At 38.6% G+C, this 72,089-nt stretch overlaps 4 protein-coding genes, 1 long non-coding RNA gene and 1 pseudogene across 11 annotated transcripts; 4 read left to right on the forward strand and 2 right to left on the reverse strand.

Annotated features, from left to right (window-relative positions):
- Positions 1–5,916: 5,916 nt before the first annotated feature.
- Positions 5,917–10,065, reverse strand: LOC133735363 (uncharacterized). Of its 6 annotated transcripts, XR_009858972.1 has the most exons (8): positions 9,793–10,065; positions 9,422–9,531; positions 8,297–8,435; positions 7,536–7,613; positions 7,135–7,214; positions 6,972–7,027; positions 6,709–6,815; positions 5,917–6,562 (listed from the first exon to the last, which is right to left on the reverse strand). It is a non-coding gene; the product is annotated as an uncharacterized LOC133735363 (long non-coding RNA). The 6 variants fall into 6 exon arrangements; XR_009858968.1 differs by lacking the exon at positions 7,536–7,613; XR_009858970.1 differs by lacking the exon at positions 7,536–7,613 and having other exon boundaries at positions 6,972–7,039.
- A 1,646-nt stretch (positions 10,066–11,711) lies between these two features.
- LOC133735362 (uncharacterized) lies at positions 11,712–13,630 on the reverse strand. 2 transcript variants are annotated; one of them, XR_009858966.1, is made up of 4 exons: positions 13,167–13,630; positions 12,500–12,567; positions 12,238–12,414; positions 11,712–12,073 (listed from the first exon to the last, which is right to left on the reverse strand). XR_009858966.1 is itself a non-coding variant. In XM_062162779.1 (4 exons), the coding sequence occupies exons 1-4, from the start codon at positions 13,377–13,379 to the stop codon at positions 12,036–12,038; spliced, it is 447 nt and encodes a 148-aa protein (XP_062018763.1). In that variant the 5' UTR covers positions 13,380–13,630; the 3' UTR covers positions 11,712–12,035. The 2 variants fall into 2 exon arrangements, 1 of the variants encoding a protein (XP_062018763.1); XM_062162779.1 differs by having other exon boundaries at positions 12,238–12,365.
- A 482-nt stretch (positions 13,631–14,112) lies between these two features.
- LOC133737599 (nucleosome assembly protein 1;2-like) lies at positions 14,113–14,946 on the forward strand. The gene is made up of 4 exons (XM_062165127.1): positions 14,113–14,301; positions 14,448–14,522; positions 14,610–14,800; positions 14,934–14,946. The coding sequence occupies exons 1-4, from the start codon at positions 14,203–14,205 to the stop codon at positions 14,944–14,946; spliced, it is 378 nt and encodes a 125-aa protein (XP_062021111.1). The 5' UTR covers positions 14,113–14,202.
- Positions 14,947–25,189: 10,243 nt separating this feature from the next.
- On the forward strand, positions 25,190–31,519 carry LOC133737600 (nucleosome assembly protein 1;2-like; annotated as a pseudogene).
- A 16,154-nt stretch (positions 31,520–47,673) lies between these two features.
- LOC133737602 (uncharacterized) lies at positions 47,674–48,198 on the forward strand. The gene has a single exon (XM_062165128.1). The coding sequence runs from the start codon at positions 47,674–47,676 to the stop codon at positions 48,196–48,198; it is 525 nt and encodes a 174-aa protein (XP_062021112.1).
- A 22,083-nt stretch (positions 48,199–70,281) lies between these two features.
- On the forward strand, positions 70,282–71,801 carry LOC133736889 (probable aquaporin PIP2-8). The gene is made up of 4 exons (XM_062164490.1): positions 70,282–70,685; positions 70,787–71,082; positions 71,183–71,323; positions 71,467–71,801. Exons 1-4 carry the CDS (start codon positions 70,397–70,399, stop codon positions 71,584–71,586), a joined length of 846 nt encoding a protein of 281 aa, XP_062020474.1. The 5' UTR covers positions 70,282–70,396; the 3' UTR covers positions 71,587–71,801.
- The last annotated feature ends 288 nt before the right edge of the window (positions 71,802–72,089 follow it).

Below are 72,089 nucleotides of genomic sequence, written 5' to 3' on the forward strand. Positions count from 1 at the left end.
CCTTCTGTGTAAAACCCTTGGCAACTAATCTTGCTTTATGTCTCTCTACATTGCCATTTGCATCTCTTTTGGTTTTGAAAACCCATTTACAACCTATAGGTTTCTGATTAGGGTCAGGTTCAACTAATTCCCAAACTGCATTTTGGCTCATGGAATCAATTTCTGCTTCCATTGCTAGCTGCCATTGGTGAGATTCATTACTTTCAATAGCCTGGTTAAATGTAGTTGGATCATTGTCCTCTGCACAGTCCATTTCAATTTCTGCTTCTTGCAGATAAACAATGTAGTCACTATCTTCCCCCCCATAAGTTGGTTTTCTTGCTCTCTGTGATCTTCTAGGCTGAGGGTTGACAGGGACTTGATCAGTTACAGGATCAGTTACTTGACCAGTGACAGTTACATGGTTAGTTACTTGACCAGTGACATGGTCAGTTACTTGTCCAGCGACAGTTACTTGGTCAGTGACTTGACCAGTGACAGGTACTTGACCAGTTACATGGTCAGTTACATGAGCAGGTACAGTTACTTGGTCAGTTACATGGTCAGTGACATGACCAGTTACATGACCGGTTACTTGATCAGGGACAGTTACGTGGTCAGTTACTCGACCAGTGACTCGATTAGTTACATCTTGTTCTAAAGGCAATACAACACTTATATTCTCATCCGACACAATTTCCTCAAAATCTGAGGTTAAATCCTCAAGGTTTGTATTGTGAACTTTTTCACTTAGAAACTTTACTTGATGTGTTTCAAAAATTCTAGGTGAATGATGAGCAGAATATAATTTATAGCCTTTAGATTTATCTGGATAACCTATAAAATAGCAACTAACTGTCTTAGGATCAAGTTTATTCAAGCTTGGATTATAAATCCTAGCTTTTGCATGACATCCCCAAACATGGCAGTGATGAAGACTAGGTTTTCTGCCACATCAAAGCTCAAAAGCAGTATTTTCTATGTCTTTGCTAGGTGTTCTGTTGCAAATATAATTTGCAGTTTTTAAAGCCTCACCCCACAGAAATTTAGGCAAACCTGTTGTACACATCATACATCTAACCATGTTCAAAAGAGTCCTATTCTTTCTCTCTGCAACACCATTCTGTTGTGGGTTATAGGGTGTTGTATATTGAGCTTTAATTCCATTGTCTTGCAAAAACAAGGCAAATGGACCCTTTTGTTGGCCGGATTCAGTGTACTTGCCATAGAACTCACCCCCTCTATCTGATCTTACTGTTTTGATTTTCTTTTCTAGTTGATTTTCTACCTCAGACTTAAAGATTTGAAAAGCTTTCAATGCTTGTGCCTTTTTTGAAAGTAGATAAACATAACTGTATCTAGAAAAATCATCAATGAATGTGATAAAATACACATTCCCACAGATAGTTTGATGCCTAAATGGTCCACATATATCAATGTGTATGAGTTCTAATAAATTTTGGCTTCTATATGCAGTCTTCTTTCTAGTATTAGTTATTTTTCCCTTAAAGCATTCAACACAGTCTGTTAGATCAGAAAAATCAAGTTCATTTAGGATGTTGTTTTTCACCAAAATTTTCAGTCTCTCTTTTGAAACATGGCCGAGTCTTCTATGCCATAAAAATGCAGACTTTTCATTTAGTTTGGTTCTTTTAACACCTGTTAAAGTGCTAGTACTGTTGGTGTTATTTTCAACAAGTAAAATTTCTTGTTGAGCCATTGAACAATTTAACTGTAAATAATCATTCATAATAACACCAGAACCAATTTGAACAGAATTTTTAGAAATAAGAATTCCATTACTATCCATAACAAGTCTACAACCAGATTTTACTAAAAGCTAGAGAAACTGAAACCAAATTCCTTCTCATGGAAGGTACATAAAAAACATTGTCCAGAACTAATAATTTTCCTAATCCTAAATCGAGCTTTAAGGTTCCAATAGCCTTGACTGCCACTCTCATGCCATTGCCTACACACAGGTTCACTTCATCACTTTTTGGGATTCTCCTCCTTATGAATCCCTGCAAAGAATTAGTAATATGAATAGGTGAGCCTGAATCTATCCACCAACACTGTGGTTCAACATTTATAAGATTAATTTCTAAGGAAAAAACTGTATTAGAAAAAATCTTACCCTTTTTGGCTAACCAGTTCTTATAGCCAGTGCAGTCCTTTTTCATGTGTCCTACTCTTTTGCAAAAGTAGCACTTGAACCTGAATGGCCTGTTTTCCTTGGCCACTGCAGCTGTTGAACTCTTAGTTATGGCTTTGGTAGGCTTGAGCTTATTTTGGGGCTTTTTCCTTTTAGGCTTCTCAATGAGGTTAATGGTTGTAGCAGGTTCCTTTTCTTCCTTGATCCTAGATTCCTCATCCACACAGATGGATATAAGTTCATCTAGAGTCCAGTTTCCCTTTTGAGAGTTGTAACTGGTCCTAAGATGACTAAAACTGTTAGGCAAGGAATGTAGTGCATAATGCACTACCTGCTCATCCCTAACCCCCATCAAGAGCTCTCTGAGTCTGCCATTTATATTGATCATCTTCATAATATGCTCTCTGACTCCCCCTGAACCCATGTACTTCAAATCATGAAACTCCTTGGTTAGCCTAGCTGCTTCTGCTTTTTCACTTTCTTTAAACTTAGCACCTATGAGTTCCAGAAAATCTGATGCTAGCTCAGGCTCTTCTATACTTCCCCTGACAGTCTTAAACATAGATGTTCTGATGAGGTTCTTAGCCATTCTATTGGATCTATGCCACTTCTTGTAAAGGTCAGTATCTTTCTTGGTGCTCTTTTCATTTAACTCTTCAGGCTTATCCTCAGTAAAGCAGTAGTCTATGTTCTCATGCATTCCCATATAATTTTCCACAGAGTCTAGCCAAGCTCTATAGTTGGTTCCAGTTAACATCAAGACACTGTTCAAGTTCCTGTAAGAGTTACCTAAGGAGCAAAACAAAAATTCGAGTGAGTTCTCAGTTTGTAAAGAAAATATGTTCAAGTTTTCTATGTTTTATTTAGCTTTAAGTAACCAAAACAAGAACATACAGAAAACCTAAACAATCATACTTGCATTTATGTCAATCCATAACAAAAAACAATATCAAGCATCACTTTTGAGCAGAAACTTAATATCCTGGAGTTCTTTATCAATATGCCATGTTCAATGAAAACAAGTTATCCAAAGAAATTTATCCACATCTTTAGACAGAAGAAAAATTTCTAAGTATCCGAATTTATTTTCAACAAGCATGCATACTGCTGTTTTGTATTCTAAAACCACACTTGACCACTTCTTTGGAAGATAAAATTGAAGCATAGTTTTAAAACACAAAACACAATTTCAGTTTTGTTACTTGATCAGGTACATGATCAGTTACTTGGTCAGTGACTTGACCAGTTACATGTACTTGATCAGGTACATGATCAGTGACCTGGTCAGTGACTTAACCAGTTACATGTACTCGATCAGTTACATGGTCAGGTACCTGATCAGTGTTTTCTGCCAACATCAATGAAAAATGCTTTGTGCATCATAATCACTTATGCCAACAGAAAACCACAAAACTCATGAGCTCTTTTACTTTACATTCTATCCAGATTCATCGTAGCTTGTAAGAAAATTAAGCTCTTGTATCTGTCAACTTTAACAATGTGTAAACAATTTCTGGGAGATTCTTCATATAATTTTACACAATCACAGATACAATACCATATTATCAATCAATTCAACATGCACATTCTAGCATAACCAAAATTGGTTCGATTCCAAGAACCCACAGAACAATCAAGAAATTGTAAATTTCATCCGGTCACCATCTACTCTAGCCTAACGCACGCCGGGAATGCAACTAGGGTTCTTGAGCACAATCAAAAACTTAATCATCATGCTATGAATCGAAAACAATTTTCACAGAAAAACCTGTTTTTGCTTTTTCCCCAATTTGCTGCAAAAAATCTCAGCGGAAGCGTGAATTTTATAATTAACCAGATGTAGCAGTCGACTTAAGTAACTTACCTTGATCAGGTACTTGACCAGTTACTTGGTCAGTTACCTGGTCAGTTACTTGATGCGTAAAGCAAAAAACCCTTAAAAAAATTATGTTTGTTTTGCAAAACCCTAAAACGATTTTCATATTTGTGAGCCTATGCTTTGATACCAATTGTAAAACCATAATTACATGCTCACAACATATGCACAACAATCACAAAGGGATTAAGGCTTACCTTCAGCAATAACAGGCATGGATTCCATCTTATGCAACTGCTTAACTCGATCACTGAATGTGGTCTTCTGTTACTTACCAACTTGCTTCTCAATGGACAGAACTTATGCAATAGTCGTGGTAGTAATCAGGGACCAATTTATCTGTATATATATGAGACTTAAACCTCAAGAAGCTTCCCATTAAAGCATTCCTTGTCGGTTTAGGTTTCACGGTTAGATTCCTAATGTATCACAACTTGTAGCCTTTCTTGTAGACTAAGCAATGGATTACTATCCTTAATGAATTGATACACTACTTCATTAAGTCACTAGTATTGATTCACTGTTTGTATCCATGTTAAACTAGGATTGATATTAAGCTAATCATCAATCACTTTATGATGATATGTGTTATATCCATATTTGATCTTACAAGAGATCGAGAGAAAAAGTTTCTCTCTAAAAGATTGATGAGAAGAGTGGCTAGCTAGTTGGCTGCATGAGGTATGTAATATATTTTGGTGGAGATTGGAAGAATATGAAGTTAGGAACCTTCGTCCCACTTTCATGCACTAAAATGTGGCTTTCACGCATAGTTCACAACGGGGGGGCAATGGCAGTTCACTATTTTGTTGGTTAGTAGGTCGTATATTCTTACCTCCTCCTTATGCAAATACTTTTTTCTTTGGAATACTTGAATTAAAATAAGAAAATTAGTTTTGACACTTCACGTATTTTACACTTGCATTTCACTTTTAAGTTTTAACTATAAAATAATTGAGTGCGAGTTGTAAAAGTATATGACAAGATAGAGTATCAAGAGTAGCACAACAATAAAGAGTATATTTGTTCCTGTTCGGTTTCCTCGCATTACAATGCAACATTTTGCACTCTACATCTGCTGCTCAGTTCCAAGTGATTTTTTCTTTCTTTGGAAAATAAAAGATTTCATTAGAGGGAAACATAAAGATGACCTCCTCAAATTTGAAATTTGAGAATTTTTACATTTTTCACTAGTATACAACCAAATTCAGCAATTCAACCATTGATTCTTTAGATTTCTATGTCAAAATTGTATTTACACTCACTATGCCAAAAAGGCCTTCAGACGACAGAACAGTTCTGTCGTCTGAACGAACCAAAATATGTCGTCTAGTACGGTGTCGTGTCTTGGGGGTATCAGACGACAGAACACTTCTGTCGTCTGAAAAATCAGACGACATAAACAAATAAAAGTCTTGTGTTGTCTGATGAGTTTTACATTTCGGGACCAATGTAATTTGTATCTTTAAAAGCTGTAACACAACAGTTTTGTGTTGTATGAAAAACAAAACAACCACAGTCTTATGTAAATTCTATTGTGTAAAGCATATTTGCAAGACAGATTTGTGTTGTGTGAATGCCCTTAAGTAAGAAATATGAAGGCTCATATGTAGTGTCTTCTGCCATACAACAACAATTGAATGTTGTGTAAATTGACTTTAAACAACATTTATCTATGGTCGTAAAGTTTTTCAGACCACAATTATGTGTCGTTCTAGGGTACATTCAGATGACAATTAAGTGTTGTTTGAAAGGTTTTGAAAATGTACTTATGTGATGTTGATAAATGGTTAAGACAATAGATATCATATTCTTTCTGTTATGGTAGTTTCATTACAACAACAATTTACTGTCGTTTGAGATTGTTAACACGACAAATATTTGTGAAATAATGACACATAAACAATAAGTAATTCACTTTATTGAATAAGGACACAGTTACATAGTTGCTATCTCCAAAATACAGTACAAAATCTAGATTTTCTAGGTTGATGTGCTCATATATAGTATAGAATTGCCTCTAAGCATTGTGTCGAGCCTGGAGGAAAAGCTAATGCAAATTCTAAGACAAGTATATACTGCAATTTATGCTTGGGTTATCATTCAATTCCAAGTTTGCAGGACCATGAGTTTTATCTCCTCCATGGAATCCACCGATTGGGGATTGTTGCACTAACTGATAGACCATCAAGTTATCAAAGCCATGCTTTTCATAGCTCATGAATGCACCCAATGCTCCAAGAAACCCTTCGTACCTTGAAAACATTGCTTTGGCTTCACCTTTAGACATGTAAAGAAGGACCAGAGGAACGAGATTGTAATAATAAATCATGAGAAATGATGGATGAGTAAAAACCACACTTCATCATGTTCGTGGTTCAGCCCAGAAAAGAATCATTTGTGACATCAGCAAGGGAATTGATCTATATAAGGAATAGAAGATACTTAAGTGAAGGTTAAGATCGTACCTTAGACGGGAGGTAAAAAGAAGATATTTGAGTTGCATCTCCTAATGTCAGAGATATATAAAGGAACATTACCAGATAGGTTACCTGATATGATATAGGACAAGAAGAATTAAAATGCCTATTTCAGTATAAGGTCAAGTATAGTAAAGTTTGCAGTATGGTCAAGATATCATGAAGACATTTATCTCTTGCATATTGCTTGAGTAAAAACATCGAAGTCTGGGACTTACTATTATGGTTGTAACATCAGCAGTACTTTCTCTTTTTAACTCTTCCTCAATTGAGCTTTCGGCTGAAAATGAGAGACTCAGTTCCAAGACAGCACCAGCAGTTTTTCCTATAAACATATTTGCTCCAGATCTCAATATCAAGTATCATTAGCATAAAAGTTTACGAAAATCGATATATTTGCTCCATATTTGCATAAAATCTGAAATGCCCACAGGAAACAGCAACAATGCAATGCAGGATGTGCATTGCACAGTGTTTAAACCTTTGCTAACTGAATAAAAGCCTTCTCCCAAGCCAGTGCATTCCCATTCTCATTTCCTACATTATCAACTGCATTATTAATTGAGTAGGTGACTATGAATGCAGAAGCCTGAAATTTGAAGATCATTATAGAATTAGCATACAGACAGATATCATAGAATTACCTCATAGTAGTAGTTTCCGGAGAATCCTCCCAAGGCAATGCTTGGATCAAGTGGAGCTTGAAAGACACTTAAACATGTATCTGCAGAAGAATAATGTTATAGGTGAAAACAAGGCGAGGTAACTAAATATACAATAATCAAATAAAATGTCAAAAACCACAAGACAATATGAGCAGGAAAAAGGAATACATTTTCCAACAGTAACAAAAATGAAAGGAAAAAAAAAACAGTACTAGAAATGAACAACAACAGCAATGGTGTCCATGGTATAAGCATGACTCCGAAGATGAGCATATTTCCACATTACTGTTCTACTGACTAATAGACCATAACCAAACAACCGACAAGGAACAATTCAATTCAGATCAGAACAAAACAACAATAGAAGCATATACCTTTACCTTTTTTGTGTTGCAGAAAATAACAGCTTGTGTAATTGTAAGAGTACCATAAAGATCACATAAAAGTATCAAGCAAACCTACATAATCATAACTGATTTCAGACCAGCAATCTAATTTTGACAAGACTATGCAATATTAGATCTTACTGTGATCAGAAACAATATGTACAGAGGGATATAAAATGCAGAATTAAACCTAGAGCTAAGGTAAGATATTTGGGAGAGAAAAGTACATGATCTATTTAGTTTTACTCTGGGAGAGAAGAGTAATGATTGTTACCTACCCACATGTTTGTTATTTTTTATATAACATCATCAAAATGAGGCAAGAAAGCAGCTTGGAGTCTTTCCTGATCTCATTTCCTCTAGAAATAAACAACAGAGAACACTTAAGCTTCTATGACCAAGTTATAAATGAGCAAGTTTAGAGAAAGCACATATGTAGTTTTACCTAATATCCTAAGATTTGAATAACTGAAATTGGAAGCTGAAATGAATTTTTTTCAAGAAGGAAAGGCATGGCTTCTATGAAACCATGATGGAGAGAATCAAGAGATATCCAATCTAAACCATATTGCAATAGAAAACTCTAGATTAATCAATATCCCATCAAATTGCAAAGCATTCTTATCTAACAGACACAAATTTAACCAATTAGATGTTATGAGCTAATTTATCAACACCAAAATGCAACCAAGATAATCATTCAGCTCCAAGATCCAATAAAATCCAAAGCTAAAAGAGGAAGAAAAAAAACTCACAAACTTCAAGATCGCTGCTACTGAACTCATTTTTGCAGCCAAGACAGGCAAGAAGGAACCAGCCCATGAAAGAAGGGAGAACACAGACTTCATCTGATAAAAGTTTTGCTCTTTGATCTCTCTCCTTTCAGGTGTTTTCCTGAACATAGTTCATCCAAACCAGTTTAGAACAAAGGTAGTAGATCAATATATTTCCCCCATTTAAGTCACAATTCCAAGTAAGAAAATGGTTTTGGACTTTGCTTCAACTAAAGAAAAGCAATTACTGCCACTTGAAATCTTATTAAATTTGGTACCCACCTGTCCATAGTATTTAAACGCTAAGATTTATACAGGATTTATGATCCACTGAACTAAAACTGCATATGTTTCAGATGCATCAATGGTTTAAGCAAAACTACGAATATACATAATGCCCCCAGAAAAAAGGTTAATAGAAGACAAACCAATGTAATATAAATTTAAGAAAGATAAGAACAAAAAATTAATTAATTTCTCTGATGAGCCGACAGCTTCTAGCAAGCAAGAATCATACAGAGAACTCAAAAGATATTTATGAAGAATACCTACTACAAGTTCAAGATGTCAGTAAGAAACATATACAAAGTAAGTTCTTAAGAAAGGAAAATGGGATAGAATGTACCATATATTTCTGGATGATGACCAAAATGAGTAAGAAACATATACATGCAGAATAATCTCTTCTGAACTATAGGCAAATCTAAGGCAACCCATGTTTGTTATGATTTAGTGATTTCCACATTACTATCAACTTGGGGTTCAAGTTTAAAAAGCAGTCTCAATAAGCATGCAAGTGTTGCAGAAAAATGGTAATAGATGTGTGGCAAACATAGTAAAATCAACGACTGCTAAAGAGGAACTTTCTAATTTGGGGTTATATTTGGTTGCTTCATTAGCCAAATCATATTTTATAATGTTACAAATTCCAGAGAAGTAAGCTTTCACTCTTGTACATGCAATAAACACAAAACAACCGACTTTACCTTTGAATATAGTCGCTTACGTTAATTCAAGGCTGCCATACCACACACATTCAAAATCGAAACAAACCATATTCATGCTAGGCAGTAACAGAGCACATTAACCATGAGAGCCGAGAAATACCTTTGCCATTGCAGAGGTTATATATTCTGGAATTCCGTGTCACCAATTCTAAGGGGAATTATTTTCGCATCAGGGTACTTCTCCAGGTGCGCATTCCTCCACCTAGCAATCTAAAACCACCACCCAAACACAACAAAAACAAAATCTTACATCAAAAAATCAATCACGTAACCACAATCAGCATTATCGTAACCGATTACGATACTCAGAACAGATTAACAAACATACAAACTTCAGAGATCGATGGTGAATCGAGGACTTCCCTAACCAAATCAACATTAACAAAAGTCCCAAACACAAGCAGAAACCACAAGATTTCATGAAAAACAAACATATTTCTCAAATTTGCAGTCTCAAGATTAGAGCAGTACCTGGACGCCGGAATCAAAGGCTCCATGGACGGAGTTCTCAGGAAGCATCTCAAGGCCGTGGCGGCAACAGACTATTCAACTTGGCCGCTGGCGAAGGCTTCGAATCCAAGGCCGTAAAGAGGAGATCTGAAGGCGGAGACTCGTTCTCCTTGGAGGCTTTATGCTTTCACGGAGGCTTGCCGGACTAGGGTTTGGCGACTGGAGCGGCTCCATCGTCTCCCGTAAGAAATTGTGGCGCAGATAGACTTCATCTCCGTCAATTTCAGAGAGAGACGGAGACACAGAGAGAGGGAGAGGGAGAGAGAGAGAGTAGGGTTTGGAAAGACAAGGGAGCGAGAGAGACGGAGAAGAGAGTTGGTAGATCTTCTACTGAAGTGGCCAGATTTGATAGAAATATGATGAAGAAGTTCAATCTTAGCCAACAAAGAATCGAGAAAGTGAGAATCGAGATCTGAGAGAGCTGAGTGAGAAGGAGAGAGGGCTGGTGTTTGAGTTTTCCTCGCGGTTTCTAGGTCGAGCTGAGAGAGCCCGAGTGAGAAAATGAGTGAAGGGTCGAGGTCGATCTCTATAAGCACAGGTCAAAATAATTAGAAAATTTTAAAAGAAGCTCCACACTCGAACAACATTTAAATGTTGTCTGAATGTTACAATATTTTCTAGTCAACTAGGGCTTGGCTATTTGAGAGGGAAAAGTACCAAATCAATTTTTAGATATCCCTCCAAATTTGAGATAGGAAATCACCATCTTCTACAACAACAAATATGTGTTGTCTGAATGGTGACCATTTTTTCAAATTGAACGAGTATGGTTTTAGTCTATATTCAGACAACAGAAAAAAAAATTATGTCGTCTGAAAAACTCAGACGACATAAAACAATTCTTATGTCGTCTAAAGTGTGTCGTCTGAAGGACTTTTTGGCATAGTGACTCTTTCACATAGAGGTAATACCGAGATCACATTAATGGATTTCCTCATTCACATACAAACTATTTTTTTTCTTGTGTCAACACATGAACAAAAATTTGGACAACAATCTTAAAATGTGTTGGACTCTTCTATTCTATGGTATTTGCAACTTATAGGGAGGTGTGATTTATGAGTTCTGCACTACCTGCCTACCCTCTGTACGTTGCAGCTGATAACGTTTGATGTAACTTTATCTCCTACTTTGTAGTCTCATTGCTGAGAATTAATTAGCACTCAATGTAATAAATAATTCAAAAGCTTCTTGAGGAGTCTTCTCCATCAGTGCTCCACCACAAGTAGCATCGATCATGCTCATATTGGCTTGAGCCAAACCTTCAAATACAAAAATTGCATCTGCATTCACTTGTCAAGTCAATGGTGAGGCCAGTTGGCTATTAGCTAGGTCATTGAATCCATTGCAAACTCAAAAAGGACTCACCTTCCTAGATTTATGATTCACAGAACTGCAATGTACTATTGATCGATGATACGTGGCCTTCAGGTGAAGATGATAGAACAGAAAGATGGTTACTTCTTTCGATGCTGAAGGCATTTTAAGAGTTGGTCTTAATTAAGCCGCTTTACACTTCAGTTCATAGTCTCTTCTCTGTTGCAATGCTTTATTGATCAAATGGCCCAGGTGTTAATCCAACAGAGTTAGTAAGGCTGCTCGTAGAGCATTTTTGGGTTATTATCCAATCCCAATCCTACTTATCTGCACCTTCTCTCATTTTCTTCATTGTCGAGAGAGGTTATGGGTTCCTATAGCAATTCACGCTTTCTTTAGTAGATTCTTCAAGCTTTGTTATATGTATTAGGTAAAACATTTTCAGGCATTCTTACTGCATATAATAGAAAACAGAAAGCCTAAACCCTAAAAGAAAACAGAAAAAATTACTGCCATTCTTGTGCAACTCTTTGCATTATAAAGAAAAAGAAAACACACCCGGCCCTAACTACTTTTTTCTTATCATAATCACTGAGAAACCAATAAAAGCCAAAATATTTTCCTAGTTCAGCACATAATTTTCTTTGAGTATAAGTAGAATGTGAATAGAAAGTAAGGTTCTACGTCTGAGAAGATTGTGAAGCCAAACGTGCCCCAATCTGCTGCTGAGAACCCTCAGGTGCCTCACAAAGGCTCTGTCGAAGTACAAATGTCAAAAAGTGGGGAAATAGTGAGACCTAGAATTCTATTCATTTCTTCCTCCAACATTTGCATCTTAATTATTGTGTGAGACACTCCCCAAGAGGAAATCCAGAGAATATCCACCATCACCTTGGGTAGAGTGGACTTCCGTTGAGGGTTGTTCCTACGCAGAAGAAAATCGATATGAACACCTTTTAACAACAGATTTCGTGCATAACTAAAAATCCTATTCCACAGCAATCAAGACCAATTAATGTTCCTAATGTGGCTTACAAGATTAGCTTTCAAAATTAATATTGGCATAATAAGTGATCAAACGCATCTCACCTGAGCTTGATATTCTTTTATAAGTGCAGCCCTGAGACTTTTTTTTGTAAGCACACCATCTGACATATTCTTTGATATACGCTTCCACTTTTCTGAATGCTCTGATGGGTCCTCCAATGCTCTGTGTTCTGCAATAAGCTTTATTCCATTATATATATCGCTTTAGCCTTGGCAATGCTGCAGATGAACTAATGCGTCAGGATAATAATAATGATAATTCAAGAAGTATTCAGAATAGAGATGACTGGTAGTGTAATTTTACCGTGGTATATCATTCTCCTTCTTCTTCTTCTTATATTCAGCTAGTCCCTCGTGGTCCACCATGATAGACTGAAAAGATGATGAACAGAAAAGATATTTAAGTAATAACCAAAAATCACTTACACGCTTGACAATTCTGAAAATAAGACTAAAATTCCAACACATTTTACGAGAAATGCATCAAAATCTTCCAAATTCGTAAATCAACCCTAATAATACTATAGGCCTGCTTCTCCTTTGTGGGATTCTGTCTCTGCTATTTTATGGGTGTTGGTCTTTCTTCAATGTGTTAGTGAACAGGAAGGCTTGGATTACTCAGTCAGTAGTTCTTTCTTCTCAACAACAACCTAGTGAACATCTTCAATTTGGTTTGGAATAAACAAAAATGCAGTTTCACATCTGGTTTCAATGACCGATTTAATTGAAACGAAAAGCCGGCATTGACATGAAAGATCGATCAATGGCCATTATCAACTACTACATTGACCTTGCTATTAAATATCGTTGTCTATTATGTACAGGGAGTCGCAACGGAGTTCCTCAAACAAAAAAGGGTTTTGGTAGCCTTTCCTAAATTTTCTTTTATCTGTTCTCAAATAAGATTGACCTAAAAGTTTCAGCAATGGGAAAAACAGAAAATTGAAAAATAAGAGAGAGGGGGGGCATACATTGGCGCGGTACCTAAATTGCGATTGAGACCTGATGTTTCTCTCCATGGCACACAACATTCTGAATCTAGGGATTATGATTCCATTGACTTGCTCTTGATTCAAAAATGATCGATGAAAGAGAGCAATTTGGTTATAGTTTTGATCAAACTCACATAAAGCTAAAGGAGGTAAAACGAAAAAAGTAGTTGGAATAAATGGGTCTCTCATCATCGATCTTACCTGAACAAATCGACGGACCACAATCACCAGATGCGCTGTTGGACTTGACCATATCGTCGTTGCTCATTCCCGTTGTGAGAGAGAAAGAGAGAGAGGCGAAGCTTAAAAGAAAGCTAAAGATCTTGGATATACTTGAGATCTCTGGTCTTTTATACAAAAAAAAAAAATGAATAAATAAATAAAGAAGAAGAAGTTAAATTGATAAAATTTCAGCAATTAGTTTTCTATTTCACCCTTCTGCAAATCTGTATTTGATGCTATTCCCGATCCCGGAAATTTTTTTTGTTGGAAGGAATCGCCGTTCCTTTTTTTTTTTTTTGGAAACCTTAAATCCACCTTCCCTCTGGGAAACCCGAAATTATAAACAAGTATGGTCGTAGGCCTCTCTCTCTCTCTCTCTCTCTCTCTGCGTTTCTCTATCTCTTTGACCCCATCTCTTCATCCCCGACGCGTTTTAGGGTTAATTCTAGGGTTTTGCGAATTCTTGTTTGTTTGATTCGAAAGTAGTGTTCGTAGGGTATCTTTTCTTTTCATCTTCAAGGCCTCTAGGGTTTAACCTTCATCTACCTGTGTGCTTAAGAATCAAAATGAGCATCGGCACCATCGAGACCTTGGAAGGTGTCCCCTTTGGCAGCAACCTGAATCAGAAATGCCCCGCGAAACGAATATATGACCCCGTGTTTAGAAACCGTATTGAGAAACTCAGATTGTTGCAGGCATGAGATGATATATCTACTTCATTTGTTTAACTTTTGTATTCTTTCAAATTGTTTAGTACATGTGAGTGTGACTGTGACTGACTTTCCTTTTCTCAATGTGCAGTTCGAGCATGACACACTGGAGACAGTATTTCAAGGACAGGGCAGCACTTGAAGCCGAGTTTCAACAATCTTGTCTACCTCTGCACAATCAGGTACTTACTTTGTGTGTATGTTGTTGATTTTCTTACTATCTGTATGTAGAGAAAATTCAGTATTTGTTCTCAATGTTGGTCCCTTAATTAGTGGTTGTACGTAATATAGATACATAAATTTTCAATTTGAATAATCAATTTTGCAGATTTGTGATATCGTGAATACTGTTCCTTATTTTTGGCTCAAAGCTTTGACCAACAACAAAGTGCTGCGTGCCAAGGTGATGGTTTTTTTGCATAACCATTCTAATCTTTATATCAATCTCGTTATATGAGAAATTATTGACTTTTCTTCTCCTTTGAATTAGATTACTGAGCACGATGAACGAGCTCTTAAGTTTCTTAGAGACATCAAGTGCTCTAAAACAGATAGCCAAAGGGGGTTTGGTTTCAAGCTTGATTTCTTCTTTGACAGCAATCCTTTTTTTCAAAATCCTGTCTTAACAAAGACTTATGACATGAGTGATGAAGATTTACCCATTTTAAGAAAAGCAATAGGGTAAGTTTCATCTCTCCCTTGCCTACTTAAGTAATCTAGTTTCCTAAGTTATAATTATGTTATAGCAGAAAGGCAACCGCATGGTTGTTTGTATCTACTTAACAATAACTTGGTTGAAACTTGTGCTTTGTAGGACTGAGAGATAGAATGGTATAGCAGAACACTTTTGACACCAAATCTCAATGAGAAGAGGCTTTACGAGGGCACAAACAATTGGGGAAGTTTCTTCAACTTTTTCAGTCCACCCCAAGTCCCCAAAGTTATAGATGGAAAAGCGGTAAGATTGTCTTCTTTACTTTTTGTATTCGACTCTTTGTGGTTTCTGTTGTAGTATACATGAATCATATTGTAGTATATATGAGTCATAGTATAAATGTCTATATCATGTATAGGATATGTACTTGAGTATAAAGAGAGGTGCTTAAGTGTAAAGATGGGTATAGTGACTTATATGATAAGCTTTATGCCAAAGGGGAACAAGCATGGTTATCTCCATCATCACAGCCACAATGCCACAATGTAAAGCTAGAAATGGAGCTGTCATCAAAGTTGTATCTGTCACGCCCCGGATTTTGAATAACAAATCCAAATCCGAAACATGAATTAATACAACTCACATAAATACAACCTGAATTTTTTCTCAAAACAACCACACCTCACATCGCTCGATATTACATAAACCAAATCTCAAATTTGTTTATTACAGCACACTCTCACCAAATTATATTGTAAGGCTCAAATGAGCATAACTCACCTCACAATTACAATTGCTGTAAAACTAAAACAAATTCTCTAACCCGCACGATCACCGTCCTGATTCTCCTGACCTGCAGGATTACCCGCTACACCGTTTGAATAGTGTACCGGGATTGCAACAATACAAACCCGGTAAGCTTTTTGCAAAGCTCGTATGAGTAAATGAAAGGATTGCACGATTTAAAGTCACACAATCAACTCAAGCACATTTTAATTTTGTTTTGCATAAGAATTGAAGTGTACAACATCACTTCAAGCATCAATCAACTCACATCTCATCATGACTACTCAATAATAAACAACTTCTTACTCAATATATACTCACAGGCTTATGATTTATTTATATAAATCATCCCATGCAGTATATTATACTTACAGGCTTATGATTAATTATATTAATCACCCCATTCAGTATATCATACTTACAGGCTTATGATTAATTATATTAATCACCCCATTCAGTATGTCATGTCATACCCAAGGGCATATGATAACTCGTTTATCCCCCAAGCAGTATGACGGCAGACAGACTAGAGCTCTAACTGTATCGTAAAGTGTCACCTGGGCCAAGGTTCACCTTACGAATGACTGCTTTCCTCAATTCACTCGACTCCTCATTTAATTCATCTCAACGACTCAACTATCGCACTTTACTCAATTACCCATTATCATAGACAACACAACATCTAAGATAAATCACATATTCCAAAGGGTAATGCTCAAAATATAACTCAGTAAATCACATCAATACTTCACCCGATGTCACACCATCCAATATATATTCCACGTAAATATATATATACGTAGTCACCCACACAAGAGTGACCACTAATACCAACTATAGTTCACATGCAATAAAATCTAGAAATTCATTTTTATAGTTTAAATACATTTTACTTACCTATGGACCGTAGTCGATCAAGTCCATATAATTTAAAACAAATATTTATTTTCATAAAACAATTTCCACAATTTCCCAATTAAATAAAATCACCGAATTTCGGTTCGTGAATGAACCATGTGCGATTTACTCACCTCGATATTCCCGCTGCGTCTTCAATTTAACACAATACACACCGAAATCGTTCACCCAAGGGAGACCGTCAATCACCTAATCACACATGACCTTATTTTAGCCAATAACTCAAAAACATACTTAAACGACAATCCAACGGTCGGATCGAAATTAAATGATGATCCAACGGTCGGATCCTCACGGGTCGCCTTTAGGATCACCCTCCAAAAATCATCACGAAGATCCAACGGTCTGATCTTCCTGAATCGTCCTTACTAACATCTTCACAAATTTATACAAAAATCCGACGGACGGATTCTCACGAATCGCCTCCCTAATCACTGTTTCTCAATTATACGAAGATCCAACGGTCGGATCTTCGCCCGTGACCTCACAAAGTCACCGGGACAGTCATACGATCAACATATCCAAAATTGAAGCAAAACCGATGGTCAGATCTTCACAGATCGTAAACCGAAGATAAACGTAAAAACGTTAAATAGTAACGTCAAAACGTAAATCCACTATTTATCAACTTTTTCTAACATGACCATGTTATATATCAAAACGCTCGTATGGATGCATAGATCATCGCCTAGATAATGAAAACTCGAAATATGGTCTGATGCGCCGCCACAAGCGGTGGTCAGTGGGCGGTCAACGCCAGTCAACCACCTCCGATGGCAAAGTGACCAACTACAAACTGGTTCAAAATGAAAGGGTGATCGACTTCCATACCTGGAGCTAAGCCTGGTTCGGCCTAGATCGTCCTAGATCAAGTGTTGAAGTTGGATTAATCTGGTGCGTCTGATAAGATTCCAGATTGAATCAGGGACGTCGAAATCTTCAACTCGTGATCTTTCACTCCACACTCCAAATCGTCAAGCAAGGAGGATATGAGGATGATCAGGGGAAGGAGGAGATCACAAAAATGGGGAGGATCGGCCCGTGCAACACCGGCACGGCCAAGATCCAATCGGGTCAAAAGCTTGGCTCTGGGGGGCTTCGATCCAGGGATAGAGACAGCGGCGGGGCAAGGAGACACCAGAGGGAGGCTGTGCGTGCGACGGCGAGCTCAAGGAAGGCCGGGTCCGGGGCCAGAGGAGACTAGAGGACCACCGTTTGGCCGGGTCGGGTCGGTCGGAACCCGAGGGTTCTGAAGGTTTTCGATCGAGAGAGAGAGAGAATCCGGGGGACTATTCCGCAAAAACAGAAAAGTTTCGTCCTTAATGAAAAATAAAATCAGAAAATTCCCTATTTATAGAAAATTCCCAATTTTCAAAAATTCATAACTTAATCATACGAACTCCGAATAATGCGTTCCACATGTCCACGAACTCGTATCGACGAGCTCTACAACTTTCATGAAGGAAGTTTTCCCAAATTTTGAACGTATAAAAAGTCAACTTTGTTGACCCCCTAAAAACGTTCGTTTTCGAAAATAAAATCGTTCGAACTAATTCCACAACTTCTCCAAGCTTCGTACTCGCTCCTACTATCGTGAAATCATTTCTAAAAATCCATGGAATTTAATTTGGATTTTTCGGGGTATTACAGTATCATTCTTTAAGCATCTCACACCTCAATTGTATTCCTATAAATACCTCCTTGTATGAGATGAATAAACACACTTGAATCTCCATTCTCTCTGCAACATTACTCTCTCTATCTCTCTGTTAATTTATGCTTGTCCTTAAACACGTTATCAGCACGAGATTGCTCTAGATTTAGAATCGAAATTGACAAGAGTAGAGGAACTTCATCAAGCAATCGAAGTCATTTTTCCAAACCTACAAAAAGCCTCCAAACCCTAGCTCATATCAAAGCCATTAATCCAAGAAGCCCAGAACCGGCCTCAGAATCACCGGAACCGGACGGAAACCACCTGAACCGGCCGCCGGAAGTTTTTGAACCGCTGCCGAGACATGCCGAAGCCCTGCGCAGAAGCTGCCGAAAGCTGCCGAGCAGCTGCGCAGCAGCTGCCGAGAGGCATCTGCCGAGTGCTGCCGAGACCTGTCGACAGCACCTGCCGAGCGCATCTGCCGAGTGCTGCCGAGACCTGTCGACAGCACCTGCCGAGAGGACCTGCCGAGCACCTGCCGAGCAGCTGCCGAGACACCTGCCTACAGCCTGCGCAGAAGCTGCCGAGCTGCTGCCTAGCAGCTGCCGACACATCTGTCGACAGATCTGCAGGGCCAGTTTCCTACAACTTTCCGGCGACTTTCGGGACATTTTTCCGGCGACTTTTCGGGCACTTTTCCGACGACTTTCGGGACACTTTTCCGGCCACTTTCCAGACACTTTTCCGGCCATTTTCCGGTGACTTTTCGGACAATTTTCTAGCGACTTTTCAGTCACCTCCGACAACCTTTTCCGGACAAATTTTCCGGCGACACTATTTCAAGGTATTTCTTATTAAAAGTTCTTGTTTTTGAATTTGTATTCCTTTTCTCTTCTTTTCAGGGACTTGTAATTAAAAAGCGGAATTATAGAAATTCACGCTAAACGAACTAAGAGCGTTCGTAATCTATGAACTAAGAGTGTTCATAATATTCGGACTAAGAGTGTCCGCAAGCATCAATTTATGACCATATTAAACGTGGGTTCGATTACTTAATAAGCGGAATTGTGGAGATTCGCGCTAAACGAACTAAGAGCGTTCGTGATCAATGAACTAAGAATGTTCATAATATTCGGACTAAGAGCGTCCGCAAGCATCGATTTTTGAACTAAAAGCGGAATCGTGGGGATTCACGCTAAACGAACTAAGAGCGTTCGTAATCAATAAACTAAGAGTGTTCATAATGTTCGGACTAAGAGCGTCCGCAAACATCATTGTTTTGGTCTAATCCAAATATTCTTGGAAATTGATTTCTTGGTAGCATAGCTCGGAAATCTTATTATTTTAGTTTTCGTGGAAGTTTAAACTCCGAAACTAATATATCTTCTCTTCTTATTTTTCAGGATGTCGAATGAACCTAGACTCGACTTTCCAATGCTTGACTCAACAGGCTCGGAATACCATGGCTGGGTAACCGACGTTGAGAACCATCTCACTGCGAGTGGGATATTGCCCATAATCCAGGCACCTGACCAGGGCCTTGTGTTCCAACGAACACCCACAAAGCATGCTCAAGCACTTATCTTGATGCGACGCCACATGGATAAATCTCTCAGATTAGAGTACATGTCGATCAAGGATGCAAGAGACCTATGGGTAGCGCTAGAAGAGCGCTTTGGCAATATCCACAACGATGTGGATCAATTGAGCATTGGTTCAAGCAATGCCATGCAAGTACCCAACTAGCTGCAAGCTACAAGGAGTATAGGCAATTGAGAGAGCAAGAAACAAATCTTGCTGAAGATGAAGATATAAATCTTGCTGAAGATGAAGATGGTGAAGATATCACTCTCACCACTGAGGACTTCAAAGCTGCAGATAAAGAGCACGAGGATGCCGCAGACTTTGATTAGAATAGTCCTTTCTATTTTCCAAGAATGGCAAATGTGCCTTAGTCAAATGACAATTGTATTAAAACTCTTTCTCATGTGGCGCATCCAATGTAGTATGATGTCTAGGAAAGTAATTGAGATCGGGGTACTTAAGCGAGCCTCGTTCCACCAACATCTCTCTACTTTCCTGGTCATATTTCATTGGAGTTACCAAACGGATTGAGTAACTACAATTTGTCTAAAGTTTGATTTTATTATGGAATAGACTTTGGAAAACTTTGATGTAATCATTGGCTATTTTCCTTATTAATAAAGTGTCGCATTATTATTCAATGTCATGGACATGTGTTAAATTCCGAACTTTATATAAAGAGCCAATAGTTTTCATGTGGAAACACATTGTGAGAATGGACAACAATTCCTTTGCATTACCTCTAATGACTACGGACATAAACGAGTATTAGAGAAACTTATGTGTCACTCTAGTGGGTTGTATGCAACCACTATTCGAGCCATTGAATCAAACCATGTCATAAGAGATGACTTATGGGATTCTGACACATATAGGCTTTGGCAAGACCGTTTGGGATATCCAGGTCGTGATATGATGTTCCGTATATTAAAGACTTCACGAACATCCATTCCTCAAAACGAAAAGAATTACGAACCAAAGATTGGTCCAAAGAGTTACTTCGTTTTGCAAAGCTTGCTCTTTAGCAAAGATAGGATCGAGACCATCCTATGCAAAGGACACTAAATAAAATATACCATTCTTGCAAAGAATCCAAGGTGATATTTGTGGACCTATTCAACCAACTTGCGGACGTTTAAATATCTCATGATGTTGGTTGACACGCAAACACACTGATCACGTGTTGTGCTATTATCCACTCGTAAAAGCTATGTATGCTATACTCCTAGCACAAATCATATGACAACGGGCTCACCCCCCGTCATCCTTAGGTCAATTGGGTTTGCCTATGCTAGAGAGTTTTACATCGAAGACTTTCGATGGTTATTGCAAAGGGACTGATGTTGGACATCACATTCCCATATACACGCCCAAAAGGTCTCGCGGACATAACTACGATGGTAGTTCGGACATTGGTGATGCGCACCAATATACTTATATCCGCTTGGGGTGATGCAATATCACATACAACTATGCTAATTTCTCTACGACCTACCGCCACTCAATGTATATATGCGTTACAGCTAGTGACTGGGTACAAATATTTTGTACTTACGCACATTCGAGTGAGCCATTTATGTGCCAATCGCGCTGCCACAGCGCCTATGGTAGGTCCTTACAAATAAGTGAGCAACTTAGTTGGATTTGAGACTCCAACAATCGTCCGCCACTTAATGCCTTTGCAAAGGCGATCTCTTACCCGTTTGATTTACGGATGTCACTTTGATGAGACAGTCTTCCCATCGTTAAGGGGAGATAAGAACACGAATGTTCAGCAGGAACGACAGGAATTGTCGTGGTCTGTCCCCACTATGTCTCATCTCGATCCCTATTAAAAGTGACGAGATCACACATATTTGCTGCAAAAATGCCTGCAAGGAAGGACGTCCCTATAAGAGGACGTAGCGCCACCCTACACAGAGGTAGGCAAGGCGCCAACGCCATAGAAAGTGGCACTCTGGTGTTACAGGCCATGGCCCCAGCTAAGATGCGTGGGAAGCCCGTGGATTCGAAGGATACTTTGGCACAATCCTTGGATCATTGACACTCAACATCCGTCTTATGAGTATCTTCCAGATTATGGTTATCGTTGGGGGACGCCTCAACGTCAGAACCTATTTCTGAGAATATAGAGCTCTATGAAAATTACACTAGTGTACATAAGACGTGGAATAGAAACTCCATCATAATTGATGATGTAGATGCGCATTTTGATACGCATGAGTTTGTTGAGATCAATGATATCGAACCACGCTCCGTTGAAGCATGAATACCAACGTAGAGAAATTTGGCCTAAATGGAAAAGATGCAATCCAGGTTAAGTTGGATTCTCTAAACGAAGAGGAAGGTCTTTGAGCCAGTGATGCCAACACCTCCTTACATAAAACCTATTAACTAATGGGTCTTCGTTAGAAAGCGTGTTGAGAAAAAGAGATGGCAATCTCGCCTTATGGCGCAAGGCTTCTCACAAAAACGCCCTGGAATTGATTACGATGAGATATATTCTCTCGTAATGGATGTCATTGCACTCCACTACCCTGTCCGTTTGGTAGTTTCCAAATAACTGAACATGCAGCTTATAAATGTGGTCACTACGTATATCTACGAGGATCTAGATACGGAATATACATGAAAGTTCATAGTGAAACTTTATTTACCCAAATCAAAGTGGCTCTAGACCACGGAGCGCATTTACAATAGAATTGAAACGCTCACTAAAGTGACTACTTGATTGGGAAGGGATATGCCCGCGCGTTTCGATAAATAAGTTTCGGATTCTATCGCGGTTCATGTTAGACATGATCTTCATTAGAAGCCCTTAAAGAGTTAAGGGAAACCGCTGAACACTTTAAATCCGAGTTTAAGATGAAGGATTTTGGGGGAACACGATTATGCCTCAGTTTGGAACTTTAGCACCGTGTTGATAGATGCTTAGGCATTTTGACAAAGGTCAAGCCTTCAAGCACCCCATGATCGTTCGTAGTATTGATCCTGAAAAGGATCCTCTTCGTCTGAAGGATGATCAGACGAAGATGTGCAAGAGGCAGAAGTACGAATAGGCGCATTATTGTACTTAGCTCAATGCACAAGACTGGACATCTCGTTTTGACATAAACTTGTTAGCTAAAGGTATAGCTCTGCGCCAACGCGACGCCATTGGATTGGTGTAAAAGATATTTTTCGATACTTGAGATGTACGATCGATATGGGCTTATTCTATCCCTATAAAAAGATGATGGATTCAGATCCATCACACACCAGAAATGCCGCCAAACACTGGCCTGCGTTTTCTATCCCTACCTCAAAATGACATAAGTGTTTTTGGAAGGTTTTGCTGATATTGGGTATCTGTTGACTCATACAAAGGCCTTCCCAGACTGGTAAAGTGTTCACCATGGGTAAGACCGCGATATCTTGAAGATCTACAGAATAGACCTTAGTCGCTATATCTTCGAACAATGCAGAGATTATTGCTCTTCACGAAGTGGTTCGTGAATGTATATGGATTGGATCCATAGTTACGCATGTTCGAACAGTTTTGGTTTGAAGTCTACCACAGATGAGCCTACAAGCATTTAAGATAATGCTGCTTGTTTTGAAACAAATGAAGCAAGGCTGCATCAAAAGCGACAACATCAAGCATAAAATCAACAACAACAGACTCTCCTCAAAGATCAATCAGAGGGGGAGATGTCTACATATATGGTCTCAAAACGTGAAGAGTGTGTTGTGCTCTTTTTCCCTTTCGACCGAGGTTATTTTTGTCCCACAGGGTTTTTATTACTCGGCAAGGTTTTTAATGAGGCAACGAGAGAAGCACCACGTTTGGGAGACACAAAGGAGATGTTGAAATCAGGGGGAGTATCCAGAAGCATACCCACTTGACCATCGTGCACTCTTTTTGTCCTTCGTCCAGGGTTATTTTGTCCCACTGGGTTTTGTTACCTGGCAAGGTTTTAACGAGGCACATCTTTAGCATGGTCGCCCCACTTATACTACATCCTGAAGATGTTTTGATTCAACATATATGCTTTTGCTCATCTTTTCCCTTCGACCACGGTTTTTTCCCACTGGGTTTTCCGGGCAAGGTTTTGTTGCAGCAACTCTATTTGCATCCCTCTCGTGGACATATTACCTACTTATGATGCTGATAAGAAGACTCCACTTATCTCCAAAGCTGTGATATTACTACTCCACACTCAATGCGCGTTGTGCTCTTTTTCTCCTTCAACCAAGGTTGTTTTTTCCCACAGGGTTTTATTACTTGACAATGTTTTTAACGTGGCAATTTCGAAGCGCACGGCCTAGACAATGCTATTAAACATGAAATATCCAAGGGGGAGTGTTGTAGTATACATGAATCATATTGTAGTATATATGAGTCATAGTATAAATGTCTATATCATGTATAGGATATGTACTTGAGTATAAAGAGAGGTGCTTAAGTGTAAAGATGGGTATAGTGACTTATATGATAAGCTTTATGCCAAAGGGGAACAAGCATGGTTATCTCCATCATCACAGCCACAATGCCACAATGTAAAGCTAGAAATGGAGCTGTCATCAAAGTTGTATCATTCTTTAAGCATCTCACACCTCAATTGTATTCCTATAAATACCTCCTTGTATGAGATGAATAAACACACTTGAATCTCCATTCTCTCTGCAACATTACTCTCTCTATCTCTCTGTTAATTTATGCTTGTCCTTAAACAGTTTCTTATTTATTCTCTTGCTCAACAGGCCAAGGAAATCCAAAACCTTATGGAACAAGATTATGAAATTGGGTGAGCTCATAATTTATATATCTTTTATACTTTGACAGGTTTCTGAACTTATTAGGAGGATGATTCCAAGTCATACTAGTATGATTGTTCCAGATGATACATGTGTTCTTTAAATTCCCGAATTCTGTGTTTGTTTGATGTTTGGAACTTTATACTGAGGCATTTCTCCTTTTTTTCCTTATGTTCTTTGCAGGTCAACCATTCGAGAGGTCATTCCCCATGCTGTGTCATGGTTTGCAAAAAGGTTAAGAGAACTTTTTTCTGCTTTAAATTTTAATAGGCTCATCATCTTCTTAATTTCATAGTTATCTGAAGTTATCTCTCTCTCTCTCTCTCTCTCTCTCTCTCTCTCTCTCTCTCTCTCTCTCTCTCTCTCTCTCTCTCTCTCTCTCTCTCTCTCTCTCTCTCTCTCTCTCTCTATAGTGTACCAACTTCTGCCACCTCTCTCCTCGGTAGTTCACCTATCAGAATATCTAATCTTGCCTCTGGAGGAATTCACAACGACCAGGCAGTGCTCGATCGTGAGCGCTTTCAATGTTAGTAACCTAATTCACTATTAAAAAAAAAAAGACTGATATTTCACTGTTGTTGGCAACATGCAGACTTATCACCATTAGCTTTCCATTCCCCTACTTGCGGTTTACGTGTTTGATTAGTTGAGGGTTTTGGTATTTGCGCAGGATAAGATGCAGATTTTAGATGGGCAGGACTCCATTATCCTCAGGGGCCTTGGAAATATCCAGGCATGATTATATATCATCACTATCTTGATTGGTCAAATTTTTTATGTTCTTAATGCATGCTTCATTATTTGGAACTCTGTTATTGTTGATTTGTGGTTTATATGTTATTTTAAGTCAGTATCTTGGCTCAAATTTTGGTAATTCAGACTTTAGTATTTACAACTCAGTTTGTTGGCTGTTAAATAGCTATTATTTTTATTCAACTCAATATATTTGATATTATTTCAAATTGTTTAATACTAGATACCGACAGAAATGCCACTAATGTAATGATTGTTATTGAGTTATAGAAACTATTTGAAGAAGTAGTTAATTATTTCAATTTGTTTAATACATGAGACTTGATTTTTGAACTTGCAGAGGAAACTTGATAAACTGGAGGAAGAGTTTTTCAAAAAAAGAGGAGCACTTAGAGCCAAGTATGAAGAATTGTATGAACCTCTCTACAACAAGGTATCATGCATGCTGGTCTACATAATTATACATATGTATTAAAAAACCTTCCCTATTTGTCTTTTAGAATTTTAGAGTCTTAGGCGGATCAATCAGCATGTCACTTTTTTCACCCATTTTGACACTGGTTGATCAGTTTAGGTTGTAGAAACTGTCACCCAAACTAGAAATTTAAAACCTACATCTATCTGTCGGCGATTATCCCTGCTTGCAAATTGATCTGTGAGTGCATGTGCATTCATATGCTAGGAGGCTCATGCTTTAATTTGTATCTCTATATGGGAATGTGCGTATTTAATTTCTATGATCATACTCTCCTAAGTTCTTTCAGATCAGTTTTTTTTTTTGAATCTCTATGCTGGTGTATCTCAAATTCAGTTGGATGTTCCTGATTCCTCTTTTTTTTTTTTTCATCTCTCTTTTTGGTTCTGTTGTTCTTATATGCCCATTCGGATGTCTGTTTTATTACAACAAAATATGATTGTGGAGTAGTGTTTACTTGAAGGGTTATTATTTTACACAACTGAACCACGTCCATTTATGTCACTGTACTCTGTCACATTATTTCTGTATTAAAGTTCACTCAAACTATGCTCTGGGCACAACACTTTTTTTAATATCTTTGCAAAGTGCCACTATTTTCTACCGCAGTTGATTATAAACAAAACCCAGCAAAAAGTTTGTCTGTGTGTCTGTGCGCGTGTGTGTATTAACTAGAAAATGCCAAACTAGCACCTGGTCTCTTGAGAACTTGTCTTTGACTGCATTTTAGTACTGGTATACAACTATTGACGATCAGCTTATTCTATTTTTCTTTGCCATTCTTCGACTTAAAAAGTGAGTTGTAATCATGAATTCGCAGCGATGCAGTATTGTAAACGGTGATGCTGGACCTGAAGGAGATTCTAATGAAGCTGCCACAAAGCAGGAGCCTGCAACCTGTGTTAGTGTTAAGTGTTAACATATGTCTCTGGGTGCATTAGTTCAAAATGATTAGGATTTTTTTTTTTTTTTTTACTTCATTAAAACTAAATTGCAATTTACATTTCCCAGAAATGCACTTGTGTAAAAGCTGTTACTCAACCAGATTTGTTGCTTTCATACGCTCTAGAGGTACATGCTGATAATTCTCACCACCTTCGCTTATTAAAAAATACTATTTGTTATGATAAATTGTGCTTTATTATTTTTTTTCATATTTGCAGTGAATGGAGTGCCTGGATTCTGGCTCCATGCTTTATCAAAAAATAACTTGCTAACACGAGAGGTGATTGTTTCTGCAGAATGCTTCTCAACTTTGTTAGTTATACAAATTACAGCATTGATCAATTGTTTTCCCTCTTATCTTTTCAACCAGATTATTGGGCATGACACTGAAGCTCTTGCATATCTTAGAGACATCAAGGGGTCCAAGATAAATGGTGACAATAAGGGATTTAAACTCGACTTCTATTTTGAACCTAATAACTTTTTATGAACCCGGTTTTGACCAAGACATATCATATGGTTGATGAAGGTGTACCCATTCTAGCAAAAGCAATAGGGTAAGCACTAGGTCTATTCTCCTATTTTACAGTTTTGTTAGAATGAACACTTGTGCATGGTTGTTTATATGTTCTAGACTATGATTTTGTTGGCCATGTGCTTTGTAGGACGGAAATTGAATGGTATCCAGGTCGTTGCTTGACAAAGAACCCCATTGAGAAGAATAGTAAGAAAGGATCTTTTCCCAAAGGAACTGAAAATCGTAAAAGTTTCTTCAACTTTTTCAGTACATATCAAATCCTTGAAGATATTGATGCTGTTAGAAACCAAATGGAAATAGATTATGAAATTGGGTGAGCTCGCTACTTATCTCTCACCCTAACAGATTTCCGAAGTTTTTTTTTTTTTTTTTTTTTTTTTTTTGAGTGGAAGACGTCAATAGAACCAACACACACCCATGCAGATTTCCGAAGTTGTTATTAGCTATGTGCTTAAGTTTTCTGGATTTTTATTTTCTTAGCTTTGTGAAGGACGTACTGGTTGACTTATTTCTTCTGTCTTGTTATTTGGCTTTTTGTAGGTCAACAATTCGAGACATGGTCATCCCCTTTGCTGTTTCTTGGTTTACGGGGGAGGCTTGGAGAAGTAGGGATGAATACAGTGACACTGAGGATGATGATGACGAAGATGATGATGAGGATGATGAATAGACGAAAAGACAAAAAAAGGAATGGCCACGAAAATAGTTTCTCTTTTTTTTTTTTTCGAAAGGGGGCCGGGGCGGCTGCTGTCAAGTCTTTATTAATGAAACTGCAGAATACAAGGGAGGGCCATAAGTCTGAATCTCAGATTACAATAATTATAAAGAGAACAACCTGAAATAATAATAGGAGTCTCTACTAAATCTATGTAATTTACCAAGCAACAATTAGCAAAGAGTGCTCGACTGACTACTCCATTTGCTTTAACATGGCCGTGGCATACCAGAAAGATAACTCTATCCTAAATAATCATCATTACAAATAGTTTAGTTTTCCACTATTTTGCCGCACAGAAACAGATCTGGCGACACTTCGTTTCATCCTGCTAGGAGGTTGCGTCCATTTAATCCAGCAAATAGTTTGTCGCCTCGCTAGGCCAGACAAGGCACACTGAGTGTGCATATCGAGACAAAACCCACGTCGCCCTACTAAAAAGAGGTAGGGACTTATTATTGGCAAAGAGCCACGTCTAATTTAAACTAAAACATAATAAAATAAACAATAAAAATATAATGGGTCTAGAGCCCAGCAGGCCCAAGGCCAGACCCAAAACTCAACAGGCCCAAGCCTAAGTATCAGGTTGCAGAAAGCCACCGTGCCACCATCTCGCATGAGCATCCCATGTCGTCCCCCCACTGGTAGTAGTACCACCACCCCTTACCTCCCGCCGGCTGAAAACGCCTCTCCCTGGATCATAACCCAAACTCGCAAACCAGATCAGATCCAAACCTCCCAAGCTCTAATCCAATCCTACCAAACTAGATCGGGTCACAACCTCCCAAGATTAAATCCAAATCTCCAAATACTGATTGGATTCAAGTCTCCCTAGATCAGAATCAAACCTCCTAACCTAAATCGAATCCAACCAATTCGATCTGAGCCCTACAATTCTCAGCAGCGCCACCACACAGTCATCACCACCAAGCGACTTTTGATCCTGCGACACCACCTCAAACCACCCACCATGTCATTGGCGCTCCTCTCTGGTAAGGCGACCCTAGCCCCGCCTTCCTGCCATATACCCACCGCCGCCCACCCCCATCAACTCTTCCAAGTGACTTAGACAGCAACGCCATCACCCTACAACCTCTACTCTGACCAGACCATCCATCACCGGACACTAAGCCCTTTATGGCCCATCCGATGAAGATGCCGCAAGGGCGGGCTGTCGGACAAGGCATGGTTCCCACTTTGCATTTTCTCTCTCAGGTGGTTAGGGTTGTTTTTTTTTTTTCCAAAGTTATGCCAATAGCTAGATGAGTTTGAGACTCCTACTATTGACTGATTTCCTTCCGAGTAAGTGACATGGAATTTGTGCAATGATAATTTCCTTGAAGCTTGTTTCTTTTAATTTTTTTTATGTAGCAATTATTGAAGCCTTTTCTATGGAAAGGTAAGATTGTGTCTTTCATAAGATCTTGAAGATGAGCAATGGCCAAAGAAGATGGCAACCATAAGTATGCAAGAACTTGTAAGATGTCTTCCATTGAAAAAGAAATCTCTGGGGAACAAATGAGCAATGGCCCACCATAAATCCTATAGGATATGTTGAAGTTGGTTCTGCTTGAACATAGGTATCAACTAACTGATGAAAATGCTTGTATAGTTTGAGCAAAAGACAGCCAGTTCATATCTTCATAAACCAACCTTCAATATTCAAAGATTTATAAATAAAAAAAAATCAATTTGACTCTACTAGGCCATTTCTAATGGTCAAGGTCTAAAATAGACCATGGTCTAAATTTTTAGACCATTGGAAGGTATTATTAATCTAAACAATAAAGTTTGTAATTTTTCCAACTCCAATCGTTTGAGGTCTAACTTATAGACTCTAATATATTTCATTGTTTTTAATTTGTATAATTCAAAATTATAAATGCTTTTAGTTATATTACTAATTCAAGTCTATTTAGTATTTATTTTTTAGACAAAAATACAATTTTAATGATTGGAGAAATCTTACTACATTGTTAGATAAGATTTTCAAATCCGCGTGTCAGTTCACACACAACTCTACATATTATTGATTACATTTTTATCTGCACAAATCACTTCTTATCTTTATGGAATCTTATTAAATTTTCGGATAGGATATTATATACCACGTGTCGTTTTGCAACTAGTTATATGGATTTCAAATAAGTTTAGATTTCCACATGGCACGTGTTATCTTCAACCGCAAATCTCAATAAAAGGGGTAGTTTGGATTGCATATCTCACCATCTCATCTACTTCCTCTCCAATCACTTTCATTACTTTTAGTTTTGTCATCAATTTCTTTAATGGAGGCTAACTGGAATGTCAAGTGGGAGGAGATGAGATTAAAATAGGAGGAAGTGAGACGAGAAGAGGAGGAAGAGCAAGAAGAAGCTGATGCGAGGCGAAGAGATACAACACAACTAGTGATAGCCACAACAAGTTAGTGGGCTAGTGAGCAACTCCTGCAACAACCACAATGGGGCGACTCAGTTATAGGTCGAACTTATTCAAATCAACAGTGTGAGTTGTTCAACCAAAAGTTGTTGAATGATTACTTCGTTGAGGATCTGGTGTACAATGATGATACTTTTAGATGCAAATACCAGATGAGGCGATACGTGTTCCTCTACATACTAGACCATGTCCAGACAGCAAACCCCTATTTCAAACAGACAAGTGATTGTACCGGCCAAACTAGTTTTTCGCCACACCAAAAGCTAACATGCGCACTCTGAATGCTTGCAACTGCATGCTCTGCGGATTCACTTGATGAATCTTTTAGGATGTTTGAGCCGATAACCATCGAGAACCTTAGTCAATTTTGTCGTACTATTGTCACGATCTACGGAAGTCACTACCTCCATTCACCAACAACAGATGATTTGGATAGGCTTCTCAAGAGAGCTGAGAAGCAAGGGTTCCCTGAGATGCTAGGATCATTGCACTAAATGCACTAGCTGTGGAAGAATTGTCCAACAGGAGGGCAAGAAAGCCCACAATTGTTCTTGAAGCTGTGGCAGATTTAGACACATGGATCTAGCATGCTTTCTTTGGAATACCAGGAACCCAAAACGACATCACTGTCTTTGGGCATTTACCACTATTCGATGAACGTACATTAGGTAATTCACCACAACTATCTTATGAGATTAATAATTACAGCCACAATATTGGATACTACCTTGCTGATGGCATATATTTGAAATGGGCTACGCTTGTCCAATCAATAAAGCGTCATCAAACTGAAGAGAAAGTGTATTTTTCTAAAAAACAAGATTTGTATCGCAAAAATGTTGAAATGGCATCTGGAAATCTTCAAGCATGATTTGCAATTCTTAGGCAGCTTGTAAGAGGGTAAGATAGGGCAAAACTTAATTCAATTATGTTTGCATGTATTACACTCCATAACATGATCGTGGAAGACGAGCGAGACGACTATTATCAAGGGGAGTCAGATGATGGCGAAGCTGAATAGGTCTAGAAGAGCCTGGTTTAGAATTTATGATTGTCCAAATTTTCTTCGCAATCCAAGAACTGGCCAAGTGTCAACGGAGGAATGCATGCTTTGTTATAGAATGATACGCTCACGTTCCATAAACAATTATTTGCAACAGGATCTTATTAAACATGTTTGGTCAAGACGAGGACAAAGAAGACCCCGGTAATATGGATGTGGCAATGTTTTTAGTCTATATATTTGTGGTTGTAATAATTGACAATTTACTGTCATGTTTGAGTCTGAATATGCATTGTCTTCGTTTTTATTGTTATTTGGCTTTTTTTTAAAAAAAAAATTATTGCAATAAATAAAAGCAGTAAAACATTATTGTAATGATCTTTTTTGTATTATACTTCATAAATATATTTTGTTAATGTATCATATCACTAATCAAACAGTAATTATTATGATAAATTATATCAAATTTATTTCATAAAATTAAAATTACAGGACTAACTATTAAATGCTTAAAGACAAATTATGTACTTAACTAAAAAAACACAAGTTAATATTCTACAACAAATTTGTTATGTGAACATTGACCACACTCAAAGCAGTCTATTCTTCTTGATGGAACGACATTTGTGGAAAATAATTATTCGAGCTTGAACAGTCATTTAGAAACAACTCTCGGTGTTTTTCAATAATTTCTCTTTTTCTCCCATCAAAATATGTCTTACTTATAGGAGTAAAATTGGTGGTTTGCATCATCAAGTAAGCTTCATCTTGATTAAGCTCTTCTTGTGCCTCCCTTTTCTTCTCTCTTCTTGCCATTTCTTCATCTGCCCTTATGTTATTTTCCACGACTTGCCACACAAGCCCAACCATTTCTTCCCTAATGATCTTGGCACCAGTTACCGAAATTTTTTCCTTCAATCTTCTTGTGACATTTCATCCCATCAGCCTATAAACAGGTGTTGGAGTTGGATTTAGAGTTAGAGAAGTTTCGGTATGATCAACACCGTCCTCCAAGGAATATGGTGAATTCCTTTGTACAGGTGTTGGACCATATTCCTCTTCCGGTGGATCATCAAACGTTACCCAATCTTTGCACAAATCATAAAAATTATCAAATTTAAATGACGTTCTCATGTCGGCCCAATAGTAACCCTCGATTTGGCAGTGCTATAAAATGAATTAATAAAAACGTTACAACAAAATTTAATTATACACCAATACACACAAAAATGATCATCTATGCCACAATAATTTTTTCATAATTAAAATTAAAAATTTGAAAAACTTACTTGATCCAATTGGCTTGCTCCACTTATTGTCCTCCTCTCAACTTGTTTGATGCATTGATGTCATTTGTTTATCTTTGGAAAAATATAATTTTTCCATCAACAATTACAACTATCTTCCGATCTTCTCTTTGGAAGAGTATTGCCCCTGTAATAATCCAAGTATGTTTGTTAGATACTTCCCGAAAGCCCTTCCTTCGATTGACTTGTACCAATCGAGCTATTTTTGAAGATTTTCATGTAAGCAAGTGTTAGAGCTTCATCTTCCTTTGGTGTCCAATTTCCTATTCTTTTTGTATTGGAGGCCATTTGGAAAAGGAATAGAAACTTGAAATATGTATGTGAGTGAAATGAGTAAGAAAATAAATAGGAGAAGGAAAAGAACCATTGGCTACCCAACAGTTGAAAACTCAAAATTCAGGTTTAAATCAATTAAGCATCCAAAGGTGGGCCAGCAACTTGTCATCCATCGTCTAAATGTTGGTCTATATTTAGACCAACTTATGGACTTTAGCCCTCCATTTGTGTTTTTTTTTATTAGACCCAATCCATGATTGGAGATGGGATGTCCTGGTCTATAATTTAGACCATACATCTTCTATTGGATAAGGCCTTAGCTAGCGTCTGAAGTCTCTACAAATGAAACTGGGGATTGACATGGATAAGTGAAAGTATGTAACTAAGTGTCTAACTTGATCAAAAGATGCTTTAAGCACCTGGAATAACACCTATGCCTAAATTAAAATTAACCGGGAAAGGCACAAGATGATATTCAATATATAGTATCTTAATAAGGTCAAAAATAGAGACAAAGTGCAAATATCATATCTCTACTACTATAAAGGGAAACCAAAATTTGGTGTTATAGGCTTCACCAAATTTTTATTTGCCATAAATGCCCTTTACAATAAAAATAAAAACTCATAATGAAATAATCTTAAATGGTTATTATGGTGATCTCAAAAAACACAAAAAATATATATAAAATTGAGAAAGCGGATGAGAAGAAAACTTTCACGTTCTCGTCTTTTTAACAATAACACGTGAGAAGAAAACTTTCACGTTCTCGTCTTTTTAACAATAACACGTGCATTGAACCATGGACGTACGACGCCTCAATTTCAGTTTTCATGCCAGCTTCCAGCTCGTTTTGCCATTCTACATTGTTCACCAAATATTTCGCTTTTAACAAACACCAGCACTTGTTGTTATCTGTTTGAGTCATCTTTACCCTATACTTGACATCTTGAGGTATTTCGTAAATTTCTAAGTCTTTTGTCCTTACACCCAACTAAATTATGCCTGGGGTGGCCAAACTATTACGATCATATGACATGTTTTCTGAGCCATAATGATAAATACATAGAATTCTAGCCCCATATGGATTTGAATCAAAAAGACCATACACGGGTCTCTTGAACGTTCTCTCTGCATTCTTAGAAAATACCTAGAGCTCACATCTGGCATTCAAATGCCAGTGATCATTATACATCTAAATTTCTTCCAAAATATATCTTGAGCCAACCACATAAACACACTATATTTCTCCACTACTAGAACGAATGCCAATTCCTTATCATCGATGGTGCTCATATTAGTAAGCAAGTATGTTCTTGCCAAGCTTGGTTGTCCAAACTTGTCACACAAACAATCAATTTCCTTGCCATTATATATGTACTTCATGTTACCCAGAACGACTCCTTTGTCAGTAGCGAACAAGTGTAGGCAGTAACTATGACAACAAAGTGTGCAACATAAGTAGTCAATAATAGAGCTAATCCTTCGTTGATTTTTATGAAGTGTCGTATTAGTAGAAAAAATATCTCTTACGTTTACATGCATGTTTGGTTTCCACAACTTAAATATTTCTAAGAGAAAAGAAATAGTCACCGTAAATATATCGTTGGGTTTGTCCATCAGTTTGCGCAAAAAAAATATTGTTAGGCAGGAGCTTCATATATTCACTTTCTTCGTCAAACTACTGATTTTGTTTGCCTGTTGACGGCACTTCAATTGCATAATTTTCTGAATCTCTAACCTTTTTCAACATATCCAAAACCTCCTCCAGTATCTCATATGTTGATTTGTATGTGGCCTCGATGCTTAAAGAATCTGCAAGTGGTTGTCCTCTAAAGATGGACAGTCCCTCGATGCCTTGGATGAGTATAATGATTTCATTGGTGGGTAAGACTTCTTCTTTCAAGGGATCCGGAGGCTTCACTGTAGTAATTGTTTACTCAACTTCTTGTTTTAGACGTTTGAATTCATGTTTTATCTTCTCGGTTTTATTATCAGCTCTTGTAGCAGCTTTATCATCCCCTTTTATGCGTAGGTATTGAAACTTCTCAGTAAAATCATCAGCCATTGTATTTTGTTGGACACAACAAGATCAATGTGACTATAAAACCTTCAGTGAAAGTGTAAGGTTTTCAAATTAAGGAAATTCTTCTATGCACTAACGGTGTAAGTGATCCAACACTTATAAGATGATCTCAGCCCTTGATATTATAATCAATCTTTTTTCTAATAACCAAGAAGTGTATATTATGTAATCCAACTATCCATTCATATTGGTACAAGTGAACATCGGTATATTTTTTGTAACGCATCCTTTCTTTTGCAACGCATGCACTAGATTTGGTATATTTTTTGTTCCATTTTATAGCAAGTAGGTGGTATGCGTTCTATGATTACATGTGTATGTGTTCTATCATTATATTCAAGGTTATTACTGCTTGAAATGTCTCATTTAAATAAACACTTGTAGAGCATAGCTAGATTAGAAACATAATCTATAACAAACTAGACTAAATATTTAAATTATGTAACTCAACTAGAAAAAACATAGAACTCTTTCTAAATCAATAAATATTTATATATCGATAAATTAATAAAATGTATTTATATAATATAAAAACTACTCTAAAGTAATAATTTTGTCTAGTCCCAAAAATATTAATTTATAGGAGTTTTACTGACTAAGAGTTAATTTGATCTAAGTCCAAAACTCACATTCAATAGTCTGGATTTATTGTTTGAATGATGCCAATACAATATGAAATGATGTGGAAAATGATATGGCATTACATATTTTTAATAAAAAATTATAATTATATTAAACTTTTCTTCATTAAAGGCAAAAAAAAAAAAAAACTCAAAATTTAGGAAATATCAAAAACAAAATCAAACCTTTCTTTGGGGAAGACACAATAAAAAAAATAAAAAAAGGAAAGAGCAGAAGAATAAAAGCCAAACGCTAAAGAGAATATCGCTCTTCCCATGAGGTGGTATGCGTTCTATGACTATAGGAAGGACGTGCTCAAGACCGTACCATATTTTTGCAGATGTTAAAGAGAATCACTTGCTTCGAGATCAAACATTGATTTAGATCACGAGCACATTGAACTGGGAGAACATAGGAGTGGCAATTTGTTCTGTTTCTTGTTTTTAATTGAGGAAACTTTTGGTCTTGTTATTATCGAGCTTATATTTCCATCAATGGGGTACTCATAGATCAGTGTGGCAATTGCCACATTTATATTATAGGGATGTCAACCTCATACCATATGTGGCTGACATCAATGTTTGAATTGATGTTTGTTCTCCCAATTCAATTTGATTGGGATTTAAATCAATGTTTGATCTTGACGCAAGTGATGTTCTTTTAACATCTGAGGAAACATGACAAGGTCTTAAGCACGTTCTTCTTCCAGGGAAGAGCAATATTCTCTTTAGCGTTTGGCTTTTTTTCTTCTTCTCTTCTTTTTTATTTATTTTTTTTTTCTTTTAATTTTTTTTTAAATGGGGCCGGTGCGCCTGCTCTCAAGGCTTGATTAATGAAATTTCATAATACAAGGGGGGGGGGGGGGACGTAAAACCTGAACCTATATTACAATAAGGATTAAGAGTACGTCCTGAAATGATATCAGGAGTCTCCACTAAATCTATGTATTCTAACAAGCAGCAATCAACAAAGAGTGCACAATTGGCTACTCTATTTGCTTTAACAAAGCGGTGACATAACGGAAAGATTATTTTATCACGAAGAAGCATCATTACAAATAGCATAGCTTCCCTACTATGTTGCAGCACATAAACAAATCTGACGACACTCCATTTCATCCTGCCACTAAGAAGTTGCATCCATTTTATCAAGTAAACGGCTCGCCGCCTCTCTAGGTCAGATAAGGCACACTGAGTATGCATACCGGGACCAAGCTCACGTTGCCCTATTATATAGTGATAGGGACTTATTGCTGGCATAAAGCCACATATTACTATACATAGCATGCAATAAAACATAAAAGAAATAAAGTAAGAAAACAAAAACATAAAAGAAACAAAGTTTTGGACCAGAGCTTAAACCCAAGCCTAAGCCTAAAAGTCACTGAGCCTAAGTCAAGGAAGAAGGCTACATACATCACCCATCCTCCATCTCGCACATAGAGCTCCCGCTGTCCAACCATCGACGGTATACCCGCCGCACCTAGCAACCTCAGACTATCCCTTCACCACCCCCCCCCCCTCCCCATCATGCCAGCCAGCATCGCCACCAATGGAAACTGACCCAATCCAATCAGAGAGATGGTTGTGGATGTAAGTGGCTCCAATCAACCTAAGCCATATCAAATAATTCTGATCTATTCTGAGCCCTTTAGATCCCGCTCTCACTGCCACCAACTCGTCACCACCAGGCAACCTCACCTTCCGTTGTCCACCCTCCACTCTCACTGAGACACCAGCCCACACTGCTATTTCCTAACGGCACCTCTACGCTATCTAAACAACAAAGCCACTATGCAGTCTTCGCTATGACTGGACACTCATCTACCACCGGACACTCGGTCCATTCTGGCCCGTCCGACGACACAGCCATGAGGCATGCCGTCGGACAGGGCATAAGTCTCAATCGAAGTTGACCAACCGCGTGCAGACTGGGCGTTTTTTCTTTCTTTCTTTCTTTTAATCGTGTCTTGTATAAAGAAAAGTTTGATTTCGATTTTGATATTTTCCAAAAAAAAAATTAATCTAATAATTATTATTTTTGATTGAAAATATGTAATTATTCCATGTCATTTTCCACATCACTTAATGTTGTGTTGACATCATTCATACAATAAATCCAAACCATTGAATCTTTTTAAATCTAATGGCTCACAATAGATGTAAAAAATTGTGTAAAATATAGTGTCCCATGATCCGAACTCATATATATGTCTTAATTACTGATCTACATCTGCTAGTCAATTTTAAATTTTAGTGTCAACTATCAGTTTTATATCTCACTTTTGCAACCGAACATTTGGCTTTCACTAGCTTTTTCAGGAGTAATACAGTCATTGGCAATTTATATTAATAACGCTTTGATACGTATGGTTAAACAGTCTTCTTATTTAGAGTCAATTTCTGTTATCAGCTTTTTAGGTGTGTCATCTTTCATTATGAGCAATATATGCTAGTTTAAATGTATCGTTTGTGTGTTTCAGATTGGAAAAATAAAGCATCAATCAGAGTAATTACCTTTGCCTCCCTCTAATGACAGTCATATTTTTGAGGTGAGGGTTGTCCTCCAAGTGTCTTTCCTTATTGATTTGTTTACATATTTGTGTGTTCCTGCTATGGTCCATTATCATGCTTAGAACACGGAAGAGTGATGAATCTTGTAATCTTAAAAAACCAAAAAAAACAAAATTAAACGATTTATTTGCTTTGTAAGCACATTGACAAGAATTAGATAAACAAATGAGAGTAAAAAATTTGAGATGTTCTGATGTGAGGATTGAAAAGTGACAATCTTGTTCTTGGGATGGAAGAACATAGGATGCCTATGCAGCACAAAAGCTCATGCACAGAGCTAATTTCGTGGTGGCATAAATCAGGGCTAATCCTTAGGTTTTTTATGCCCGGGGCGAAATTGTTTTTTTTTAGTCTCCAATTACGGAACTACCCATAAATAGACATATAATGATTCTTACAAATGTCAAACTCTAATTTTTTTTTCTTTTTAGGGTTTGGAACCCAGTCAAGCTGGGCGGCTCATCCGATGCAAATTTTATTAGATAAAGAAACATGATACAACCAGGGGGACATAAAACCAAATTTTTGTATAAAAAAGATTACATATTTCTTCTTGCCACAAAAATTCCTAGCTTCTCCAAAAGATCACAGACATAATGTAGCACTTCGACATAATCACACAAATAAGAGGTATGGTAACGCGTGTCTTCGTAAAATTTATGAAGAATTCTAAACCAAAAAAGAAAGCCATATTCATAAGTTAAACAAACAAATAGAAAATGTCCTGGAAAAAAAAATATAAAATATCGAATATGTATGTACTCATTGTCAGCCTATATGGAGTATATATAGGATAAAACCTGAATGTTTCTCTCACTGTGATGCTGCAATAAAAAAAATATCACTGACATCAGATTCTCTTACTAAAATCATAAGAAACCCATGCTTAAGAAACATTTTGCCAATCAAATAAAATTAATAGGATTAACTACAATGCACCAACAAACACATTGCATGAATGCATAACAACATACCATTATTGTATCACCTAGTGAAAAGGGCTTTGTAAATTGCATAGATAAACCACTCAGCACATTGCCATGCAAGGATATCTACGGCAGCAAAGCAGTAGCAACTCCTGCATAAACTTGAAGAGCAAAAAATTGTCAGATCTTAATAAGATCAGGTTCTGGTGTAACTTAATCAAGAGATAGAACCTTCATGTGTAATTTTTTTTTTTTAAGGGGTTTGCAACCCAGCCAAGCTGGGAGGCTCATCCCCACGCCTGACTTATTATATTAAAATTAGAATCATGCATCGAGGGGGACATAGGGCCTTGACCTCGATGACAGTTACATGAGTCCTCATAGAGAACATCCTGAATAATAACAGGAGCCTCCTCTAACCAAACATCATTAAGATAATTTAAATTAGCAAGATGAGCTAACCTGTGAGCTACACCATTTGCTTCACGAAAGACATGACTAATCTGAATTGAGTGTAAAGATACCAAATATGACTTACAATCATCGATAATGCGCCCAATCTCAGATCGGCCCTCCAAACTCTGAGACAACACCGCAACCATCAGTGAGCAATCACTTTCAAGTTCGAATCCCTCCCACCCTTGGTGAATCGCCAAGAGGAGGCTTGCCCTACATGCCTCTGCCTCCATATGAAAAGCATAGAGGACATGGGGAAAATAACGCGCCATAGCTGCTAGGCAAGTACCATACTCATCACGTATCACAACACCAATACCACCGTCACCAAAACCAGGTCTATAGCTGCCATCGACATTAATTTTTAGTCTCCCAGATGGTGGGTGTTTCCACTTTGCTTGTGGTCTTCTTACCTTAGTCTTGCCTGGCGGATGAACCTTCTGATAATCTTCAAGGAATTGCAACGCCCACTGAGCTGCATTATGGGCGTTAAAAAAAACTGTTCTTCCACACCAAGTTATTACGTTCTGTCCAAACCGCCCACAGATAAGTAAAGAATAAATTACATTCATGCTCAGTGAGCACATCAACCACATTTTTAATCCATTCTTCCAAGCTAGTGGCTTTAACTTTAGTGGCCTTTAATCCCAATGCTCCAAAAGCCCAAAAGCAATTAATAATACTACAATCCTTGAAGACGTGCAAACCATGCTCCTCTGTGCCATGACAAAAGACACATCCCAAGTCTGGGAGTCCAACTCTCTTACTCGGGGCTTATTTTGTAGAGATAATGCCCTTTAATAATCTCCATGCAAACATGCGCACTTTAGGGGGTATACGTGCATGCCAAATCCACCTCCAATATTTATCATTTGACCCAACTGGACCACTTGAGCATGATGTTCCATCTGTAACTCCATCCAAAGTCTGTGTAACATGATAGCCATTTTTAACAGAGTACATACCTTTTTTGTCATAATGCCACACCCATCTGTCTTCTGCTTCACTCATACTCAGAGGGATACGAGCTATTATCTCCACCTCCATTGGCACAAAGAGCTCTTCCAACAAGGTCATTTGCCATTCATGCTCATCAGGGTCAATCAGATCCTCAACCATAAGTTCCTCCAACCCCTCCATTGGCCTAGAGAGAGGCCTAAAGTTATGTGGTAAAGGCAACCATGGGTCATTCCAAACAGCAATCTGACTACCATTCCCGACCTGTAATCGGAGCCCCTTCCGCAACAACTCACGTCCATGCAATATACTCTTCCATGCATAAGATGAGCCACCCACAGCCTTTGCTTCCAAGAAACTACAATCTGGGAAATACTTTGCCTTATACATCCGTGCAATCAAAGAATGAGGATTTTGTAGGATCCTCCACCCTTGTTTTGCAAGTAACGCTTGATTGAAGTGCCCCATATGCTGGAACCCAAGTCCTCCCTCCACTTTGGGAACACATAATCTCTCCCACGCAATCCAGTGTATTTTCTTCTCATTGGACTTGTCTCCCCACCAATACTTGGCCATTAGGCTATGCATCTCCGAACACAAGTGCTTCGGAAGTTCAAAGCAGCTCATGACATAAGTTGGTATAGATTGGGCGACAACTTTTATCATGATCTCCTTACCAGCTGCACTTAATGTCTTTTCTCTCCATCCCTGAGTGCGCTTCCTCACCTTTTCGGTCAGGAAATTGAACGCTTCAGTCTTAGAGTATCCAATTTCCGTAGGCATCCCAAGTATTTTTCATGTTTATCAACTCGAAGGACCCCAAGAACAACAGCAAGATCATCCTGCTTCACTCGTCTGACATTCTTACTAAACGAGACACTGCTCTTGTCATAATTAATACGCTGCCCAAAAGCTTTCTCATACTGCTTAAGTAACTCTTTCAACACAGTGCATTCTTCCACTTCAGCCTTAACAAAGATAAAAGAGTCGTCGGCAAAAAAAAGATGAGAAATAGAGGGAGCACCTGTGCATATTTTGACACCATGGATAGCGCCTCTTGCTTCTGCCCTAAGAATCAACCGTGACAAAGCTTCAGCGCATAGTAAAAACAGATATGGAGAGATGGAGTCGCCTTGTCGCAACCCTCTGGAGGGAACCAGACGTCCCCTAGGCACCCCATTCACTAAGAAAGAGTAGGAAACTGTCTTTACACATCTCATCACCCAATTCACCCATTTAGAACAGAAGCCCAGTTGTTGTAGAACCAATTCCAAGAAGCTCCATTCGAGCCGATCATAAGCTTTGCTCATGTCGAGTTTCAAAGCACCAAAACCAACATGTCCTCTCCTCCTTCTCTTCAGAAAATGTGAAATTTCAAATGCAGCTAAAGAATTATCCGATATAAGTCTCCCAGGCACGAAGGCACTTTGGTAGGGTGAAATGAGACCCTGTAGCAATGGTTTCAATCTATTTGCGAGCACTTTAGACCCAATTTTGTAGATAACATTGCATAGACCGATCGGCCTTAGTTGAGTCACATGTTCTAGAGACTTCACCTTTGGAATAAGTGTGACATTTGTGCAATTGATTGAGCTCATCATCTCATCGGAATCCATAAAGCAGCGCACTGCCGAAGTAACATCACTACCCACAAGGTGCCAAAAATGTTGGTAGAAGCACGGTGCAAATCCATCAGAGCCAGGAGCTTTTGTCGGATGCATTTGCTTTAGTGCCTTAAAGACTTCGTCAGAAGTTATCTCCCCAGCCAGAACTCTATTCATCTCATTATCAATATAGCATGGTAGAACCGAAGCAACTTCATTCATCCCTGCCGGGTCTGATGATGTGAAAAGTGTGCGATAGTAACTGAGCACAATATTCTCTAGCTCACTGTCTTCAGTACACCAAATGCCCTCATCATTGTACAAACCCTTAATTCTATTTTTCTTCCTTCTATTACTTGCGCGTTGAAGAAAGAAGTGCGTGTTTGAGTCCCTATCTATCAGCGAAAACACTTTAGATCTTTGCCTCCAAAAGTCTTGATCTTTTACTAAGAAAGTGTCCAATTGATTCTCTAACTCCACTCGTACGGCATCCGGAGGAGAGGAAATGGGAGAGTCATAATATGTAAGTAAACAAACCAATAACAATACTTACATATTATGACAAAATATGCAATAGAATAGAAACATATTCAAAAGTTAATTTGCAAACACTTCTACAATAAAACCTGGAATCAGCGATTGTGAAATAGGAAGGTTGAAAGCTGAAAATTGAACACCAGCAATGACAGTATAGCCAAGTTTCAAGATTAATTTGGCCCTAAGATATTACCAATTAACAGATTATTAGACTAATCAACAGAACCATAAAACACAACTACACGAGCAACACAACTTCTAAGATCCAAAATTTCAACCAATTTCAAAATTAAAGAACACCAAATACCTATTTTGATCTCTACCTCAGCCTGCATCGATGGAATGCCAAAACATTTGTCTGATTGCTATAGAAGAACAAAAAAATAGAGAGAAGAAAGATTGAGAGATGACAAATGACGAATTGACAAAGTGAATAACCATTGAAACCCCAAATTTAAAGCGAAAATTTGATTGATTTCAAGGTTTTGGAGAGAGTGAGAGACTCTTGAATATAGCATAGCTATAATGGTGTTTACAATCGAGAGAGAAGAAGAGAAGAGTCAGAAGACGGAAAGATGCAGCTTAATGAGTTTGGGAATAAAAGAATTTTTTTTTCCGAATTATACATTTTTTTTTGTATAATATATCTTATACATAAAAGAAATTTATGCCCCCATTTGTTTTGGGCCCTAGGCCGTCATGAAGGCTGGCCTTGGACAGGGCCGAGCTTGGTAGAAATCTTTTGTACGAACTCCAAAATGGACGAGGCTAGTTCAATTTGGGGGCACCAATACTTTTCAAAAGATGGCATAAATCTTTTTCAAGTATTGGTGCCCCAAAGTACGTTTGAACTAAGATTTTTCTTGTTTTTTGAAGGGGGCTGGTGCGACTGCCCTCAAACCTTGATTAATGAAATTGCAGAATACAAGTGGGGGACGTAGAGCCTGAACCCCAGATTACAATAAGCATAAAGAGAACATCCTGAAATAATACCAGGATTCTCCACAAAATCTATGTACTCTAACAAGCACCAATTAGCAAAGAATGCACAAATGGCTCCTCTATTTGCTTTGAGATAGCGGTGACATACTGGAAATATAACTCTATAACGAAGAAGCCTCATTACAAATAGCACAGTTTTGCCACTATGTTGCCGCACGGAAATAAATCCGGCGACACTCAATTTCATCCTGCCACTAGGAGGTTGCGTCCATTTGATCAAGCAAATAGCTCGCAGCCTCGCTAGGCCAGACAAGGCACACTGAGTGTGCATACCGGGACAAAACCCACGTCGCCCTACCGAAATTTGATAGGGTCTTATCGCCGGCATAAAGCCACGTCTTACTAAATGTAAAAAATAATAAATAAAAAAAGAAACATAATAATATGGGCCTAGAGCAGAAGCCCATGCCCAAGTACCATCATGCCCACGCTAAAGCCCAAAGCTGCAGGAGGTAGGACGCCACCATCTTGCCAGCAACCTCGCCTTCCGACCACCGACAGCATCGCCACCTCCGCCAGCTTGTCGCCGAAAGATCACAATCTGTCTAAGTTCCCTATTAAGCCGACTAGAGGAAACGATGCACCTAAGATCGATCACAAACCGTTGAAACCAAATCGGATCCAATTGATCCGATCTCAACGCCTATCCCAGCACTGCTACCTCCCAATCGTCACTTCCAGGTGATCGCCGATCTCGCAACACCAACTCGGACCGGCCCGGCCCAGACCGTCTACGCTCCGCTCTCAGCAACACCAGCCTCGCATCGAACCGCCGCAATCCTTCACCATCAGAATCTCCACTCGGTCGAGACAGTGCCGCCAACCCCCAACAGCCCTCACTTTGACTAGGCCACTCTCCACTGACACTAGGTCCCCTCGGGCCCGTCCGATGACGACGCCGCGAGGGCGCGCTGTTGGACGGAGCATCTCTCTCAATGCGGTCTAAGTTTTCACCTCCGATAATTTTGCAGCTCTCTGAAGGCCAATAGTTTTAGATCTACGTGAAAAATAACTAAGATTTTTTTTTTAGAATAAGTAAGTTTGAACTAATAAATCTACCAAACATAGAGACAAAAATAAGACAGTGTGATGCAATTTTAAGAAATTTCATCAACAGACCTGTAACTTTGAAAAATCATAACTAAATCAAGAAAAATCTTTCAGGTGGATTCTAACTCTCAAATACTCTTTGAGATGTTCTCTATAGCTTCTCAGAAGAAAACAATTTCAAATTATGAACAGAAAGAAACAGTTTTAAACTTTTAATAGAACAAGTTGCTAGCTCAGTAAAATTTTAATACGAAACTAAATATATAATAGATTCTTTGGAATACATAGTTCCAAGTAAAAAATGGAAATAAGTTCTATAGAAATAAATTTGAATCAAAATACCTTGTATATTAGCTGTCATCACTGTGGACAACTTTGTTTACTTAATATATATATGTATATAGCCCTTCTATTGAGGGATCTCTTTTTTCTGGCCATTTTAAGGGATTCATTGTGGGACCCACTTTTTTTATCGCATTTCAGCATCTCGACTGTTCCGTTTCTTTGTCCTAATGTATAGATCAAATCTACAAATTTTTAGCCAAATTGATGATCGCCGTTAAGGTATCGAAATAGTTTAAATCAATGGACGAACCAAATCTTTCCAACCTGAACCGTTCTTGTTTATAATTTTAAATCACAGTTTTGAATGCCTTAAGATTATCAATCTGGCTGAAAATTTGCAGAGGTGATCTACTCATATAGAACTAAAAACTTAACGGTGGATATGTACTCGAAAAGTGGGTCTAATAAGCTATCCCTTAAAATAGCTAAAAAAAGGATCCCTCCCTAGATGGGCCCAGTACATATATGTGGTAATTATAGTCATAGAGTGCAAAACAGGGGGTTTTAGTTGCTAGATAACACATAGCCTAAATAGCAAAGGGGTGTGAAATCCACACTCCCCATTCTACAATCCACACTTCATACTTCTTTTTATAATATCTTAAGTTTTATCCTTTTATAGTGTGGATTGCAAATATGTGATGTTAAGATACTATAAAATAAAACATGGAGTGTGGATTGTAAATTGGGGAGTGTGAATTTCACTCCCAATAGCAAAAATGGTATTGTTAACATGCAATTATAGAAATCTGACACCATAAGAGCCTAAATTGACAAGCTCACCTAAAAGGAGAAATATTAGACAACCCGTGTACTTGGTTAACCTAAAAATATTGGCCATCTTCTTATAAATGTACTCACAAAGCCTTATTAATCACAGACATTACAAGAGGATGATATGTATTTCACAACTACCAACTTAGTTGCATCAGTGTTGGTGAATGTATTTCACTTGCTATGTCGCTTTCGTATCTATTATATATTGAGAATAGACAAGGAATCATATTTCTATAGAATCAAAAACCCTAATGAGCATCATGAATGAAAGGGTGATGGAGTTGAGGAGTGACATTCAACTCATTCAAGTACAGATCCATGAGTGAAGCCCTATAACCAAACAAAACACCAAACACCAAACACCAATCCTTGCTAAGATGCAACTTCCAGAGGCATCTACAAGGATACCTCCGTATCAGGGCCGGTCCTGAGAATTCAGAGACCTAGTGCAAAAATTTGACAGAAGCTTTATGTTCATTGCATAATGATTTAAAAAAAAAAAAGAAAAAAAAAAAGAATGGGTACAATAAAAAAAAAGTTATGACAAAATCATTCAATAATATAAAAATTATTCTCAAACAACTAATCAAAATAACTAAGAAAGTTTCAAATAATGTTAAACGAGACTATAACTCCTAATTCATTCATGACAATAACAAACTTCAAATGTATCCCTCTCCTCCGTAAGCACTTGTTTGCTGCACCCAATAATCAGTTTGTTCTTCATTCACTATATCTGCACTTCCTTGATTCTGAGGTTGTTTAACAATAAATCTATCTAGTGCTCCTCTTTGAGATTCCAAAAATTGTTCGGCTTTTCTCTTTTTCACGCATTTCTCGTGGCCAGATTGAAATTTTCTAGTAAGAGCCATTAAAACTTGGTATTAAGGGTAAGGCACAGCTTCGAATTTGTGTTATAAAACTTATTTCTCTTTTATAAGGTTAATAAAAACTTAGTAACAAAAGGAAAAAAAAAATCTGATTTGCTGACTTACCAGAAAAAAAATCTACTAACAAAAGGAAAACGAAAATCCTAAACCCTAAAGGAATGTGAGATGTAAAAAAAGACAAAGAAAAAGAGAGAAGAAAAAGAAAATCAGGGACACGGAGAGTGAAAGAAAAAGGAAGAAAAAAGAAAAAAGGAAGATTAAAAAAGAAAAAGAGAAAAGAAAAAAAAAAATCAAGGAGACGGAAGGTTTAAAAAAATAAAAAAAGGAAGAGAAAAGAAGATTAAAAATGGAAGTCTAGAGTGAGGGGAAATATTAAAAAGAGGTTTCTATATTGTCTTCAAACCACGGGTTTTGCTTTCTGGAACGTGCCTCACGCGCCTTCCCCAAAACCCATCTGCTACTCATTTTCCTCCCCGATTGGCCTGTCAACTCTAAATCTCTCCAGCTACCTGAGCTTCCCTGGCGGCTACCCCAGCGTTCGTGTTCTCCGCCCTTCCACCGGGAAGCGGCGGAGCAAGCGATTTTCAGATGCAGCGGAAACGTACGAAGAAGGGAGGTGATATCTCTTCTGACCTCGAAGCACTTCGCATGGAAGATCTTGACTCTGTCATTCAAACCACTCAAACCCAACAACCTGCTGCGAGTTATGCGAGCAAACTGAAAAACCCGGTTGATCGCTACAGCAAGACCATGACAGAGGACTTCGAATTCACTGATGAGGATTGCATCTACACCTAAGGCAAACATGGCCAGAACGTCTCGTTCTCTGAGAAGGTACACAATAAACTTGACTTTGATTGGCGATGTGCTGTTGTTGTTAAGCTCATGGGTAAACCAAACTCTACGAACACCTTCGATTTCATGCTGAAAGGACTGAGAAGGAAATGGCAAGTCAAAGGGGGTTGGCACCTCATTGACCTTCCTAATGACTTCTTCATTGTCAAATTCAATTTGGAAGATGATATGAATAGTGTGCTGTGTGGGGGTCCATGGATTTTGGCTGGTCAAACCTTAATTGTTCGGAAGTGGAGACCGGATTTTGATCCTCTGAACGAGTTTATTGGGAAAATGGCTTTATGGGTTAGAATCTGTGGGTTGCCTGTCAAATACTTTAAGGATTATACTGTGGCTAAGATTGGCAGCACTATAGGTGAAGTTGTTAAGGTCGATCAAGTTACTCTTGGTCAAGCCAGAGGCAAATTTGCCAGAGTTTGTATTGAAGTTGATCTAAGCAAGCCTTTGCGTCCTTTTGTGGAGGTGGAATCTATTGCTTACCATGTTGTTTATGAAGGAATTTCAATGATCTGCTTTGAGTGTGGTTGCTTTGGTCACTCTAAGGATAAATGCTAGGGCTGGCATTTTAGGCCGAAGCAACCGAGCCAGCCGGATTTCGAACCGGCCCGAACCGATTTGGGCCGAAAATTCGGCTTACCGATTTTCGGCTCGGGTAAGCCGTACCGTATGGCTGCCTTCGGCTCGGCTACGGTACGATCATCTGCATACCGTCGGTATACCGTACCGACCGTATGTATGCGTATTACCAAATAAATCCCAGGCAAGGTTCGAAACCTTAACCTTCTGCATGAAAGCTCCGCTCCCAACCACTGAAGCACGAGCTGTCCTCAGTAATATATGTACAAATATTATATTTATTATATCTTTAACTCCAACATACCAATAATTCCGAAAATAGATAAAATGTAAGAGGGCTGATTCGAACCTCCCACCTCTATAAAAAAAGCTCAACCCATCACTACTGGACCACAAGCTGCTTTCGATATGGTATGTACAAACTTTATATTTATAACTTCATATACAATTATTATATATGGTACAATTATTATATTTATTCCTTCTTAACCTAATACAATTAAAAGAAAAAAACAAAAAGACCTCATCGGGTCCAACAATCACAAAAATCAGAAACAATTCATCTTTCATCATCTCCATCACTTTCTTCTCGCTATTCATCCTCATCTTTCATCTCCTTCAGTTTCTTTTTTTTTCCAGAATCTCCATCAGTTTCTTGTCCCATTGCTTTTGCTTTCTTCCAGTTCTTTCATCTTCCTCTTCCTCTATTTCCTTCATCTCCTACTTTTCTCCATTATCAGTATCATCACTTCGTCCTCATCTAGTCATCTCCAAGGGAAACTCCAGATGAGATCTGAATCATCGATGGCTGCTTTGATGTGATGTGCTTCAACCGCAACAACCTCCGTCAGTCAGACACCCGCGACCAATTGGGCCTCCTCTGATTTCCGGCAGCAAAACCGAACAATACCAACCAAAAATTCGGCTTGCCGACAGTCGGTATACCGACAGTCGGTATACCGACTATGTCGGATCGATGGCGGTTTGAAAATTCTGATACCGACGGAGGTCGGTTCGGCAACGGTTTGGGGAAAAATGGATCGGTTTAGTACCGAATCCAGCCCTAATAAATGCCCCACTATAATTGCTAGGCCAAATGCTAATCCTCAAGCTAATGAGACTGTCAGCAACTCTATTGACCAGGTTATGGGTCCTGTGGACAAAGCTGATTTACAACAGGATATGGACACGTCTCAAGCTCAACCTTCTATTATTAAGGAGGACATGGGACCATGGATGCTGATGAATTACAGAAATAAGAAGAAGACCAATGAAGGTGGAGGACCAAAGAAAAATACCAACAAGGGATCTAGATTTGCTGTATTGCAGGATGAGGCTGCTATGCCTACTAATGAATCTGAGACCATTGCTGAGAATACTACCAAGCCTTCAACCCCCCCCCCCCCCCCCAATCATAAAATTGTGGACTAGTTTCCAGGATAAGAAGAAGAATTTCACAAAGTCTAGCTCTGCCAAGGCTGGAGTACGTTCAGTAACCAGTGACTCAGGTCCGAGTGCCTCCACCTCTGGAATCATTAAAACTGTGCAAAGAGTCCCAATGAAAGATGTGTCCAATGTTGACACTAGCAATGCTCCAAAGCAGGCTATGCAATATCAAAGGAAAGCCAAAGGTACTATTTCTTCTAATCCTAAACACCAGTCTCTTATTTTCAAAAAGCTCTCTTTTGAAAATGCTGATACTAATGTGTTTGGTAATGGAATTTCTGCTATCTTTGGTCACTGCCCTCCTGAGGAGATATCTATGTGTACTGACAAACAACAGTCCAATAACTGTGCCTCTGATTGTTTTGTTGAAGAGACCTTTGCTGCTAATAGCATTCTGATTAATGATGATAACCTGCCTTCCTCAGCTGGGGAAGGTGTGGTTGATAATTAAATGGGGCTTCTACCCTCTCCTCCCTAAGTGCTAATGGATCACATCCTATTTTGGAATTCTCGTGGAGCTGGGAGTGAGAAATTTAGATCCTCTATTCAGGATCTAGTTAAGATGCATAAAGTTGACTTGCTTTTTGTTTGTGAACCTCGTGTTCAATTTGAGAAGGCTAAGAAATGGTTACTTTCTCTTGGATTCACTGATTTCAAAGTTAGGGAAGCTAATGGTTTCTCTGGTGGTCTTTGGTTCTTCTGGAATAGAAATAAGGTTACTATAGACATTATTGATACCACCTTCCAATCTATTTCTGTGAAAGTCTCTTGGAGTGGTACTCAGACTTGGATGCTTACTGGTATTTATGCTAGCCCCTGTAATACTTCTAGAGGTGCTCTATGGAGTTATTTAGATAATCTCTATAAACATGTTAATCCCCCTGGAATGATTGTGGGAGACTTTAATGAATTGTTGTCTTACTCTGATAAGATTGGTGGCTCCCAACTTTTTAGATTTGGTGGCTTGCAGGATTTGGTTGGTAGGAATGGGTTAATCGACATGGGTTATCAAGGTGCTGACTATACTTGGAAGAATAATACAGTTAAAGAAAGACTTGATAGATGCTTTTGTAATTGTGATTGGAGGATCCTTTTTCATGATGCTTGTGTTGTGCACTTGGCTAGAATGAAGTCTGATCACTGCCCTATTTTAGTCAAGCTCAATCATTGCAGGAGTTTAATTAGGAGAAACTCTCCCTTCAGATTTCAAGCGATGTGGATGCAGCATGACAACTATATGGATATGGTCGAGGAAACTTGGAATAGCTGCGCTGGGGATTTATTATCTAAAACTGCTACTCTAGCTAGATCTCTAAACACCTGGAATAAAGAAGTTTTTGGCAATATCTTCAAGCAGAAGAGGATCCTTCTGGCTAGAATTTGTGGCATCCAAAAAAGCCTGGGAAGACAAAATATCCCTTTTCTCTTGAATCTTGAGAAGGAACTGATTGCCAAGTATGAACAAATTAGAGATGCTGAGGCTCTCTTTTGGAAGCAAAAATCTAGAGATAAATGGCTGTGTGAGGGAGACAGAAATACAAAGTTTTTCCACCTAACCACAATGATACGGAGGAGGAGAAATAAGATTGATGGCCTCTTTGATGCTAATGGAATTTGGTCTGATAACCCCACCACTATGAAGCAGACTGCTGTTAGCTTCTTTAAAAATTTATTTTCTGCTGCAACTGGGCAGGATTTGAGGTTTCTTATTCCTTGGTTATTTCCTGATGTTGATGCAAATGATCTTCGGTTAATGAATAGACCTGTCTCTGATAATGATGTGCATGATGCCTTGTTCAGGATTGGAAAGCTAAAAGCCCCTGGAGCTGATGGATTCCCTGCTCTATTTTATCAACAACACTGGTCTCTTTGTGCTTCTGAGATCACCAATGTTGTTATTAATGCCTTTCAATCTGGTAAAATTTCTGAGGGCCTTAATCACACTCTCATCACTTTGGTGCCAAAAACTCAAGCCCCTCAACACATGCATCTGTTTAGGCCTATTAGTTTGTGTTGCACTTAGGGGTGGGTTCGGTTCCGATCAGTTCGGTTTTAGGCCGAAACCGAAAACCGAACCGAATTGTCGGTTCGGTTCAGTTCGGTTTGTGTATTTTTCAGTTCGGTTCGGTTCGGTTTGTGTATTTTTTGGTTCGGTTCGGTTCGGTTTTTTTTTCTTTCAATAAAACAGTTTTTTTTTTTCAATAAAACAATTTTTTTATGTTTTTTGGCAAGACAATAATCTTGCTTCGTAGTTCATAATCAAATTTCAAAGCTTCATTATATGAAATGGTTGGCTTAATGGCTTTGGATCTTGTTTCGAATTCAATCAACTAGATCAAACTTAGTTACTCTTATAAACCTATATTTATATATCATACACTCCAAAGAGAAACCTCTATAAATTCAAAGAAAATAAAAAAAACCGACCGTTGGATGCGATTATTACAATAAATTATGAGTGTGGTTAAAAATTTAGCAAATTTCACAATAGTTTCGAACCCGATCGGATTGGTCAACCGTAGTCACTTGTATGTTTTCTTGGTTAACCAATAAAGTGACGACCGCGAAACGTGCTTATTTTTTTACATCATGTTTGTAAATATTTCATTGATGGATGTGCGTTGACATAAGATAAAAATTTCAATTTTAATTACCAATACATTGGCCTATACCAATTTGTCTCCTAAAGTAGTATGACTTATATATTGTATTTAAATTATTGAGGTTCATTCTAAAGCAACCATGAAGAGAAAAATGAATTTGGAGAAACCAACCACTCGATGGAGAGATTGTAATGTTTTATGGTGGTTGTAAAAAATCTGGCCAATTTGGTTATCGTTTCGAATTCGATCAACTAGGCCAAACTTAGTTACTCTTATAAACCTATATTTATATATCATACACTCCAAAGAGAAACCTCTATAAATTCAAAGAAAATAAAAAAACCGACCGTTGGATGCGATTATTACAATAAATTATGCGTGTGGTTAAAAATTTAGCAAATTTCACAATAGTTTTGAACCCGATCGGATTGGTCAACCGTAGTCACTTGTATGTTTTCTTGGTTGACCAATAAAGTGACGACCGCGAAACGTGCTTATTTTTTTACATCATGTTTGTAAATATTTCATTGATGGATGTGCGTTGACATAAGATAAAAATTTCAATTTTAATTACCAATACATTGGCCTATACCAATTTGTCTCCTAATGTAGTATGACTTATATATTGTATTTAAATTATTGAGGTTCATTCTAAAGCAACCATGAAGAGAAAAATGAATTTGGAGAAACCAACCACTCGATGGAGAGATTGTAATGTTTTATGGTGGTTGTGAAAAATCCGGCCAATTTGGTTCTCGTTTCGAATTCGATCAACTAGGTCAAACTTAGTTACTCTTATAAACCTATATTTATATATCATACACTCCAAAGAGAAACCTCTATAAATTCAAAGAAAATAAAAAAACCGACCGTTGGATGCGATTATTACAATAAATTATGCGTGTGGTTAAAAATTTAGCAAATTTCACAATAGTTTCGAACCCGATCGGATTGGTCAACCGTAGTCACTTGTATGTTTTCTTGGTTGACCAATGAAGTGACGACCGCGAAACGTGCTTATTTTTTTACATCATGTTTGTAAATATTTCATTTATGGATGTGCGTTGACATAAGATAAAAATTTCAATTTTAATTACCAATACATTGGCCTATACCAATTTGTCTCCTAAAGTAGTATGACTTATATATTGTATTTAAATTATTGAGGTTCATTCTAAAGCAACCATGAAGAGAAAAATGAATTTGGAGAAACCAACCACTCGATAGAGAGATTGTAATGTTTTATGGTGGTTGTGAAAAATCCGGCCAATTTGGTTTTCGTTTCGAATTCGATCAACTAGGTCAAACTTAGTTACTCTTATAAACCTATATTTATATATCATACACTCCAGAGAGAAACCTCTTTAAATTCAAAGAAAATAAAAAAAACCGACCGTTGGATGCGATTATTACAATAAATTATGCGTGTGGTTAAAAATTTAGCAAATTTCACAATAGTTTCGAACCCGATCGGATTGGTCAACCGTAGTCACTTGTATGTTTTCTTGGTTGACCAATAGTGACGACCGCGAAACGTGCTTATTTTTTTACATCATGTTTGTAAATATTTCATTGATGGATGTGCGTTGACATAAGATAAAAATTTCAATTTTAATTACCAATACATTGACCTATACCAATTTGTCTCCTAAAGTAGTATGACTTATATATTGTATTTAAATTATTGAGGTTCATTCTAAAGCAACCACGAAGAGAAAAATGAATTTGGAGAAACCAACCACTCGATGGAGAGATTGTAATGTTTTATGGTGGTTGTAAAAAATCTGGCCAATTTGGTTATCGTTTCGAATTCGATCAACTAGGTCAAACTTAGTTACTCTTATAAACCTATATTTATATATCATACACTCCAAAGAGAAACCTCTATAAATTCAAAGAAAATAAAAAAACTGACCGTTGGATGCGATGATTACAATAAATTATGCGTGTGGTAAAAAATTTAGCAAATTTCACAATAGTTTCGAACCCGATCGGATTGGTAAACCGTGGTCATAAAATTTCACAATATTTCGGTTCGGTTCGGTTCGGTTCGGTTCGGTTCGGTTCGGTTCGGTTTTCACCTAGCTGAAACCGAAAACCGAACCGAACATAATCGGTTCGGCTCGGTTTTTTTGTTTCGGTTCGGTTTTTTTCGGCTACGGTTCGGTTTTTTTCGGTTTTCGGTTTCGTTTGGCCACCCCTAGTTGCACTATCTACAAGATAATCTCTAAGATCATTGTTAGCAGAATCAGACCCCTGCTTGGTAAGTGGATAAGTCCAAATCAGGTTAGCTTTGTTCCGGGTAGGCATATCTCTGATAACATCATGATTGCTCAGGAAATTTTGCATAAATGTAAGAACTCTAAAGGTGCTAAAGGTTTTATGGCTTGGAAGGTAGATTTGTCAAAGGCTTATGATAAGCTTAGCTGGTCTTTTATTGAACAGGTCTTATATGAAGTTAATATTCCTGTTAAACTAGTTAAACTCATCATGAGCTGTGTCTCTACTGCTAGTTATCAAATTATAGTTAATGGTGAATTATCTGAATATTTCAAGGGTGGCAGAGGTATTAGGCAGGGTGATCCCCTCTCTCCTTACCTGTTTGTACTTTGCATGGAAAAACTTTCCCACTTAATCAGGTCTAATGTTGAGGTTCAGCGTTGGAAACCAATTCAATCCTCCCAATCTGGCCCTTATGTTTCTCACCTTTTCTTTGCTGATGACTTGATTTTATTCTCTGAAGCTAGTACTAATCAGGCCAGGGTCTTAAAGCAATGCATGGATATTTTTTGTGGTCTCTCCAGACAAACTGTGAACTTTGATAAGTCCTTGGTCTATTGTTCTCCTAACATCAAGAGTGGCACTGCAAAAGCAATCAGCATGATCTGTGGCTCTCCTCTCACTGATGACTTGGGTATCTATCTTGGTATGCCTTTGATTCACTCTAGAGTCACAAAAAATACCTATGCTGGCCTTGTTGATAAAGTCCAATCCAGACTAGCTAGTTGGAAAGGAAAGGTTTTAAACATGGCTGGACGTCTGACCCTCATTCAATCTGTAAATTCTTCTATTCCCATTTATGCTATGCAGACTGCTAAGCTTCCTATGAAATTATGTGACAAGCTTGACAAATTAAACAGGGATTTCTTATGGGGTGATACTGAACAGAAGAGGAAGGTCCATCTTTCTAGCTGGGATCTTGTTTGTAGACCTAAATGTAATGGTGGTCTAGGGATTAAAAAGACAACTGATATGAACAAAGCAATGCTTGCAAAGGCTAGTTGGAGAGTAACTCAGAATGACCAGGGATTGTGGAACAAAATTTATAAGGCAAAATATCTTCACTCTGATTCCTTGCTCCATGAGAACTATAGAAACCTCCCAATTGTTCTAGTACTTGGATTGGTGTTGTGTATGGTGCCAATCTGTTAAGGCAAGGTCTGATGTGGAGAATTGGAAATGGTGCTAGTACCAAGTTTTGGGTTGACAGATGGACTTCCTGTGGTATCCTTGAAAATTATGCTTTGAATCATGATACAATTGATATTAATTCTCTTGTGCAGGATTTCTGGATTAATAATGATTGGAACCTGCCTATGTTACATGCTAATCTCCCTGCTGACATTGTGGATAAAATCACTGCTATCCCTCTAGCTATTAGTGACTTGCCTGATAAGCTAATTTGGGGAAGTACCTCTTCTGGCATTTTCTCTGTTAAATCTGCTTACAAGCTCTTGTGTGATGAACAAGGATATCAAAGCTATGGATGGTTGAGAAACTGGTCTCTTCCGATCCCTCCTAAGCTCAAAATTTTCCTTTAGTCCTTTGTCTCAGGCAAACTCCTGACTAATGAGCAGAGGGTGATCAGAAGGATTGCAACTAACTCTTCTTGCCAGTTCTGTGCTAACACTCCTGAATCTATGTTACACATATTTCGGGACTGCCCTAAAGCGAAACAGGTGTGGCAATGTTTTAATATCCCTCCCAATATGTTGACTACTTTCAATTTATGTTGGAAGGATTGGATTTTGGCTAATCTTCTACAGAAAGGCTATTATATGAGGAAGCTGAACTGGAACATCTTCTTTATCTTTTGTTGTTGGTTCTTATGGAAATGGAGATGTAAATGCGTATTTGATCCTAACTTCTGCTATCCTCACAATCTTATTGATGTAGTGTTTAACTATGCGGATGAGTGGACTAGGGCCAGTGATAAGGCTAGTTTGAAGAAAAGAAGCCATGTTAAGTTGCTTTCTTGGATCAAGCCTGCAATTGGAGTCCATAAGCTCAATGTTGATGGATCAAGAACCACCAATGGTTCTATTGGAGCAGGTGGTGTTATAAGGGACAATACTGGATGCTGGTGTGGTGGTTTTATTATTAATATTGGTGTTGGTGAAGTTCTCCAAGCTGAAGCTTGGGGTTTGTTCCATGGTCTCCATCTTGCTTTGAGCTTAAAAATTTCCAAGCTGGAAGTCGAATCGGACTCTGCAATCTTGATCAGCCTCATTCAAAATGACAATGTTGATTTACATCCTCTGGGGACCCTTGTCATGAACTGTAGGAAGCTAATGAATGAGTTTGTCTCAATTCAGATCAAGCATATCCATCGAGAGCGCAATTCAGTTGCTGATCTCTTAGCTAAGAACAACACTGAAGCTCCTGCTCTAGTCACTGAAGCTCTCCTAGATGATATTGTTGGAGCTCCTAGAGCTAGAAGTTTTAGTGCCAGCAATGCTGGCTAGTTTTCTTTCTGTTGCTTTCTTTCTGGGCTGATTGCCCCTTCTGAAACAAAAAAAAGAAAAAAAAGGAAGTCTGGGATTCGAACCCGTGACAAGAATATAAAACCTGTGCGCGCCTTGGCCAGCCTACCAAGTACCAACTGGACTACACAAGATTCTATGCATGGATGGGGAACTAAATTAATTATATTCATTTATACCTATATATACTCGAAACTCAAAGTCGGAGGCCTCCAATTTTCAGAGGCCTTGTGCGGCGGCACTACCTGCACACCCTCAGGGCCGCCCCTGCTCCGTATACATCATCGTGTATAAGCATTCAACCATGATACAAATCTATTTCTATATAGCAAACAAATATGATAGACTTGTTTAAATCTATTTCAAATGCCAATTATAGAAACATGAAAACATTGTAAGACCTTACTACAACAAATCCGAATAAGAAGAAGTAAACCAACCAGAACTTGAAAATCCATGAGTTGACATATATAGTTTGAAACTATAAATGAAGCTAACTCAATATATTATAATTAACGGAATAATCCCACATTGTACTCCACTAAATCATCCGATAAAGACAATTAAACAAGATAGATAAACCAACTACAAATATTAACCAAGTCACAGAAATTGTTGTAACATATCATTAACAAGACAACAACAATTATAACAATGAACATAAACAGCCTCCAAAAGATATTTCATCATCACAAAAAGCTTGTTTTTCAACTAGATCCTCTGGAATAACTAAGAGCTCCCGTACTTGACCTGGTCAACATCCTTGCTCTTGCAACCATAAATTCTAAGGTCTCTACAAAATCCCAGCAAAGCATAACATACTTGCAAAAACCCATCGAGTAACCTGCTAAACCATGAAAATAATGACTTTTCCTTGCTGTTGTTCTATGGGCAGCTGAAGTGAAATGATACAAAAGATATTTTAACTGTGAACAGGGTAGCAAACACAAAATGTAGTAATGCGACTAATGTCTTCAATTTTGTATCAGATAATCGACATCAGTTTTATTCTTGGCTTAATTAAGTCAATCAGTACTATTAACCTAGCTTGGCTAAGATAATTTTAGCAAAACCAACATCTCTGAGTACCTGTATTGAATTTGAAGTAGTACTTTCTGATGTGCACTAGCTAGTACTAACTTTCTAGACTACTTTGGAGGCAGTCCTAAATAAATCTTTGGACACTATTATGCCAATTAGTCATCAATTTGCTTCTAAGTGTTTAATTTTATCAATCATTTGAATTCATACCTATAAATGCTTCTTGCCTTCAACTACCTACTACTCCATTGATTTATTGTGACGCTTTTCTTGTAGACAACATGTTGTTGGAATTAATGCTTTCCTGGTCCAACTAGGAAGCTCCAACAAAGTTCACTGAAGTGAGTTCGCTACGAATCAAAATTCGCTGAAGTAAGTTCACTAGATGAGTTCACTGCAGGGAAAAGATAGAAGTGTTTGTTGCGAACCAGATCGCTAAAGTCTATTAGCTGAATTCTAAAGTTAGTTCGCATAAGATTTAAGTGTGTTCATTGCAGAAAAACTTAGCTGCAGTGAAAGACTTAGCAGCGTGGAATGACTTCGCTTTCTGAAAGATATTTTCCAGCCACTTGTGGTACTGTTTGCTCCACTAAAATTAAGCTAGATATTTTGTATCTAAAGTACCTTTAATCTAGTTTAATATGCTTTCATTCTAGATATTGTGTAGGTTAATCTTGTACTCTATATAAGGGTTAAGCTTGCTGAGTTTTATTCATCTGTTCTTGCTATTCATTTGCTACTGCAAATTAATCAAATCATCCAAGTTGTGGTTTCGATTATATTTTGTTCAAATACAAATTAAATAGAAGCTGTCAAAAATACCAACACATGCATGCAGGTTCATTAATTGGATCATATATAACACGTTTTGTGCAAGTGACTTCAAGCACCGATAAAAAGCTTAGGGATAATTGTCCTTGCATATATTCAAAATCATTCATAGTACATCTACTTCATGATTCTCCTCATAGTTATCTCATGTTTGCTCGAGATCAATCTGACTCCAATTTTTGCTGCTTTAAGCACTGATTTTAACAACCAAAAGCTTCGCAGACTATTGTTTTGACATTCCCATCCCACCCCAGAAGCTCGCAGTACGTGTTCGTTCTAAACAGGAATGTTGACAATGTGCAGAAGATCGAAAATGTTCTATAAGCATCGATGATTAGATGGTACTAGTGTTGATACAATCAGTCCATCTTCCTGTAAGTTAAAATCAAACAGAAAGCAGCTAGCTGTTTTGGAAAGGAATATCCTGGATGGATTATTCCTATTGTTTCTATTCAGTACGTAAACGTGGATGCAGCTTCCTTTTATATCAATTAAATTAGAGCAACGTTGCATTATCGAGGAAAGTAAAGGAAACTTCCCGTATTCCTCTGACTGTGAGTGCAGCATATCCACAAAGTAACCAATCTAGAATTTATAGGTGATTTATGAATGTGCTAGAAGACTCAGTAGCACCTAATTAACTCAGTAGCCCACTTAAATGGGCAACTAATTGTCCCAAAATTTTGAGTAACGAAAACGAAAAACTCACAAAGATTTAGCATTAGTCTAATCTGTCTGTTAGCCCATCCACTCTATACATGTGATTTTGTATTCTCCTTCCACCAAACATGAGAACTAAAGAATCGGGACACTAATAGGAATGCTATTTTGGATACGATTAATCATCCAATGCTAAACATGAACTCGATCGATTGACAACAAGAGAAAGGCTTTCGTCATATATACTATGCCAAACTATCGAAATTTAGTTTTAGTAAAGAAAACGTCTAATAAAAATGTGTGCTTATTTAGCCAACTAACATTTAATCTGCTGGATACGAGATTGCATTTGATAATGATAGAGATAACAAATTCAAATCCCTCTTTGTTTTATTATTATAATAATATTTTAGATTCTGAATTTTATTACTAAATTTTAAGTTGCAATAAGGCTTTCGACCATCGTGGGATCATGCCTTTCAATCTCATGGCGTAGTGCTGCTCTAGGGTTTGAGCAGAGAATAGTGCGGCGGGGACCATTGCGGCCTTGCCAAACTGACGGATCTAGTGCGGCGAGGTTTCACGTCGTCGCGGGTATTATGGCAGCAGTAGCCGTCAAGATCAGAGCCGTTTTCTCCTGCTGGTGACTTTGGCGGCGTCCTCGTGCATGTGCGTCTTTGTTACGACTCTATCTTTGTACATGCCCCATCATTGTTGTTTGGGCCTATTTGGGCTTTTCCTTACATGAGTCCACTACCTCTAGTCTTTCTCTGCTTAAATAGCTAATAGGAATATGGAGATATTGAATTATTGAATCAGTTTTATTTGCTTAGTTTCTTTTCCTCTTGTTTTCCTTCTTTCTCTTTCGCAACCATGTCGATCCATGGCTACGATCCCGGGGATCGTAACAACTGGTATCAGAGCCCGCAACTGGGCCTGTTTCCGGCGGGTTACGGCGGTGGGATATCCGGCATCTATTACTGTGCTCGGTCAAATCATCTTCAAGGTAACCCCTATAGCCAAGCTCAAATGGTGACCAACTTCATACAACCCAATCCTTACCCACCTCCGCCACACAACCCTTCTGCACCCATCATCAATGGCCACTTACTCCCTCACCAATTTCATGTGTTCCTCAGACTCACTCCCATTTCGTCCCACCTCCATACTTGCAACCGATTCATCCTATTGCTCCACCTTCACCTATCGTTGCATTATCTGAAGGTCAGGTGTTCGATCCACCTTCACCGCAGCCACTCACTTTTGTGCCCCAACCTCAATGTCCAGATCCCAAACCTCTTTCTCGGAATCGCAAGTCGTTTCGGCGTTTCAGACATAGAGTCGTCATGGCGGCAAAAGAGAGAATTGCCAAAAAGACCCGAAACCCATATATGCTCCATGGTGTGGGTAAGTACTCGAGGTCCGAGATGTACCACAAGTGCAGTCTTTGGGCCATCCAGGCAGAAAATGGAGGTGCCTTCTCACGTCACAACTCCAAGGCAACAGTTGAGATTATGGCGGAGCTGGGTCAGCTACGTGTGGGTCGAAAAACTCTTATCGGTACATCAGCATCGCCGACGGTGCAGTTCGGAACTCTACCGTCTTCCGGAAACACCTCGTCTTCTTCAGTTCCGGCAACGGAAGCCCCAGACCACTTTACTCCCACACAAGCCCCAATTGCTTCACCTAAAGTTGCTCAGAAGGTGTTTGACGAAATGACTGAAACACCAACCCAGAGCAAACGCACAAAGCCCGAGCAACTCCTCGCGGCGACGCCGTTTCAGACTATCTCCGCCCACTCTCCGATGGTTTTTTCCGGCCCGCCCAGGTTTGGAAGGGCAAGTCAAAGTAATGACCCAGATCAGATAGATCCTGCTAAACCCATATTGAATGTGGCACCGTTGAATAGCCTGCCATATATTCCCCCAACCACAGAGCCATCAGCAGCCAGAAAGTCCAGTGAACAAGAAAAAGTGAAGCCAGCTATGGTGCTTTTACCTTCACTCGCAACAAGAGAAGAGCGGGATAAGATTTTGGGAACCACCAAAGGGGTTGTATTGACTGGAGTTGCTGCAACGGGACAGGTGGGACCCATAATTGTAACGGAACCCACAGACCTCTCTGTTTCCACACAAGCTTCAGCTGGTTCATCTATCCCTCCATCAATTGAGGCTACAGCGTTTGTTGGAGATATACTGCTGGACATCCCAGCTGTGGCAGTGAATTTGGCTGGTATCAATGAGTCTGCACATGATGTAGACCCGCATGCAAGCACTGGTTCTCAGATGGTTACTGAAATCAATGTGGGAATACAGATCAGTGACGATGTGTTGGTGCGTGAATATGTTCTCCCAGCAGAGGTTTCTGTGAATACTGAAAATGGGCATAATTGGATTGAGATGGTTATTGATTTGGAGAAGCTTGGAGTGTCGGATATCAGTCCTCCAGTAGTGGAAGCACTGTCAAGGACAAAATTCATAGGGCTTTCCGAGGGTTTTAGCTTCCTAAATGGGTTGCCACATTCATCAACTTTTTAGATTGTTAATGTGATTGGTACCGGGGAGAACGTGATGGGGTATTGGACACCTGAAAATGAATTTGTGAGAAACTTGAATTCCAAAACCGCAATGAATAGCTCATTCTCTACTTCCAATAGTAGTCTTGGGTATATAATATGGCCTGGAGACTCCACCTCTACTCCAAAAGGTTGGCAGATTCCTACAAGTGGGACGAAGTTGAAGATTTTACTACCAGTTCAGAGTGGGTTCAAGGAATTTACGAACGTGGCGGATGATTCTAACCTTGAGCAGCAGATTATGATGAAAGAGGAATTTTGCAATGAACAGTTGGCTCTGGTCTATCGATTTTGTAGGTCAGGTCATTTTGATAAGGCAAAAGAGGTGTTGGTGCAAATATTGGAGAGGTGGAAATCAAAAGTTATGGCTACAATTGCAGGGGAGGAGAATACTAAGAAACCAAATTTTGTTCTTAAGGAATGCCTCAAGCTCGACAATAAGATGGCAGTCTACTCCATTGACACCCAATCTCGATCGCATCTATTGTCATGGTTCATTCTTTTCTTTGAACTGGGTAATTGTGAGACATCGAAGGAAACACCACCCTATTGCAGAAAAGCATCGGCCGAAATTAGTCTAGTGACCCAAAGCTTAGTCTCTCAGGTATTCACTGCCATCATTTCCAGTCCTCAGTACTTTCGAGCATCTTTTTATGGGGTATTGTATGACTTGATTAAGCTCTATGCTGTGATTTATATTGCTTTCATCGATAATGCTAGAAATTTGCTCCCTAATGACTCATTTGGGATAATGATAAGAAATGGCAAGTTATTTTATGAATATATGAATGTGCTTGCCAAAATGCTTTTAAGGAGTGTTAGTAAGGAGCGGCTGATGAGTTCAAATGTTAGTATAATGGATACAATTGTTGCTGCATTATGTGGAGAGAGCATCACGATGGATGGCGTTGGAAACTGCAAGAGAGAAGCTGCAAGTATATTACATATCTGGGCATATCATATTAATGATCAAATGGTGGACTGGGATGTTGTACATGCCTTGATGTATGAAGAGGGATTCATTATTGAGTTTGTTGAGAAACCAAAAGACAGGAAATTTGAAGCTTTGATAGATGGTGCTACCAATTTGGGAATTGATGACCTGAACACCCAAGAGACACCTTACCTTACCACTGTGGATATTTATGTTCTTTACAGGAAAGTGATGTCTCATATGCTTCAAGTAAAGTTTTCAGATTTTGGCACTGCAGTTGTTCAAGGTGCAACCTACATAAGCCTGAAAGTTAAAGTTTACATGGTTGTTGGCTGTTGTAAAGAAATTGTTCACACTTGGTTGTCAAAATTTCTAGCAGTTCAATTTTGCAGTTTAAGCGATGATGCATTTGGAGATATTGCTGGTATGGAATCTGATCTTTTCAGTTCATATGCTGAATCATTTTGTGCTGCTCTAGTTGTTGCTTCCATTTCCTCATTTGTAATCCACCATGAGTTCACCACCATGCTGTACCCCCTCCTTGTTAGTTCTATGGGCATAAATGATGTTTGGTCGCAATATGTTGATGGCGCCATAGTGACTACAGCACAACTGGAATCAATCTCTGAGAACCAAGGGAATGGAGTCGTAATTGAGAAAATGGAGAGCTCCAATCTCCTATTTAAGGAACTGGATGTTACTGACAGGAACATAATTACTCATCTTTCAAAAGACTCTGAGCTCCCACGCAAAGTTGAAGACACGGATTGTTATTGGAAATGGTTTGCTAGTAACTTGGCCTCAGGAAGTGCTTCTTCTCGTCTCTTTGTCTACTCCTTGTACTATGCTTGTACCCATTTGGCTCGTGATTCTAAGGCTACAAAGAAGGGAGGAGAACGACAATTCAATGGTCTGGTTGATGTCTACAGGAAGACATTGAAATCTGATGGTATTGCAGGTCTATATCATGGATCCATTATATCATGTGTTGAAGCAATTATGGTGATTAAAGCAATGCCAGAGAGAAGACTGGTTTCTCCTGAAGTCCTAGGGGTTCACTTTCTTTTTCTTACATGTTTTTAAGGTAACTCAGGCTTGAGGTCAAGCCTGTTCTTTGAGCGGGTGGCAATGTTACGACTCTATCTTTATACATGCCCCATCATTGTTGTTTGGGCCTATTTGGGCTTTTCCTTACATGAGTCCACTACCTCTAGTCTTTCTCTGCTTAAATAGCTAATAGGAATTGTATGGAGATATCGAATTATTGAATCAGTTTTATTTGCTTAGTTTCTTTTCCTCTTGTTTTCCTTCTTTCTCTTTCGCAACCATGTCGATCCATGGCTACGATCCCGGGGATCGTAACAGTCTTCGAATCGGATCTGGTGCAGAAGCGGCAACAAGTTCTTTGGAGGTAGGGCTGGGCTTAAACCTCCTTAGTGTGGCCAGCTGTGAATCAGGGTTTCGTTTGAAGCAACGAAGTCAGCGACGGTCTAGGTTTCAGAGCAAAGTTGATCGGCAAGGTCGACTTGGGAGGCAGATCGAGGTCGCGCGTTCGGATTCTACCGGTTTCCAGCCGGTCTGATCTTGCAGGTGGACCGGTTTGCTTGGATACAGAAGGGCGGGTATGGCCCTCTGGAGAAGACGGCCGCCGGAACTTGCAGCGTGGTGGTGGTGCTCAGAGCAGTTTTCTGGGCTTGGAGTTGGGCCTGGGGTTCTGGGTCTGACTCTGAACTTGGGCTAGCTGGGCCTAGTTCATGGGCTATCAAGGAGGGTGCCTTGCCACCCTCACTTGTTACTTAGTGACTTGGGCAGGTCCGGCCCAAGAGTTTGACCTACTTGGGCATGTTTGGGGCTACCTATGGTCTTCAAGTGCTAATCTATTCGGATCATGACTTCTTCGAAAGTTGGTAATTATCTTGGATGTGATTGGTGTATTTCAAGGGGCTTATGGATAAGGAGGTACTCCTATTTGTTGGCTAGGAAGTGGCTTTCTGTTGGTACCACAATTGCGTGATTGGCTAATGGGAGGCTAGTGAATGATTTTGCCTTAGAAGACATGGAGTTTCTTTGTTTATAAGTTCACTAATTATAGCGAGTTTATTATTAACTTGTAATGAGTTTGCTTCGCTTAGATTAGGGTTTCCGGATTTTCTTACCGGCTATCTTTTTGTCAGTGCAGCTAGACTCTAGCCATTGACTGAATGCCGGCTATTGATCCTAATGATATCAATTTCTATTCCAAAAAAAAAAAAAGAGGCTTTTGACCATCGATAACGGTTTGCATTTCTAACTTCTAATACATTGCTGCATGCCTTGTTTTGGTGGTCGACTACGACTAAGGCTGAATCGCCTAAACACAGTCCAATCCTATGTAACAACACATTATTTTGCAACTCTCATTAGTTTATACTAGCAACTCAACTACGTGTATATAGCCACATTTTTTCATGATAATATTACTTGCATTTTTAGTTAGTCATCCTTTGTTTTTCAGGATACTTGATTCAGTGCTCCAACCTCCAACCCCACAAATTTTCCATGATGAAAACGTACAATGTGCTTCATTATAATATAACAAGTTACACCATTAACACAGTGATTGTTATACTGCTATATAAAGCGATGAACAATCTTGTCCTTAAAGACCAAAGCATTTCTCTTCCAACTTTAAGAACGCCAGAAAATTCAGCAATGCTTCACTGCTCCCTGCACAAACTTCTTCAAATTACAGTCAACACAGATTATTCTTCTGCCATCTGAATAACTGTTTATCTTTGCATTTCCCACTCTTTTTTGCTTTAATCAAGTATCTCTTTACATGACCAGAGAGAAGGGCATCAACTCTTCTATTCAACTCTTCTATTCGAAGTTCCGAATCATCATATTCAAACCTCGAAAACCCACAATTCTCAAAAAAAAAAAAAAATACCTAAAATGCCCACGAACACTTTTCCTCTTTCATCTTTTTCTGTTTAGCTAAAGTTAACTAATACAAAAACAGTTTCGTCACTTTGAAATTATATACAGATTCTATCCAGAGTTTGAAATTAAAGTCAACACAGATTATTCTTCTGCCATCTAAATAACTGTTTATCTTTGCATTTCCCACTCTTTTTTGCTTTAATCAAGTATCTCTTTACATGAACAGAGAGAAAAGGGCATCAACTCTTCTATCCGAAGTTCCGAACCATCATATCCAAACCTCGAAAACCCACAATTCTCAATAAAAAAAAATAATAATAATAAAAAAAAACCTCAAATGCCCACGAACACTTTTCCTCTTTCATCTTTTTCTGTTTAGCTAAAGTTAACTAATACAAAAACAGTTTCGTCACTTTGAAATTATATATAGATTCTATCCAGAGTTTGAAATTAAAATGCGGATTTAGAGTTTATGGTCACTTTTCGGTCACATATCTATATCTCGACTGTTCAGTTTTTAGGTACTAATATATATATATATATATATATAGACACACACACATATTGTAAAGATTGATTATTGTGGTTGCTTTCATGAAGTAATTTGTCTCTTTCAACGTCTTAATTCTGCTTCAAGTCTTCAACCAATAGTTCCAAAAAGAATGCGTTTGATTCGAAACCGTGGGCGAGCCTATTAACAACAGAAAAAAAGTGTCAAATCAAAGTGATATGGACATTGCTTAAATGATAATACTCTAGTTAATATCATTAGTTTGAACCACACAATATAATTGAAAGCAGAGTCAGAAATTTATCATCCGAAGAAAATATTTATTTTTTTATGAACTAATAATATCATAACTTGAATATATATGCCTTTAAACTTGTGTTCACCTGAATAAATATTTGTAAGAGAAAAAGATTACTTCTAATACTCATATTAGACAAAACCGTCCAAATTCTCATATGTAATTTTTAACCCTCTCTAACATGCTACATTTTAATATAATTATATTTAGAAAATGGTTGATTAAGCATTTCAAAATTTAGAGGCTACAGGTCTGGCTTTGTAATAGTAGAAATTTGAAGAAGTTTGGGGTTGTTGTTGCATGTCATCGTTTGAGTGCTGATATGTTAATTTGCCGGACTAGTTTAGTAATTAATTGTGCTAATTAGATCTGTACTAGCAATAGTTCAATATGAGCTTAACAATTAAGGGTTTTTTGCTTGAGAGTTTTTTTTTAATGGTCTGTGGATTTTTTTTCTTTCTGAATTTTATGTTTCGAATGAACTAAATTAATCAAATAGAGGATTGTGAAATTTATTTCCTTTTTATAAACATAAAGATAGAGCATCCTAGAAGTGCTTGGAAAATTCTGACCAAAAAAAAAAAGTACTTGGAAAATGGAAAGGTTGGTGCATGGGGATGATGATAAGAACGTGCGGACAATTTCGTCCAATGGAAGATATAATCAAAAGTTGTGCTTAGTGCCTCCTTTCAATTAAATCACTTCAATTTCGTTATCAAATGAAAAGGGCATCGAAATTATACATTTCTTTGTTCTATTATTCCAATGGAAGTAGCTTAGCTTCATTCATAATCATAACCAACCTGGGTCCGCAGCTTCACTAATAGCCACAAAAATTAAATTATTTAAAGTTATGACCGTTGTGATGTGCGATTTAGAAGAAGCCGGCTCTGGAAGCATCTAGCCGTTTTACCTATTGGACACGTGTCCAATTTCAAGCAAAACCATGTTTTTCATTTTCTTTTGTGTGAGATTAAAATTGTACGTCCACTTTTCAACAAAAGTTTTGGTTTCACTCTTCACAACCCTACAACAGTGTTGCTAATTTGGTACCTTCAATTGACCCTATAGTTGTTCAGTTGTTGTAATTTTAGGCCCCAATTTGGGCAAATTAATGTACGTGAATGGGAGGTGTGAGATTTGAGTGGATACTTTAAACTTGCGTAGGTATATAATGTCTTGTAATATGTATTTTTAATATCGTTGGTTGGCCAATTAAGTAATTGTATGAATTAAAATTCAATCCACAAAGAACAGTCTCATCATTTAGTGTCGAAAGATCAAATCAACTTCAGTATATAATATTGAATGAGAAGGTGTCATCTGCACTCTTGATAGTTATTTTTAGAGAAATAAAGTAATAGTTTTTATCACAGTAGTGTTCACTTAATCAGTAACTGACAATGAAAATTATTTTTACATCTGACAGTAAAAAAATAAAATAATTCAACTTAAAATAATTATTTTTACTATTGAATGGATTGTTAAGTAAGATATTTTTGATCAATAACGTTATAATCAGGTGAACATTGTTGATTCTTACCACGACCGTTGAAGTCACTCTCTCTCATTTTTCTTCACTCTCTCTTATTTGGTTTAAACCCAACAATGATGAGGGTTAGTTTGGGCAAAAAAAAAAGAAAAAAAAGAAAGAGGGTCCAGTGAACAAAGGCGATTTCAGGTTCCTTCGACAACAGGTGAGGTTGTCTTCCAAGTTAAGCCCAAGGCGAGGTCTCTTCCAGATTGGTCTGATGGTGGAGAGCCGCGGTCGGTCGCCGGAGCGGTGATGAGTGGGGGTTGCCTCCCGGAAGGATCAGATCAGGCCAACCTGGGTGATGGGGACAAAGGGTTTCGGCAGTGAGCTTTGGGCCATTGCCTTTCTGGGCTGCGGATGCAATCCGGTGAACTGGGCCTATTGTCCAGTTCCCCTTTTCTCTCTCGCTTCGGTTTGGTTTGGTTTGGGCTTTTTGGGAGGTGGTTTTGTCTTGCTCTTAGTCCTACTTTTGTTTCTAGCGTGTTGTTGTGGTTGTGTTGTTTGTTGCAACGTACACCAAGAGGGTCTTAGGCGTTAAGATGTTCAAGACAGTGGTTCCATGTTATGGCAGGGTAGGGTTAGAGAGTTTTTTTTTCATATTCTGTATTTTGTTTTCTGCAGTTCTTTTAGGTTTTTAGTCTTGTTGGAGTAGAGACTTTAGTTTCTTTGGTTTTCTTTTGGATTTATTCTCTTCGAGAGCATGCATTGTAATATGAGGGGTGTTTGTACCCTTCATGCTTGACCGAGTGAGGTCGTCATGATTTCTATCAATGGATTAGTCTTCCGTTGCCCTAAAAAAAAAAAAAAAAAATCAATAACTGACAATGAAATTTTTTTTTTACATCTGACAGTAAAAAAATAAAATAATTCAACTTAAAATAATTATTTTCACTATTGAATGGATTGTTGAGTAAGATATTTTTGATCAATAACGTTATAAATCAGGTGAACATTATTGATTATTACCACGACTGTTGAAGTCACTCTCTCTAATTTTTCTTCACTCTCTTATTTGGTTTAAACCCAACAATGATGAGGGTTAGTTTGGGCAGAAAAAGAAAAAAAGAAAGAAAAAAAGAGAGGGTCCAGTATGTTCTACCAAACTCCACAGTACCATATATAACTAGGTGCTTCAAAATCAAATAGGGTTGAAGAAGGAGCATGATTGATGATGCCGGTGACTGCAGGGGATCACTCTGTCTCTAAAATAGTACCGTTGATAATGGATAAGGACAAACCAATGAATGAAAGCCAGGCTAAAAGACATCATCCCCCAGACTCGGGACTGCGATTTTATCTAAAATAAATAAACAAGATTTCCCACAAGGGACACAATTTTAATTTTTTAAAATAATTTCAAATAGAATTTATGTCCAGCCCAGCTCAAACAGTCTGTCTGATATATATAAGCACATGACATGGGGATTGTGTTCATGATTTCAAAATAGGATAGTCGGATGCGGAATATGACATGAACTGAAATGAAGTTGATCGAACTAGTGTGCCAACGAAGGTCCCTCAATCATCATAGGGCTATAGCTGTGCTGAATAATTGGTCCCAGAGGATAAACCCTACCTCTAAAACAGTAAAACACACATGCCCCAAAGATATGGTACCCTAAACCGGCATTTGACAACCCCCTTCTTAAATATAACCCCCCACAAGGACCGAGATATAACCGTTGTGTATGGCTTTAGTTGGATGCCAGCCTCACCCCTCTCTAAAGCCCTAGCACCCCTTTCCCTTTCCCTTTCCCTCTCCCACAACACACAAGAGAAAGAGAAAGAGAGATGATTAGGCCTCACATGGCTGAGCTGTACCCTAGGGTCCCACCACTTCCACCTTTCTCTCTTTCTTTCTAGGACATTCCCACTTCCCGAAATACCCCCGCCTTATCCACATATGTACCATCTCCTCCCCTTCCTCACTCCACTCTTTTAAAACCAAACACCACCCCCTACCCCAGCACTCACATTTCTCTAAATATTCTCACAGCAAAACCAGAGAGCTCTACTCGAAACTCAAGAGCGAGGTGAGCCAACTATTCGAGTGTTGAAAATGACGAAGGAAGTGAGCGAGGAACCCCAAGTCCACCACCACGGCAAGGACTACGTCGACCCACCGCCTGCTCCGCTCTTCGACATGGACGAGCTTAAGCGCTGGTCCTTCTACAGAGCTCTCATAGCCGAGTTCATCGCCACCCTCCTCTTCCTCTACGTCACCGTCGCCACAGTCATCGGCCACAAGCACCAGACCGGCCCCTGCGACGGCGTCGGCCTTCTCGGCATCGCCTGGGCCTTTGGTGGCATGATCTTTGTCCTCGTTTACTGCACCGCCGGTATTTCTGGTAAGCAATAACACCCAACACCCGCTACTGAAACTCCCATCTTCTGTCATGCATGTACTAGAGCTTCAATTTCTGATGGGTGTTTTGTTTTGTGTATCCAGGTGGTCACATTAACCCGGCGGTGACTTTCGGGCTTTTCTTGGCTCGTAAGGTCTCTCTGATCCGGGCCGTGGCTTACATGGTCGTCCAGTGCTTGGGAGCTATCGCCGGTGTCGCGCTCGTCAAGGCCTTCCAGAGTAGCTACTTCAAGACCCTCGGCGGCGGCACCAACTCTGTCTCTGCGGGCTACAGCAAGGGCACAGCTCTCGGCGCTGAGATCATCGGCACCTTTGTGCTTGTCTACACCGTCTTCTCAGCCACCGACCCCAAGAGGAGCGCGCGTGACTCTCACGTGCCTGTAAGTGGTTTCTTCACTTTCTATTTTGGTTTCTGTATGCTTTGAGGGTTTTGGTGTGGTGTGGTGTGGTGTTGATGATATGTATGGGTTCTGCGTCCAGGTGTTGGCTCCTTTGCCTATTGGGTTTGCTGTGTTTGTTGTGCACTTGGCTACCATCCCCATCACCGGAACTGGCATCAACCCTGCTCGGAGCTTCGGTGCTGCCGTCATTTACAACAACGAGAAAGTCTGGGATGACCATGTAGGACCAAATAACCTCGCCACCTTTCTTTGTTAGCTAGATTAGGCTTTAAATTTACAAACATGCATGCGTTTTGGGCTCTTTCGATTGGAGTGTGATTATGTGTTTTTGACTAATGGGTATTTTTGTGTTGGTGGGTGCAGTGGATCTTCTGGGTCGGACCCTTCCTCGGAGCTCTTTGTGCAGCCGCGTACCACCAGTACATCCTGAGAGCCGCCGCCATCAAAGCTTTGGGTTCATTCCGGAGCCACCCCTCCAACTAAATGAGAAGAAGCAAAACGAAATTAAAAGATCTCCACATCTTATATGTTGGTTCTATTTAATTTGTTAGTTTGTTGGTGGACGTATGAGAGGAATGTTGATGATGGTGATATCTCTTGATTAATTTTGTCTTTTGGATTTGTAAGAACGAATATGTAGCCAGTGGATGTGCATTATTGTCAATGAACTAGTGGTGTTTTGCCATCTTTCCTCCAAATCATGTTGTGCTCCTCCTTCTCCCCCCTCTCATAATTTTTATAGCTCCAATTTCAATCTAACATTGTGATCCAAACAAGCATATTTCCTTGTTAAAATCACAGAGCATTGCACAGGCCATAGTTTGGTTTAAAATCCATGAATATGTATTCCCAGGCTCGGCCAAAGTTTAGTAACTCTACTTTGGAAGTGTCTGGAGCCTGTACAATGTATGTGCTGGCAAGAAGTGTTGGTTGTGATGATGATGCTGGCCGTGGATTCCAATTCGGTCCCTGCCACCGCAAGAGAG

The sequence above is a fragment of the Rosa rugosa genome, chromosome 3, assembly GCF_958449725.1.
Source record: "Rosa rugosa chromosome 3, drRosRugo1.1, whole genome shotgun sequence".
Taxonomy (NCBI): Eukaryota; Viridiplantae; Streptophyta; class Magnoliopsida; order Rosales; family Rosaceae; genus Rosa; species Rosa rugosa.

Bases quoted from the DNA above. Each gene is read 5' to 3' on its own strand.
- LOC133735362 (XM_062162779.1), bottom strand. From the start codon at position 13,379: ATGATGAGAGACCCATTTATTCCAACTACTTTTTTCGTTTTACCTCCT. The intron at 12,568-13,166 runs GTATGCCCCCCC...TCATCTTTTCAG, and splicing joins AATTTAGGTACCGCGCCAAT to TCTATCATGGTGGACCACGA. The intron at 12,074-12,237 runs GTGAGATGCGTT...TCTTCTGCGTAG, and splicing joins TAAAAGAATATCAAGCTCAG to GAACAACCCTCAACGGAAGT.
- LOC133737599 (XM_062165127.1), top strand. From the start codon at position 14,203: ATGTGCAGTTCGAGCATGACACACTGGAGACAGTATTTCAAGGACAGG. The intron at 14,302-14,447 runs GTACTTACTTTG...TCAATTTTGCAG, and splicing joins GTCTACCTCTGCACAATCAG to ATTTGTGATATCGTGAATAC. The intron at 14,523-14,609 runs GTGATGGTTTTT...CCTTTGAATTAG, and splicing joins ACAAAGTGCTGCGTGCCAAG to ATTACTGAGCACGATGAACG.
- LOC133737602 (XM_062165128.1), top strand. From the start codon at position 47,674: ATGGGTAAACCAAACTCTACGAACACCTTCGATTTCATGCTGAAAGGA.
- LOC133736889 (XM_062164490.1), top strand. From the start codon at position 70,397: ATGACGAAGGAAGTGAGCGAGGAACCCCAAGTCCACCACCACGGCAAG. The intron at 70,686-70,786 runs GTAAGCAATAAC...TTGTGTATCCAG, and splicing joins CTGCACCGCCGGTATTTCTG to GTGGTCACATTAACCCGGCG. The intron at 71,083-71,182 runs GTAAGTGGTTTC...TTCTGCGTCCAG, and splicing joins CGCGTGACTCTCACGTGCCT to GTGTTGGCTCCTTTGCCTAT.